We start from the raw sequence: 60,948 nt of genomic DNA, 5'->3' as shown, positions 1-60,948 counted from the left end.
CATGCCAAATCTGAAACTCAAAATCTTCTGAAATCTTTTCTTGCCTTTACTGAGACACAATTCAATCAAAAGGTACAACACATTCGTTCTGATAATGGAAGTGAGTTTTTATCTATGCGTGCATGCATCATTCATCAGCACTCTTACGTTTACACACCCCAACAAAATGGAGTTGTGGAACGAAAACATAGCCATATAATCACGATTTCCAGTGCTTTACTTTTTCAAGCTAATCTTCCATTAGAGTTTTGGGTGGAATGTGTTCTCACAGCAATTTATCTTATCAACCGTCTGCCTACACCACTTTTGTCTGGTAAATCTCCATTTGAAAAAATATTTCAACGTGTTCCTCAATATTCTCATATTCGTGTTTTTGGTTGTCTTGCATATGCCACTAATGTTCACCCCAAACACAAATTTGATCCTCGTGCTCATAAATGCATATTTGTTGGATATCCTTTTGGTCAAAAGACATATAAACTTTATGATCTAACTACCAAAAAGGTTTTCACTAGCAAGGATGTTGTTTTTCATGAGGATATCTTTTCTTATAAGCAAGATTCTCCTAATCTTTCTCTGCAGCCTCATGATGCAGTACTTCCTAATGTGATTCCTGAAAATGATATCCCTCAAGAACCCTTGTCTGCATCTAGGGTTTCTCCCATTGAACACACCCTTCCTCAAGTTGACAATTCTTTATCTCCAGATGTCTTATCTGACCATAAGACTCATCCCAATGATCAGACACCCCCATCACCATCTCCACATCATTCATCCCCTCCACTTGACAACTCTTCACCTTCATCACCATCTTTACCTCCTTCTTCTCTTCTAGTACCTAATGAGGATATTGTCCCTGCACTTCGCCGCTCAGAATGCGTTAGAAAATCAAATGTCAAACTAAAAGATTATGTTTGTTCTTATGTTGTGTTGCCTACCCAGGATGATTCATCATCTTTGTGGCCATTTCCTAATAAAGATACGCGTTATCCACTTTCTAATTACATTTCCTATCACCGTTTTTCTTCATCTCACCGTTCTTTTATTGCCAATATTACTCGAAATGTGGAACCTAATAGTTTTGCAGATGCCATAAAAAATCATCATTGGCAAGAAGCAATGACATATGAAATTCAAGCTTTGGAGGCTAACAACACCTAGAGCCTTACTCCTCTTCCTCCCAGCAAGGAACCCATTGGCTGCAAATGGGTGTACAAGATCAAGTATAACTCAAATGGCACCATTGAACGTTACAAGGCCTGCCTCGTTGCCAAGGGTTACACCCAAGTTGAAGGGGTGGATTATTGTGAGACTTTCTCACCCACTGCCAAGCTCACCACATTTAGGTGTCTCCTCACTATTGCTGCCTCCCGAAATTGGAGTCTTCATCAAATGGACGTACAAAATGCATTCCTTCATGGTGACCTTCATGAAGAGGTTTATATGCTTCCTCCACCTGGATTCAGTCGACATGGGGAGAATCTGGTATGTCGACTAAACAAGTCATTGTATGGTCTCAAACAAGCTTCCCGAAATTAGTTCTCCAAATTTTCCAATGCTATTCAAAAGGCTGGTTACAGGCAATCCAAGGCTGATTATTCATTATTTACACGTGTGGTTGGTAATTCTTTCACTGCTGTGCTCATTTATGTTGACGATATTGTGCTCGCTGGAAATGATTCCAAAGCCATTGAATTATTAAAGGAATTTTGCATAAAGGATCTTGGCAATCTTAAATATTTCTTGGGCATTGAAGTCTCACAGTCCAAGAAAGGAATTTTCGTTTCTCAACAAAAATAGGCATTAGATATTCTACTTGATGCAGGTCTTACAGGAGCACGTCGTCCATGTCATTTTCCTATGGAACAAAATTTAAAGCTTACACCTACAGATGAGGAAATTCTTAAAGATCCCACACGTTATCGGAGATTGATTGGGAAACTCATTTATCTCACTGTGACAAGACCAGATATTGTGTATTCTGTTCGGATTCTTAGCCAATTTTTGAATCAACCAAGGAAACCTCATATGGAAGCTGCCATGAGAGTATTGCATTTTATTAAGGGAAATCCGGGTAGAGGCATTTTCTTTCCACCAAAAAATGATTTGGTTTTAAAAGTTTATTGTGACTCAGATTGGGCAAGTTGTCCAACAACAAGAAAGTCAACAACTGGATATTCTGTTTTCCTTGGTAATTCATTGATTTCTTGGAAATTTAAGAAGCAAAGTAATGTGGCGTGTTCATCAGCAGAAGCCGAGTACCGTGCTATGGCTATGACTTGTCGAGAATTAACTTGGTTGAGGTACAGTTTACAAGATTTTCATATTATTCATGATAAACCTGCTTCTTTGTATTGTGACAACCAAACTACATTACATATTGCCGCCAACCCGGTTTTTCATGAAAGAACAAAACATAATCTCTATGTCATGTGGTTCTAGAGAAGCTACAAGCCGGATTGATTTCCACTAGATATGTTCCTTCTTCTCTACAAATCGCAGACATTTTCACAAAGGCATTGGGAAGAGTTAGTTTTGAATCTTTAATTTCCAACTTGAGGGGGAGTGTTGAGAATCTCTCCAACTTGAGGGGGAGTGTTGAGAATCTCTCATGATGTGGAAAGATTTAGGTGTAAATGCTAATTGTTTCCCTTCACATTTTGTCAATCGTTGTAATTTATTTTTGTGATAATACTTAGGATCTAGACTATTCCATATCATAGAAGGTAGATTGATTTCTTATATATCTTGTAATATTCTGAATTGTAATCATAATCAATATACCAATTATCATTTTCACAATAGACATAAGGGTTTACACTGCATAAGTGAACGGTTTGCATAGGTCGCTAGGGAATGACTGGTGAGACTTTGGCCGGCATCCAATTCAACCCTCAATCCATGCCGACTCATTCAGTACTAGTCATTAGGTTCCAACATTTCATATACAAATGACTACCAATATCATTTATGTTATACAATCATCTTCAGTTTCATGAAAGATACATCAAAGATCAGTTACAACTTGAATAAACATTGAAAATTAAAGGAACTTTGGTATATATACAATGGCAAAGAATGTACCCTTGCAAAATTAGAGCAGAAAATTTTTCCAAGGGGGAAAAAGAAAACTATTATGTGTAGGAACGTGTTTCTATCTGTATATTCTCATGATGAGCAAACCAGAGGCTAAACCCTGACGGCGAATCCATCTCACTCACACGGAGCATTGCAGTCAATTAGTACTGCTTATATACTGTGTTCTATAACACGGTGTTTGGTGATCTTCCGCAACTATCCAAAACAATCTCAAACAAATCATTAGACTCCTCATCAAAATCTAATGCCCGGTTTGCAGTGCCTGGATATTGGCTGCCTCTGGTTGTACTCCGATTAAGCCACTGAGAATCGATCCTTCCCATCGAAAAGAGCTCCTTGCTATCTTCATAAAAGGCATGAGAGGAGGCATTTCCTAGAGGACCAACAAAGCAGGGATTGGGGGTCCTGTGCCCATTTGCTGGTGCATATTTGAACACACTTTGTCCAAAATTGACCAATACCTCAATATCTGTGTTTGCTGCAAGAGTTGGGTACAGAGGAGTCCCAAACTCCTCCGACTTGCAATGCACCACATGAACTAGCTCCGATTCTACAGTGAAGTAGACCTTCTTTTGTCTTGGATCAAACCCACAACCGATTACATGGTCTGTTCTTCCCCACGCGGCTTTCTCCGATTCAAATGCAAGTTTAATCCCTGAAAGAAACTAACCAGAGTTAAAACTTGAAAATTACATAAAGTGAATAGCAGAAATTGCGGATGAAGGAAAGCATATACTGATGCAATAACACATAATAAGTCTACCAAATATTTGTTTTTAAAAAAGTTTCATCAACAACTTCAAACCTACTCCAGGTACAGCCAAGGATGGGCACCATGTAATGTGTATATACAAACATTAATTTTGTTTCACCTTCGTCATGCTAGAGATTCTTTAGGTGGGAGGTTTGATTCACTGGCGGTTCGCTGCTTTTTCCTTTGTCTCTACTGGCCAAAAATTTACCCAAAACTAGAAATTTTTAACCTATTGACTAGTTGAAGTCATACTAGACAATGCACATTGCAAGAACAGAGTGATTATCACCCATTGTCACCGTGTTAAAATTCAATGCGAGAGAGAAAAAGTCACTTACCATCGAGATGGACAGAACCGTTGGATCCGAATCCGATGCTTCCCGGATAGCTTCCCGGAAGTTTCATCGGAAGCAAGCCACCTGTAGTGAGCCCCAATGACAGTAATACGGCTTCTTCTTTTCTCTGATCATGTTCATCTATAACACCAAGCTTCAGTTCCTCAATTTTATTATTTCTCTGCGCACTACTAGTGACATGTACTAAAGATTCTGAACTCGGCATCTCAATGAACTTCTCTTTAATGAGCTTGGTCTTCTCACTTTCACTATTTACTTCATCTCCAAGAGAAAACAAAACCGTGATCTCGAAATAGGCCTCTTGGGGAAATGAGTTGTTCCCTAAAGGAGGCCCCGGCAAAGGAAGAGAGGTCCTAATCACAGAGGCAGCAGCTGCGGTGGTGCTCCCGGAATTCAACACTCTTTTCAGGCCGGAGTTTAATCTGATCTTCTGCATGAAATCCACCGATCCTTGACAAACTTCCCAACTAATCTCCGGCTCCGTCTCTCTCACTCTGTGCTCACCAACGGCGCACAACCCCAACAGCCGCCTCGATCGCGTGGACGGTGACGACGTGTAAGTGGTCGCAAAAGCAAATCGTGACCACCCATTTTCGACGGCGTCGGTGACGGAGGAGGGATGATCAGACCAACTAAAAAGAGGGGATGCTTTTCCCGAAACCCCACGACGATACATGTAGTAGTTATTCCCCGTTTTCTTACTTGAAACATGATCAACCTGCAGACCCTGTTGCTGATTATTATGAAGCTTGGCAATTCCGGCTTCCAAGCTCTGGTCACTTCTAATATTCACCCTCCTCGGCGTCGTCTGGTTACCCGTTTCTTTCCGTTTCTTACAGCAATCCAACCGCCATAGTACCAGAACAACAAAGGCAGCGAGGAGTACTCCAAGACACACTAGCAACGCCGCAACCAATTGTATCTGCCCCATTTATTCTTAATTTGCTTGAATGAGGAATCAATGGTGGAATAGATAAGAGCAGAGATTATAAGGACAGAACCAGAGAGCGGAGGAGGAGGGCAGGCGTGGACCAAGACTGGTTCAAGAAAGGTAGGAAACTGAGGAAACGAAACAGGGCATGGTATGGCATATTGGCATTAGAATAAAGTCATGAGAGATGGCCGAAACGTTTATTCAAAAAGAGACTTTGAATTCTATACTTGGTTAATTGGGGTGAGCCGACAGTCCTTTACATTAAAAATACGCGTTGGTGTTTATTTCATTACGGCTTTTTCCCAAAGAGATGGGGGTGCCTTGGTAGTTAGGATATATAGACATGGTTGTGTTTAGTAGCATGCACTTCTAGAAAGCCAAAAGGTACAGAAATGTTAATGACGGTTTAATATTCTGGTTTTGACTATTTTTCAGGGTCTGGCAATATTAGGATTGTGAGAGGGGACGTTGAGACGGTTAAAATGAAAGTTACAAAAAGGTGAAATTGGTTGTTGTTTGTTTAATTCAAGGATTAAAGATATGTTTCTCTCAAAAAAACAAAAAAAAAGGATTAAAGATATGTCGATACTCAAAACCAGAGATAGGTAATTACTAATTACTAATCAGGGTTAGGAGGGGTGTAATAGGCAGACAGATTCCCTAAGATGGGGGATCATGATAGAGATTGTGGAAATCAAACTTTTGTCGTCTCCTTCAGATATGGGGGATAATCACAAAGATTATGGGAATATATGGAGTTATGGACGATTGGTATTATTAATGATTGAACTGAAAACTAGGGTTATTCTAAAAAGTTTCCTTGATCTCTTTTTCATGGTTAGTTCACGAGTTATGTTACCTTCTTGGATTATGGTTAGCCTTTGGAGAAATTATTCTGTATTTTTTTTTTTTGAAAATGATTTGATGTTATTAGATATCAAAGCCATAAAACCAGACCAGAGTCTAACATGCACTTACATAAGAAGCCAGTAAAGTCTAACATGCCTCATTAAAGTATAAAGGGATGCTCGCTGGATAGCAAGCAAGAACAACCTCGCTATTCTAAGGAAAAATCATTCATCTAGTCTAATTTGCCAGCATGCAATTGTGGTACAAATACAACTAGAGACATCTTAGAAAAAAGCTCATAGAGATTACTCCAACTTTAGAAGGCTTGTAACCAGATGTCTAATAGTAGAGACCTAGAAAAATGCTAGCTCCTTCCCCTTAGGATTGGAGCCAACACCCTCCTCGACCTCTTCGGGAGCCAACAACCTCTGCAACAAGTTGGTCTTGCTCTTCTTAACTGAAGCAATTGCAACAAACTCAACCAGCCCAAGCTTGAGCTTGAATCCAGACTAAAAAAACCAAGCAAAAATCTGAGCAGACGGAGAAGAGCCCATCAGCCCAAGTTTAGGCCCAGGCCCAAAAGCCCAAGTCCGTACCCGAGCAGACACACCAGCAACCTTCACCTCCAATTGCCAGGCTTCCGCTATCGCCATCTATCCTTCCGACAGTCGGCCTTTCCACCACCCCATCAATCCGACAAGAGAGTGACGCATCAACCTTGCTGCTTCCTGGATCACCAGAGGTGCACGCCTTGCATGTTGACTCGAAGGTTCCTCCTCTCTACAGACCAAGCAGCTGCCCCACGAAATAAAAAGCGATGCCGGCGATAATGAGAACACCCGATCCGACCTCCGATTCTCTTGCACAGCGAACCTACAGATGACTCGACCTAGGAAGGGATCGATCTGCCGGGATCCGAAATCAATTCCAAATACGAAAGCTTCTTCCCGCCCAGGAAGACGCGGTCCTCCAAACCAGAAATCCCGACGGGAACGTCACTAGGCACGGCGGAAAACCAACCGAGATGGTGGCGCCGCAGCTAGACTCGAAACCCTAGAGTTTCTGCTTTATTCCATAATATCACTTCTAGTATGGTATGTTGGTAGAACGGATAAATTATTCTGTATGATTGGATGTAACATGTATTTAATTAGTAAATTGTCAAATACATTTTTTGGTAAAAAATTGCCTATGTTGTAGATTTAGAGTTCAATTTTTTTATTATAAATTACATTCTAAATAACAGTATATATCAATCACATGTTAAATAACAATACAATATGTTACGTATTATACAGACTTCTTGATCTACAAAATAATTTGTCAAACATTTTTTTTCGGGTACAATAATTTGTCAAACATTTTGAAGTTGTTTAAGTGGTAAGTAGAGATTTCTCTCAAAAAAAAAAAAAAATGGTAAATAGAGATAATGAAAGAGCAAGAGTTTATCAAATATTGAATAATCAAACCAAATAGTCAAAGATTATGGGATTCAACACAAAATAATGAATTTGTCTCATGTGGTCTACTAATTTTGGCATTTGCAAAAGGAGAGCTAGAACATAGTTGGACGAGGGGAACACCACCCGAAAAATTTGTGCGTACGTCAGACATATCAGACACGTGGTACATCTGACCAATCAGATATCAGAAAATTTTCTCTTTATTCTGAAACTGCCCTTACTTTTTAAAAGTACAATATCCAAAATACCCTCATGCTGGGGCTGCCCCACGCAAGAATCTCTCACACCACCCATAGTGTCGTCTTTCGGTCAAGCATACCTGGCGGGGTGGAAGATTTGTGGTGGATTCAACACGCACTGATGCACACCACTAATTTCGTTTGTTTGTGATTCTACTTAGAAGTTACTCTGACCTCTCCATCTTGTTGTTCTGTAATAGTGGTTAATCAATCTGATACTCTATTCCTAATTAACTCATGGTGATGACCCTTGTTTGAAAACGCACAACTCGTTTACCATGTGCACCAGCAAAAGTATTACATTTCCGACCACCACTCTTATCGAGTAGTTAGTACTCTATAACCGTAGATCAAACGAGCTAATCAGTCAATACATAGAATCAATATACTTTTATTTTAAATTGATTAACTTGATATATCACTACATTCATTGAGAAACCTTTTATTACTTGAAAACTTTAGAAATATCCTTGAATTCATCTGTATGTGTTGACTATTGATACGATTCCATGGGCAGAATTGACCAAAGCTGCAACAAAATAAAGTGGAAGTTTCTTTGGTACATTAAATAAATTAAGGTGGAAGTTAGTACGGCTTAATTGTTAAAGAACGAAGGAGCTTTATCTTTTAGAAACCTAACACAAAAAGAATGGCGTCTTTACTGGTCAAAGTTCATTATTCCAGATATGTTTATACAAATAACAAATCGCGATTGGCAGCTACTCAACAGCTCAACCACAAAAGACCCACTAAATGCCGTTCTACTTAATTCATCAGTATGATCACAATGAAGGACCTTATTAATAATTGACCATCATCCAATGGCCAATCATATCACATGATAAGGACTAAGGAGATAAACTGCCATGACTTAAGGAGGAGATATTAAAGAGTCTACAAATTTCTCAAGTTTGCAACAAAATAACTATCCATACATGACATTATTGTTTATGGCTGACAGGCTGAGAACTAATGAGAGGATAAACGAAATGAATGAGAAAATCGTGATGGAACGATTAGACAATAGACATCAAATTAATCACCATCTAAACTCCGCATTCTATGAGACAATATCATTTTTATCAAAAGATTATTTTGCATACTTTATCAAGTTCGACAAAATATTTGGCATTGATTTATATGAATGGTAAATAAAAGAAAAGTAAAACTGCAAAATAAGAAATATGAAATTTACCACTAAATACATAACTTCTATCCTATTTTACATGTTATGAAAATCATAACATGCAAAATAGGGGAGAAAGAAAAACATTTTGGCAAAGCCTTATAAAGCAGAAGAACGTAAAGCCTGAGTTCGAGTCACATGGGGTAGAGTGAAATCCTTTAATCTTTTTTATAAATAAAAGAAAAGGAAAAAAAAAGAAAAAAAGAACGTAAAGCATTTTGGCAAAGCCTTATAATGCAGAAGTATGTAAGTAGGAGCCCATCCATTTCATTTCTTAGAGACATAATCGTCACTAGCTATGATTGGCTAATGTTTCTTTAGAGGATAATCTAGGACTAGGGAAACAAAACAAATTGATGGCATCTCCATTGGGTATTAAAATATGCAGGTAAAATCATTTTTGGCAACTATTTCTCTAAGAAGTTAATTTATGCACCTTTAATAATAAGGCTAATCCTTTCAACAAAAAAAAAAAACAATAAAGGCTAATTATAGTAAAACCATGACTGAAAATCATTAAAGGGTCAGTAATAGTTATTAGGTCTCATTTCTTGTCCATTTTTGTAAAAATTACATCACACTCCACATGCAATGACGAGTAATGATGTCACTGCTGGTATTTATTATAGCAAATTATTGAATGTTATCGTGTGGCATAAAATTACATAAAAATTTCTGCAACGTAGCGTAAGATCATTATATGTTTTTCTCCCAAAAAAAAGAAAGAAAAAAACACAAGAAGTAAAGTGTGGGTGAAAAGAGACCGAGCCGCTGTGTCTTTGGAAAGGCCTCTTATTAATCACTAGCATAACAAATGGTTATGTTCGAGTCACATGGGGTAGAGTGAAATCCTTTAATCCTTTTTATAAATAAAAGAAAAGGAAAAAAAAGAAAAAAAGAACGTAAAGCATTTTGGCAAAGCCTTATAATGCAGAAGTATGTAAGTAGGAGCCCATCCATTTCATTTCTTAGAGACATAATCGTCACTAGCTATGATTGGCTAATGTTTCTTTAGAGGATAATCTAGGACTAGGGAAACAAAACAAATTGATGGCATCTCCATTGGGTATTAAAATATGCAGGTAAAATCATTTTTGGCAACTATTTCTCTAAGAAGTTAATTTATGCACCTTTAATAATAAGGCTAATCCTTTCAACAAAAAAAAAAAACAATAAAGGCTAATTATAGTAAAACCATGACTGAAAATCATTAAAGGGTCAGTAATAGTTATTAGGTCTCATTTCTTGTCCATTTTTGTAAAAATTACATCACACTCCACATGCAATGACGAGTAATGATGTCACTGCTGGTATTTATTATAGCAAATTATTGAATGTTATCGTGTGGCATAAAATTACATAAAAGTTTCTGCAACGTAGTGTAAGATCATTATATGTTTTTCTCCCAAAAAAAAGAAAGAAAAAAACACAAGAAGTAAAGTGTGGGTGAAAAGAGACCGAGCCGCTGTGTCTTTGGAAAGGCCTCTTATTAATCACTAGCATAACAAATGGTTGGCCCATAAGCATATCATTGTCTTAGCATTGAGTAAAACCCAAGTCAGCCCATTAATAACGAGTCCAGAATTATCTCTTTTAGAAAGCCCATTTTGAAAGGCCCAACCGATTCAGTTCCCACAGGAACCTCAACTGGATAATGGATATACCCAGAAAATTCCTAATCTTCGTCGTCTCCAAAGCAACGAAGCCACACTCACAGTGACCTTCATAAATGAACCATGGTGAACCCCATCATCTGCAACCCAATACACACCACCCTCCCTTATAACAAACCCCTTCCTCTCCTTTTCCTCAATTCCTCCCAATCCCCATTCTTCAATTCCCAAATCAACCTGACCCTCAACCCAAAGCCCTCGTCCTCAATTTCCTTTAACAAACGAAGATGGAGGAGGAGCTATACAGCTGTGACGTCAGCCGCGAACTCCGAAATCGACATGGTGAGAAACAAGCAAGGCATATACACGCCGAAACAGAAGAAAGTGGTGATTTTATGGGACCTGGACAACAAACCCCCGCGCGGGCCGCCGTACCAGGCGGCCATGGCGCTGAAACAGGTGGCCCAGCACTTCGGCGAGGTAGTTGACGTGTCGGCCTACGCCAACCGCCACGCCTTCATCCACTTGCCCAACTGGGTAGTGGAGCAGCGCCGGGAACGGAAGCAATTAGACATTCTGGAGCGCAAGGGGATAGTCACGCCTCCCCAGCCTTACATTTGCGGAGTCTGCGGCCGGAAGTGTAAGTCGAATTTGGATTTGACGAAGCACTTCAAGCAGCTACACGAGCGGGAGCGGCAGAAGAAGCTGAACCGAATGCGGTCTCTGAAAGGGAAGAAACGGCAGCGTTTCAAGGAGAGGTTTATTTCGGGGAATCATAAGTACAATGAGGCTGCGAGTACTTTGATCAAGCCCAAGGTTGGGTATGGACTGGCGGCTGAGCTGAGAAGAGCTGGGGTTTTTGTGAAGACGGTGGAGGATAAGCCGCAGGCGGCGGATTGGGCATTGAAGAGGCAAATGCAGCATTCTATGAGCCGTGGGATTGACTGGTTGTTCTTGGTTTCGGACGATTCGGATTTTTCAGACATGTTGAGGAAGGCTAGAGAGTCCAGTTTGGGGACTGTGGTGGTGGGGGATTGGGATAGAGCTTTGGGGAGGCATGCGGATGTGTGGGTGCCGTGGACTGGGCTCGAAAAGGGGGAGATTTCCGAGAAGGATTTGGTGCCGAAAAGGAGGAGAAGTGAGTTCTCTGATGAGGATGAGGAGGAGGAGGATGGTGATGTTTCCGTGTTTTCGGATTTGGGATTTAGTGGTGGGAGTGAATTGGACAATGTGGTTGATGATCTTGTTGGACTAAGGTCTCAGGGGTCTGGTGGAATGAGGATTTCGGCGTTTTCAGAAGGGGAAGTGGAAGCAGGAGATTGGGAGGAAGACTATGAGGAAAGTGAGGATGGGGACTATTTGTTGGAGGACAGCGAGGATGAGGATTCAGAAGATGAATATGGGTTCTTTTGATATAGTGAGTTTGAATTTGTAGTTGTATCAGGCATGCCATTTGATTCAGCTGTGGCACTGTTTGATTAGCAATGCAGCTACATTGTGATAAATGGCAAAGGATGAAGTTGGTGTTCAAGAATGTAAAGTGTTCGTAGTTCCTGGTTAAGAATACAAAGATATTTGTGACCACATTTTCCTTCTCCATCGTCCACAGTCGAAGGTCCAAACTTATTTCTTTTAGATTCCCGTTAGCTTAATGTGACTACTAACTAACACTTAAAGTTCATCCCTGGCAACTTCGATACAACTGTTTGATCTAGGGTGTAGTCTGTAATCCAATACCTATATTCTGCTCAACTGGCTACTGATGTTCACTATAAGATTGCATTGCATTTCTTGTTTTAGCTTTTGTGATTTCGTCTCAAGTATCATGGGTGAGCTGGTGAGGTATGGACTTTGTTGAACGGGAAAAGATGGTACTACGACTTTAATAATGATCACCTGAACTTAAAGAAAAACATACTGAAATTGCCTTGCGTCTCTTTAGGACATGAGTTAAGCTTGCTTAGCTTGTGCTTCTAAAGATTCGCGGCACTGTAACGTAACTAATTTTGGAGAGGTGAAAATTGGGGCGTTACACATACCACTTAGATACTTCTTTTAAAGGGAGAATTTCACAAATGGTCACTCAACTATGACTCATTTGATACTTTGGTCACTGAAGTTTTAAATATATAACTTTGGTCACTCAAATATTACAAAGTCACCCAAAAAGTATTTATTATAATTTTTTTTAATGAAAAAAATTAACAAAGTGATTGACAGTGTAATAGTTGAGTGAACAAAGTGATATATTTGAAACTTCAGTAACCAAAGTGTCGAATGAGTCATAGTTGAGTGACAATTTGTGAAATTTATCTCCGTTGAAATTAGAGTGTGGACTTTCTGTATCAATGAAGTTTATAAGATACATGGTGTCTCCTTTTACTAATTACCGTCGTAGACTTCAAGTGTTTAAATCGTGTTGTTCACATGTTTGTTTGTTCTGGTTTCACGTGGTGTTCCTTATCCTTATCTTGATCACCTGAAAGTACATCAACAAATGTTGTGATGATAACTGGAGCTCGGGTGATTCGAATTTTGCTGGGGCGAAAAGGATGTGTAGCCTCATTGAGCAATGAGCAGTCAGTTCAGAATCCAAATGATTTAATAGATCACATGTACTTGTAAGTTCAAAACTTATTCTGGATCTCACATGCCATTATATATCCCTCAACATATACATATTGTTGAGATTTTACTTGTATTTGGTCCTTGATATTATAATGGTGTAGTAAAATCATATTCAATATGTTGGGGTGGCAGATGCCTTACCATGAGTCTTCCTTACTTCTGGGTGGCAATTGGCAAAAGTCCTTATCAGTAAGCAGCATGGTAAAGCGTTTTGACCTTAAAAGATTCTGGGTTTGGTTCTGATTCTTGTTCAGCACTCGACCTTGGTAAGCAGCATGATAAGGTTGTCTTCTTTCTAATCACCGGGAATAAAACACCCCGTTCATTTTATGAAAAATGATTTTTATAAATTCTAGTGTTCTGTCGTTAAATTTATTCAATTCCACTATGTTATTTACAGCAGAAATTCTAAATTGTTTCAGAGTATTGAAATTTCATAATCGAGAAACATTAAATTAGTCACTCTTTACGGTATATTCTATAGCTACTGTGAGCTACTCCTAGCTTGAATACACTTATTTACTGTAGGTTGGAACTGGGAAGTATAGAACAGCTAAAGCAGCTTCTTATTTTAATTGAGAAGTACTGTAGCATCTTAGAACCAGTTTCATTGTTGATTTTTTTTTTTTGGTCTGAAGTTTCATTGTTGACTTAAACAGTCGCAGTTTAGATGTGAAATGTAATATCCAAATTTAGTACAGAAATCATTTCTGAAGTTTCATTTTGCAAGACAATATCCGTTTCTCATTTACTATTTCTGTGCCGACTTAGAAAACCTCCAAGTTGCCCAGTTGACAAAAATTAAAGGTTACCGAGCTCATCCACATCGCACAATGTTCCACGTGTCGCTCATCCTCCACGTTTCAAGTGCCAAAATGAAAAAGATTGGATTGTCGACGCCAAACATCCAGCTCCTCGGCTTGGAACTTGTATGACGCAATCGGTGCCATCATTGGATTCATCGAGTACATAACTCAAAATGTATCGAAGGTATGCTCTAGTAATTTACGTAATTACTATGTAAATGTCAAATGATAGTTAATCTGACTATTCTCGATTATAGTTATAAAATTTTAAAATATGTTAAATTTAATACGAATGTCATGTACAAAGAAACTATCTTTGAGAATGTATCTAGTACCATAATAACTTATAAAGTCCTACGTTTAGAGTCACTTACATGATTCAATTGCCACCATAGATTACGACCAAAAAAAAAAAAAATTTGCCACCCCAGATTGCTCACTTACAAGTTACAACTAAGTTAGGTTAAATTATTTAATATATAAATTAAAATTGGTGAGTATTGAATTTGTGACGGTGGTTCTCGGCAGCGTTTGAAGTCATAACATTGAAAATGAGTAATTGACTACCCCCAATAATTTATACAGAAACCAGTGCTCTCTCGACACGTCCCAAAATCATTGTTTGATTTTAGGTGGCCCGAGCAAAGCAAGCAAGTGGCAAGCAAGCTAATCTCCAATAAATTGATACCATTCATGGCTTCAATATTAACAACAAAATTGACAATTGGAATCAGTATAAAAAATAAAGTGCCAAAGCCAAGCTCCTTGAACCGAACTGGGTTAAAAGCTATGGCAGTTTTTTGCCATTTCCATTGCTGTTCCCATCCACCACCGACCTCGGTGGGTCTGTGGTCCTCATCGTTTTTTATAGTTCACAAGTGGCAACAAAAACATCCCTCAAACTTTTCGGTTGACAAATTAAAATAATTTTTGATGTTGTAGGGAAGATCGGTCTATTTCATCTTCTTAAAGAATCGGCTCGTTCACTCATCTTTACGACGGATAACATTTATCTTAAATTGTCAAACCGTTTATATTATATAAAAATTATTTGATGATCTTATTGTATTAAATAAATATAATATTATCTTCATAAGTGTGTTTCACGAGAACTATATACATTTCTTAGATGAGAACATGTAAACTGTCATAATATTGTCTCAATTAATAAACAAAATATTATCTTCATAAGTATAAACCGTTCATTATATAAAAATTGTTTGATGATCTTATTGAATCAAATAAATAAAATATTATCTTTATAAGTGTATTTCATGAGAACTATATATATTTCTTAGATAAGAACATGTAGACTATAACAATAATAATGTCTCAATTAATAAACAGAGTAACTAAGACTAATTAATGAAGTGAATCGTCTACTCATGTTATACAAAATCACTAAACGACCTCTGACTTAATTGAATTTCTTCAAAGATGAACGTTATGTTGCATGGCAGTGATCGAGGCAATCGAGCTTGCATAAGTTCGTGATTTGAAGCATATTTGGCTTGAAGTTGACTCATCTTAATTCTAAGTTTTCTCCGCTCTCCCCAAATGGTACCTTGGCAATTACAGGTGGCATGGAAAAATTGTGTGCATAGCATTTCAATGATGCAATTTCGTTGTTCACATATTTTTCGTGAAGGAAACCAGGTGGCTGATGCATTGGCCAATTTTGGCTCTTCAGGTACGGGCTTTACTTGATTTGATTCAGCTCCAAGCTTTGTTAATCAATTTTGTTTAAGAGATAAGTTGGGTCTCCCTAATTTTCATTTTAGCTGATTTCTTTTGTTTTGGAAGGCAAGATGTTGGCTATCATTCCTTATCAGTAGTATTTTACATCTAGAAGGTGTAGGATATGACAATTCTTAGGTTCACCCCTAGGGTGAACGAGCATATTCACTCCCATTGTCGATTAACATCCTTTACTTAATAAATTTATAATCCAACGGTCCATATCTTAAATTAAGCTTTAAAGATTATCTCTGTAAAAAAAATCAACCAAATCGCAAATCGTTTAGTTATCCAATTGAATCAAACAAGTGGATGGTTCTAACAACACTTGCTACTATTATAATGAACCGTTCATGTATTTCATAGAAATGAATAACTAAAATGTCTTCAATTTGATTGATTTTTTACATACTATTCTTTGTATTATGTTATACAACATGAATGGTTGGATTAGAAAATTATAAAGTTATCATGCGTTAATCGCAATAGAGTGTGAATATGTTCATCCTAAAAATTGTTCTATAGGATATGTCATCTCCTCTTCTTACTTGTACACTTTATTTTTAATAAATCTTTTTAGTCGCAAAAAAAAAAAAAAAAACACGTTACGTTGTAAAACATGAACGGATTTGGTGTATCCTGGAAAAGAGGGCGGACCAATTATCCAAAGCTACTGTGGTTGAGATTGCGTGCAAGAGGAGTAAACATCCATCCACGTCGGCGGTCTCACATGCCCACAAAACCGCTACGTGGGTCCTCTTCCCCTAAGAGATTATATATAAGCGCTCCGAAAGGCCTTTTCAATTTTCATAGCAAACAAACCATAGCAGCAGTGCTGAAAGAGTGAAAGGGAAAGAGAGAAACTAGAGAGAGAGAGAGAGATATGAAATAGAACGAAGAAGAAGAAGCTAGGTAAGGTGGGAGCAGATGATGGAATATGTCGGCCATTTTTGTATTTATCTTCAACATACATCAACGTGGCGGCCGTGCCCATACGACACACTAGCAGCCAAGTACGAAACTAAATCCGATCCCTTCCCCTCTCTCTCCTCCTATATATGAATTTCACCTCATATTACGTATATAATCTTCATTCATTCATTTGAGTTTTGTTTTGTGTTGGTCTCTAAAGCTAGAAGCCACAAGAGAAAAGCTAAGGGAATCAACCCATATTAGCCAAGCCAGCTAGAGTTTTCGTTTTCTTGGGATGGAAGGAGAGTACAGTTGTTCGTCATCGTCTTCTTCCTCGACCACGAGCTTAGAGAAGCGCAAGAAGAGACAACATGAGCACGATGATAACCAGGAAAAGCCCTACAGAGGAATAAGGATGAGAAAGTGGGGCAAGTGGGTGGCCGAGATTAGAGAACCCAACAAGCGGTCCAGGATTTGGCTTGGTTCGTACACAACTCCTGTCGCCGCCGCCAGAGCCTACGACACCGCCGTTTTCTACCTCCGAGGCCCTTCTGCGAGACTCAACTTCCCGGAGTTAGTTTTCCAAGAAGGCCAGCTGCACGACATGTCGTCCGCTTCCATACGCAAGAAGGCCACCGAGGTTGGGGCCAAAGTCGACGCTCTCCAAACTGCTCTCCGGTCGCCGTCGTCGCAGTCGAAAACTGGCTCCCAGATTAAGCCTGATTTGAACGAATACCCGGACCCGGAAAACTCCGATGACAACTGATGAAACAGTTCCTAGGCACGATGATGATGAGACTGATCACCAACTGTCTATAATATTATTCTCTTTTCGTTGTTCTTTTCTTAATTATTGGTTTCTTCTTCTATATATTTCTAGCCATATTTCTATATATCTCAGTTGATGATAAACATATAGCTACCCTACTTGTGCAATAAGTGAGAGATAGATAGATAGATAAACATAGGAGGAGATATTATTGGAGTCTGAAAAAACAGAATCAAAAGAGTTGATTCTGTTTTGATTGGTATAGTATAGTTTTGGTTTTTCATCATGAAACTGTAACAGTTTGAAGAGCTAGCAATAGTTAGTTATTGGGTCATCAATGAATTCATTCCAATCTTTTTAGTTGCTTGTATGGTTTTGGTGGATGGAGGCGGCGGATCATTCTCTGCGGTTGGTATCGATTCTGGACCCGAGTTTGAGCAAAAGAACAAAACGGGAAAGGAACAGCGTTGGCCTACCTCATGGTATTTGGTTACAGACAAGCTATATCATTTCAATTTGATTTTGATAAGGAAGTTGCCAAACAAGAGCGAGTAGATAAGGAGATAAGGGAGGAGGCAGAGGCAGCAAAGAAGCGGTAACAACGATGATGTTCCTGTGGTGAAAGTATGAGGTAGCTAGGAAGAAGATGGTCCTCAATCAGAGAGGTTATGTCGCTCTCACCATTTACATATATAGTTTCATGATAGGACTCATAGTATGGTAGTGAAAGCTTCGTCATGGACGGTGGAGGCTTTTCTGTTTTCCTTTTTCCTTTTTAATAACTGCTTAATTAATATTATAGTTCTTTATTATGTATGAGCATGACTCTGAGGAATGAGAGAGCTAAGGCTTGGCCTGTGATCTGTATGGGGACCAAAACTGAGTTTATTATGTATTAAGGATGGTGATTCCTTTTTCTTTCGTTCTCTTTTCTCTTTGTAAGCCAAAATCTGCGGCTGGCTGGCTGCCCAACTGTCTGTGTTAATCAAATTCTTGACTTTCGTATCTCTTATAATTAACTAATCTACGGTCTTCATGGATCTTGCAGGCCTTATCGTAGTTGTTCTGTTTAATTAATTGCAGCTCTATGAATCTGCTTAGATTTTTTTCCCCCACTAGAGAAAATTTGAGGTTATCATTGAATTTTACATTAGTATTATGATCAATTATATGACTTCCATTTTTTTTTCTTTTTAAAGTTGTGATTGATTCAAAGCACCAAATTTACGAAGCAATTTAACATATGCTTAAATTGATATATCAGTAATTATATATTGAAGGTGGAATTTCTCAGTCGAGAGGTTTGACAGAAATAATACTATCCTAGCTAAGTCATCGCATGATTGAGTGGAGTTTATCTCTATGACACCTAAAGCTATAGAAAATCAGTTCCTGACAAGATGTTAAACTGGAAATGCCATCTTCTGCTGCAAACCAGTAGTCTATTGGCTAATTGGTTATAAAACCTTATCTTTCTTCTTCAACCGAAGAAAAATTCTCACTTCGTGGAAAAGTGGCATTTCGGTGGCGTAAACATGTAACAGATTCTCTTTACAGGTAACACATTCAGCTTTTGATTCAAAAAACCACATTTTCTAAATAAAAAGCTGATCCAGTACCTTTGCTTTACAATCAAAACAATTAGCAGCATTGTATAGAGAGAATCAGAACAGAATCATCCTTCTTTTCTCAACTACCGAGCAGATGATGTTTCATATCTTTGATTCAGAAACATCGGAGGAAATCACTATGGAATTTCTACTTTAACCGACCCATTATCAAACATGACCAATAATTCAATGCGACCCAAGCGCCAGGGTGTTACTAGCTTACTCAGTTACTCTAACCAGGTTGTCACCTTCATAACAATAATGTAAAAGACTACAGGTACCTAAACCTCCCCAATTAATCGAATCCTGAAGATATGAAGATCTTTTGTATAGATAGTACTTCAGCTATGTAGCAAAAGCAGTAGTAGTGCTTCCCCACGAACAAAAGTTAAAAACCTAAGACCTAAACATATAGATAATATGGTCCCAACAGGTTTCTCATTCAAAGTCCATCTTTAAACACTGCTCACAAGAATATCATGAACACTTCAAGTACTTAATCACGCTGATCTATAGATAATTAGCGTGTTTAAGTGTTGCCAATTTTTGGAGTAGTTGGGTACTATCTTCTTTTTCTTGTCTTTTTTTTTTTTAAGATTAAAGTTCATGTCGCCCCTAGCTATGTTTACTTCACGGTCTTTTTTCTTCTTAATATATCAGAGCGCAGTGAAAGTAATCGCACACCTATTCCTCCGATCTATTGAACCAAAAAGAATAAATGCTGCCAGTTTAACCACTGAAAAAATCAAAATAAAACATAGCTAGACAAGAGTAGTCACAAGGAAAATTGAGAAAGACATCTGCAAGTATGCAACTGGCAATCAATAAATTGTGTATAATGGTAATCGAAGATGCGTATACACAGATGTTGAAGTGCCAGTCAGATAGATATAAATAGCCTCTTCGCAAATACAAGGGGGCATCAACTCATTCTTGTATAATAAAATGTCATATATATACATACACACACAAACTGATTTATAACAATAATGGATGCTATTGTGATAGCAACATATATGATAGGAGTTCATTAGCATATGATCATAAAGATCTAAACAACAGAAAATGACTCTAAGATAGTGATAGATACTACATGCCAAAGCATGAATACAAGGCTTGAAGAATCAGCATATCTATTTGTCAATTAATATCAACTTCTTCACATTCAAGGCAATTAATCAAGATACAAACGGACAAATTAAACAAGGACGACACACCATCTTCAATGAGGCCGGTGTTGTGATTTAACAGATTCGACAGTGGTGCTGTGCCCAGTACCATTTTTTTAATTTTTTTTTTACAAAAAAAAAAAAAACGTTATTGTACAAAATAAATTGAAACGCAATATCATATCATGAGTGTTCCTTGAATAAATCGGTTTCCTTTTTCTTTTCGTTTTTTTTTTTTTTGTTCGTCAAAAGTTGGTGAGGGAAAAGAAACTGTGTAAAGCAAAGAAAGGATAAGTACTGATCATGAAGTCAAGGTCAGAAAGGTCTTGGTCTAGGAATCAATAATTGAACAAATTAAGACAGCCCACACGTCAGGGCAAATATGTCAAGGCCTCTCTTAGGACACACTAGCGTTTTTCATACATGCTCTGCATGTGTAATAGATTTTGTTTAAAAAAAAATTAAAAAAATTAATAAAATACATTTATTGCAGAGAGAAAATACTGGGAGAGAAAAGTGGAAATGGGAAAATTTATTTTTTATTTTTTTAATAAAAATCTATTTTGTAATTGTCATATTTACCCTTGTGATTTAATTTATTTTCAAAGTTTTTTAATCTTTCAGGGTTAAATCTGTCAAATTTTTTTATTTTGTCTAACAAAGTATATTCTCTTAATAATAATATAGATAAGTAATTTCTGATATACAGGTAATTATGATGGAAGAATAAAAAATGAAGTAAAGTAAACACAGTTAAAATAACTAGAAAGATGATCATATATATCTGCAGAAGCTTATTACCAGACACATAGCAGAATCAGAATCATTTAATTTCTTCTTTCCAGGATAAAAAAAACAGAAGAGTTGTTTGCCACTAATGTATATGGGTGTGGATAGTGGGAAGTGAATCAAAGAATATTGGGACAAGACAGAGAGCCAAGGTAGAAGTTTTTTCTATCTGTACAAAACAAACAGCACCTTATCATCCTTAGCTGACAAACATTTTGAATTGACAAACAACTGCGTCGGCCTAAATGTTCCTGATCCATTTCTTACTACAGTAAATATATATATATATATATATATATATATATATAATGGCTACCCCAAATCCTAAACCCATAATTAAGGTATTTTCAGAAGGTTTATCATCATGTCGATCATTGTTTCATCCAGTGGCGGAACCAGGATCTAAAAATGGGTTAGGCTAATTTTTAGTACATAAAAATTTTGCGAACTTCTATTTTTTTGAGGTTTGGAACCCAGTAGGCTCATCCTCACGCTTTTATTTTTATCATTCAAAACATACAACCAGGGGGGGGGGCATAAAAATAAAACAGCAAACAAGACAAGCTGCAAGCCCAAACATAAAAATATATACGAAGACTCACTAACTCACAGATGCATAATCAAAACTTGAAGACTCAACAAGACAACATCAACAAGCCACATAATCAAAGTATCAAACAGCAAAGCAATTTCATTCCAATTTCCAAAGGAAGACTCACAGACTGACAGACGCACGCATGCACAGGACCACACCTCCAGGGGCAGGCTCCAAACTGCCTCCAGTCTGAAATCTCAAAGCAGTCACCAAGACACCGACTCACCGGCCACCGCGTCGACCTCCGGAGTCCGGAGTCCGAGTCTCCGATCTGCTTGTCTTCTTTGTGCGGCCGGTTGAGCTCCACAATTTCAAGCAAAAACACATAGGTAAGATACTCAATTTCAAGCAAAACCCATCAATTTTAATATGAAATTCAGAGTGGTTGACTGCTTGTTTGAAGAATTCGTACCTGTAATGAGTTGAACGAAGTGGGTTCGTGAAATTTCAGATTGGTTCATGAAATTTCAGATGAGACTTGACAGAGAGAGAGACTGAGGACTGACCGACTTGAGGAGTGAAGAACGAACTCAACGAAGGCTTGTTGAGGAGTGAAGGACTGAAGGACGAACCGACGAAGTCGAGGGCTTTAATCGGCTTGGCTGAGGAGGACGAAGTCGCACAGCTGTTGTCGAGTATATCTTTTTTTTTTCCTATGGGCTTAGGGTAAGAATAGATATACTTGAGGCATTTTCAGCCCAAATCTCGTTTGGGCTACAGCCCAAGTAGCCTACTACACAGTTCCGCCACTGGTTTCATCTCACTTTTGTATGCACAAACAATGCAGGTTGTATGGTGTCATGTAAAAGTACGAAGACGAAACCGAGGACTTAACTAACGGTGACATTTTCGCCGTCGATTCTGCAAAAACCCGGAGAACTATGCCAGCTTATTGTTTTGAAATGACAAGACAATTGTTGGAGGCGGACGGGAGGATTAACCTCAACCTTTCAATCGGGTTACTTTTAACTTTAAACAGAACCGAGGGATATGCAGGCATCTCGACCCAATAAGAAAAAATGGGCCCAAATCAAGTCCGAGACCCCACATTTTCTGCAGCCAGTGCCCAATTTTACTATTTCTTGACTGTATTCGGCCGAATACTATTTCTTTGTTTGGGCTTCGCGAAATTATTATTATATAACTCCTTAAAAATAATAATGTTTTCACTCAATTGTGATATGAAAGTTTTGTGGTAAATAATGCATCAATATATTAAGGGGTGTTTAAGGATATCTCTATTTGTGTTTGATCCAAACTCTAGGTTACTTGACCTAGTGGTAATAAGGTTCAATTAGAAGAATCTAGAGATTCTCTTTCCTTGTATGATTCTAACTCTATGCATTGTAATCCTCTATATAAAGAGGCCCCTATTATTAATGAGAATACACAGCAAATTTCTCTCAATTTTTGATTCCCTAAAACACGTTATCAGCACGAGTCTCTAGCCCTAGCTTTGAAAAGAAAAAAATACCTCTCTTACCTTAGAATTTTTCTTGTCTGCCACCTTCATTAAAAAAAATAATAATAATAAAATAAAATTTCCGTCCGGCCTTCTCCCTACCTTGCAACAGCCCGGCACATTGCAGCAGCCCGCCTCCACGCATCGTCCTCAACAACCAGCGCGCGGTCCAGCTCCTGCACGAGAGTACAGCAGCACCACCTGCGCTGCCGCATCGGCCTCACCTGCACTTGCCTCGTCGGCACCTTGCTACTACCTCCGCCAGAGCTACCTGCAGATCTGCAGCGCCTAGCCTTGCCCACTCAGCCTACTCACCGGCGCGCCTCCACACCAACACCCATCGCACCGGCCTCACCTGCACTTGCCTCGTCGGCACCTTGCTGCTACCTCCGCCAGAGCTACCTGCAGATCTGCAGCGCCTAGCCGTGCCCACTCAGCCTACTCACCGGCGCGCCTCCACACCAACACCCATCTGCACACCAGAAAAAAAAAGGGAATGAGGCAGCTGCCCTGCCGGAGATCCAGCAGGAAGAAGACGCGAAAAAAAAAAAGGAAGGTGGGTGCTTGACCCACGGTTGCGACCCGGCCCAGACGAAAAAAAAAAAAGGAAAAAAAAAGGGGAAAGGCCCTGAGGAAGAAGGCTGACGCGGCCCACTGACGTCCCTGGCCCACTTCCAGCCAGGCCCAGCTTCACCCCAGGTCAGCCCGCCATGTTTGCAGCCACGTCAGCATGGCTTCTGCCACGTCATCACTGGTCAACAAAAGTCAACGGCTGGTCAACACTTTCCAGCCACTTTCCGACGACTTTTCCTGCCATTTTTCCGGTGACATTTTTCCGGCCAACTTTTCGGTCAAGTTTTCCGGCCATCTTTTTAAGGTAATTTTTTCTAAAAGTTCCCCTTTTTGTAGTTTTTTTTTAATTTCTTCTTCTTTTCCAGGGGACTTCCAACATCCCTTCTTCTATCCCTCTTTCTTCTTTATAGGGGAGACCAAAAACCGAACTGTGGGGGTTCGTGCTCACTCCAAACTTGGAGCTTGTAGAGTCCTCCAAACTTAGAGTTTGTTGAGAAGAAAACGATCGACCACATACATCGTTGTTTCGATCTAATCCAAAACCCTTCTTGGAATCGGATTTTCTTGGAAGCGACTACGCTCAGAAAAATCCCTAATTTTTGGAAGCGAATACGCTCAGAAATTATTCTTGTTTTCGTGGTAGCCTTTTATGCTCCGAAACTAACCCTAATCTTGTGTTGCTTTTCAGGATGAGTTACCTGAACAAGTTGAACTTTGTTCCACTAGAGACAACTGGCGCAGGACACCATAGGTGGGTCCGAGATGTGCGCCAACATCTTAAGGCTGATGGACTTCTGGAAGCCATCCAAGAGCCTAGTCAGAACGTGCTCTCCATTGAGCAAGCTACTGCTTTTGAAGCAAAACAAGCTAAAGCCATAATTCTCATGACAAGGCACATGAATGACGAGCTCTAAAATGAATACCTCAATGAGGAAGACCCAAGAAAGCTATGGGTAGAACTTGAGCAGCGATTTGGCAACGTTCGTGACTCCCTGCTTCCTGATTTAGAAGTGCGATGGCATAGCCTCCGCTTTTGTGATTTCAAGTCTGTGCTTGATTATAACTCGGAAGCCCTTCGTATCAAGTCTCTGATGGAGTTTTGTGGCCAAGCCATAACTGATATGATGTTGATTGAGAAGACTCTCTCTACCTTCCCCGTCTCTGCACTGATGATTTCAAAGAATTATCGGATTGATGTAAATGCAGGACGTATCACAAGGTTTCATGAGCTCATTGGCGCCATGAACGTAGCTGAAAAGCACGACAATATTCTTGTGAAGAACTATAATGCTAGACCCGTGGGAACTAAGCCTATTCCGGAGTCTAACTATAGTCGCGCCTCCAATGGAGGACGCAAGGAGCGAAACCCTAAGAGTAGGGATAATTCTGGACATTCTGGTCCATACGTTTGCCCTAAAGAGGAAGGAAATCGCCGAGAGAGGCGTGCACGGAACCGTGGAGGTCAACGAGTGAAGAGAGAGAGAGGCGGAGCCTCCGACCATGGTGGTAACGCCACCAAGAACATAGGTCGTCCAAATCGCGCCCCAATGGCGCCTCGATCAAGGGAGTCTGACCATAATGATGTTTGTTTTCGATGTGGATCAACTGAACATTGGGCCAAAGCATGTACAGCACCCCAGAATGTTGCAAACGCATACAAGACGTATCGTGAAGCAAGGGAAGCAAATTACATGGAACAAGAAGATCAAGATGGTGATCTCGATCTAAGGGTGGAAGACTACAAGGATCAAGACCCAGAAACTAGCGATTTTGATTAAGTTTTTTTATTTTCGAAGAGATTAGGCGATTGTCATATTACTTTTTATTGGATTAGATTTTCTTTGATCAAATAAACAATGATGTACTCCGTTGGCTTATGAATAAAATTTCGAGTTCTTTTCATTATGACTCAATTGTGATTCTGAGCATATTACTTTGTGACTACGATGGCTGGGCCATCAATATTAATTCAAGGACATGGAATAGCCCAAGTTCCACTTGCCAAATGTCACCTTGATTACAGCTGTCACAGAAACTCTTTACGCTCTTAGGGTAAATCGTACCCTATGAATAGCCAACGCATTCCATGCGAAAATGCATGTAGAGAACGGAAATGAGTTCCTTTGCATTACCTCTAATGATTGCGAACAAAGACGCATCTTAGAGAAGTTTATGTGTCTCTAGTGGATTCTATGTCACTATTCGAGCTATTAATCCAATAAAGTTATGAGAGAAGATCTCTTGGATTTAGACAAGTATTGGCTTTGTCACGACATGATAGATCATCCTGGTCATGATATGATGATCCGTCTACAAAAGAATTCACATGGACATCTTTCTTTCGAGCGAAACGAAGCATGAATCAAAAGCCAGGTGATATTGCAATCACCAACTTGCTTCACATAGCGTTTCAGATGCTTAGGCCTAACCAAAATACTCAATGGTTGCTTCTAAGGCCTCTCGCTCGTTTTACAAAGTCCGTTCCTTAGGGAAATTAGGACTGAGACCGTCTTATGCAAAGGATATGACAATACTCATTATGTTCTTATACAGAATCCGTAGGGATTTTGTGGATTGATTCAACCAGCTTGCGGACGCTTAAATATTTCATGATGTTGGTTGACACGCAAACACGCCGGTCACGTGTTATGTCATTGTCCACCTATAAATGCTGCTTATGCTACACTCCTAACACATATCATATGACAACGGGCTCACTCCCCAAATCATCCTATTCAGTCAATTGGCTTTGACTATGCTAAAGAGTTTACATCGAAAGACTTTCGATGGATATTGCAATGGGCTTGATGTTGGACATCACATTCCCCTGTACACACCCAATTGGTCTCGCGGAAACGACTACGATGGTAGTCCAAACATTGGTAATGCGCACCAATCTTCTTACATCCGCTTGGGGTGATGCCATATCGCATGCAGCTATGCTAATTCGTCTATGACCTATCACCACTCAATGTACCTCTGCGTTACAACTAGTGACTGGGTACACGTATTTTATACTTACGCACATTTGAGTGAGCCATTTATGTGCCCATTGTGCCGCCACAGCGCACTATGATAGGTCCTTATAGCTGAATGGGCCACTCAGTTGGATTTGAGACTCTAACAATCGTCTGCCACCTACTGCCCTTGCAAGGCGATCTCATTACCGCTAGATTTGCGGGTTGTCACTTTGATGAGACAGTCTTCCTGTCGTTAGGGGGAGATAAGAACAAGGATGTTCAGCAGGAATGACAGAAATTGTCGTGGCCTGTCCCCACTATGTCTCATCTCAATCCCTATTAAAGTGACGAGATCACACAAATATGCTGCAAACATGCCTGCAAGAAAGGACGTCCCTACGAGAGGACGTAGCGCCATGGCCCCAGCTATGATGCATGGGAGGCCCGTGGGTTCGAAGGATACATTGGCACAAACCAATCCTTGGATCATCGACACTCAAAATCCGTCTCATGAGTATCTTCCGGGTTATGGTTATCGTTGGGGGACGCCTTAACGTCAGAACCTATTCCTGAGAATATAGAGCTCTATGAAACTTACACTAGTGTACATGAGACGTGGGATAGAAACTCCATCATAATTGTTGATGTAGTTGCGTATGAGTTTGTTGAGTCAGATGATATCGAACCACGCTCCGTTGATGAATGAATGCCAACGTAGAGAGATTTGGCCTAAATGGAAAGATGCGATCCAGGTTAAGATGGATTCTCTAATGAATAGGAAGGTTTTCGAGCTAGAGATGCCAACACCTCCTAACATAAAACCTGTTGACTAATGGGTCTTCGTTAGAAAGCGTAGTGAGAAAAAAAGATGGTAATCTCGCCTTATGGCGCAAGGTTTCTCACAAAACGCCCTGGAATCGACTATGATGAGACATATTCTCTCGTAATGGATGTCATTGCACTCCACTACCTTGTCAGTTTGGTAGTTTCCGAATAACTGAACATGCAGCTTACAAATGTGGTCACTATGTATCTCTATAGGGATCTAGATAACGAATATATATGAAGGTTCATGGTGAACTTCATTTACCCCAGTCAAATGGCTCTAGACCATGGAGCGCGTTTACAAAGAGGTTGAAACGCTCGCTAAAATGACTACTTGATTGGGAGGGGATATGCCCATGCGTTTCCATAACAAGTTTCGGATTCTATCGCGGTTCATGTTGGACATGATCTTCATTAGAAGCCCTTAAAGAGTTAAGGGAAACCGCTGAACACTTGAAATCTGAAGTTTGAGGAGAAGGATTTTGGGAGAACACGATTATGTCTCGGTTTAGAACTTGAGCATCGTGTCAATAGATGCTTAGGCATTTTGACAAGGTCAAGCCTTCAAGCACCCCCATGATCGTCTATAGTCTTGATCCTGAAAAGGATCCTCTTCGTCGAAAGGATGATGACGAGGATGTGCTAGAGGCAGAAGTGCCATACTTAGTACAATAGGCGCATTATTGTACTTATCCCAATGCACAAGACCGGACATCTCATATGTTGTGAACTTGTTAGCTAGATATAGCTCTGCGCCAATGCGACGCCATTGGATTGGTGTAAAAGATATCTTTCGATATTTGAGATGTATGATTGATATGGGCCTGTTTTATCCCTACAAAGAGATGATGGATTCGGACCCATCACACACCAGGTACGCTGCCAACACTGGCCTGCATCCACTATCCCCATCCCAAAACGACATGTGTTTTGGAAGGTTTTGCTGATGTTGGGTATCTCTCTAACCCACACAAGGGTCGCTTCCAAACTGGTTAAGTGTTCACCATGGGAAAAGACCGTGATATCTTGGAGGTCTACAGAATAGACCCTAGTCGCTATATATTCGAACAATGCAAAGATCATTGCTCTTCAAGAAGTGGTTCGTGAATGAATATGGATTGGATTCATAATTACACATGTTCGAACAATTGTGGTTGAAGTCTACCACAGATGAGCCTACGAGCATTTTGGATAATGGTGCGTGTTTTGAACAAATGAGGCAAGGCTACATCAAAAGAGATAACACCAAGCATAATCAGCAACAACAGACTCTCCTCGAGATTAAAGTGAACTAGGTTCGATCTGAGGACAGTGAGGCAGACTTGTTTACTAAGTCATTGCCCAAATCCACGTTCGAGAAACATGTGGCAAGAATTGACTTGCGGAAATTATCTGAATTCCCATGATTGTAGTCATCAGGGGGAGGCGCAGACATCAGGGGGAGATGTCTACATGTTCACCTCGAAACGTGAAGGGTGTGTTGTGCTCTTTTTCCCCTTCGACCGAGGTTATTTTTGTCCCACTGGGTTTTTGTTACTCGGCAAGATTTTTAACGAGGCAACGAGAGAAGCACCGCATTTGGACAACACAAGGGGGAGTGTTTAAGGATATCTCTATTTGTGTTTGATCCAAACTCTAGGTTACTTGACCTAGTGGAAATAGGGTTCAATTAGAAGAATCTAGAGATTCTCTTTCCTTGTATGATTCTAACTCTATGCATTGTAATCCTCTATATAAAGAGGCCCCTATTATCAATGAGAATACACATCAAATTTCTCTCAATTTCTGATTCCCTAAAATAAGGGGTTGAAATTTGCACACTCTATTTTACATTCTACACACCGCTTGTGCTGCTTTTATCAAATCACCCTTATATTTTTCTGTCTCATCCTCTCCCTTCCACAGCCTACAACTAAAACTCTCTTTCCTTCCCTCCCCCTCTCCCTCTGATCCAAATCTCAGAACCCCACAATAATGGCAGCTAGCCCACTCGACTCAACCCTCACTGCCTCAACCATCTCCGATTCCAACCCTCCTCTGATTACTCAAGTGTCATCGACACCGTCGGCCAAGCCTTCTCCAAGTTTAAAGTCGGCGATGCTGTTTGCTCCGTCACTGCCCTCAGGTCTTTTGCTCAGTTCATCATCGTCGATCAGTCCAAGTGCCCGAGGGGTCCCACCAGGCGTACTCCAAAGTTCAGGATATTCTCAACAAGGTCACCGCCCAGGTGGTGAACAGGCCGTGCGTGGCGAGGGCAGGTCTGAATTGTGGGTTCGTTTTCTTGGAGCTTGGAATCGATGTAGTTTATCACACAATCGGAGCAATACACATGGTTGTAATTCTCGATCAGAAGAGACTGGTACCCAAACTTGTCGTCGGCGCAAATATCACAACAAATGGCGGGTAGTCAGTGAGAGAATAGGAGGAGGATTGGCCCGGTTCGGATAAGGACCCGGTTGTAAACGGGTTTGTTCTTCACTTTTTGAAATGGTTTTGGTGGGTTTGAATTTGAGGATCCGAATCTTGTCATGGTTGCCGTCGTCGGGTTCATCGGAGAGGTCGATAAAGGTGGGTATTTTGGTCGGGGAGGGAGACGATCTGGGGGCAGATGGGTATTTGCAGTATTCGTGAAGGGCGATCGAGGCATCTGAGGAGGTGTGGGGAATCGGAGTGTTAATGCTCAAAGTCCGGCGGTAGCCGATCTTTCGTTTAACACGGGTCCGTTGGGCGGACCGTTACTCTGAGGACGTGATGGCCTTCGCTAGCTGCCACACGAGAGACAGGGCGTCAGAGGGAGACCGCGTTGGGCGGTCTTCACTTCTCCGATGCCTAGGTCAGTCAATGTACACAAGCAGCATAACAGTAAAATGAGTAGTAAATGCGTAATTAATGAGGAGAGAGGAGAGAACCTTTTATAGGTGGGGAGAAGGTTGATCTTCTTCTTATTTTCGATGTGGGACTAATGTGCTTCGATTCCCAGCGTCTGGAGCTTTTGACGCTATCTTGGCGCGGCTCGTGGAGGCGCTTCAGCGGTGATCTGGGGGAGATCCGGGGCTCAGGCGGTAGCCCGCCTGGCCGTGCCTTCGCAGGTCACCCCCATTGTGAAAGTCGGTACCTCTGGCGGTACAATGAGCGTGGCTCATTATAGCTAATTATGCTTGTAAACGCATATGTAGGTATAAGTCCCCCAAGTCCCCAGTCAAGGAGGGCAATCTTGGTTGGGGAGTTGATCGGCGGCGTGAAGCGTTACCTCCGCTAGACTTGCAAAAGCATAATTAGCGTCAGTGCGTTGTCAACCATGGATTTACTGAGCGAATGCTTTATACCTTTCGGGTGGGCCCCTGCTAGGCCCGCCAGGGAGTTCCCCACTCCCAAGCCAAGACGGACCTCCGGATGGTCGGCAAATTGTTTGTTGAGGGGGCTGCACGGAGCAGAGGGTGTTGGGTAGCGAGCCCAATCTTTAGTACCCAAATGACGGGGGTCAACGTATCTGATCAGGGCCGTCGTAGACTGTTGACAAGTCCCCGTGTCCCGTAGGGACGATCTGACCTTAACGCCGTGTGGCGGTCGTTGTCAGAGTGAGGCGTAGCCTCTGGATTCGCCGATGGCAGATATCCCCCCGCTGGTTGTAGCAGGAAGCAGCGTCGCGTAGACGTGCCTGGCGGTATTTTATTGAGCTGTGATGCACTCAGTAAAGTACGCAGTTTGCAAGATGGAGCTCGGCCGGCGGTGTTGCATGTAGCCGAGGCCGTCTTTCTTGCCAGTTGACCAGCAGAAGTTCCGCTAGCGGGGTTTCGCTCAGTGCGGACTTCGCCACCTGGAAGGTGAAGTGAGAAGTTCCGCTAGCGGGGTTTTCGCTCAGCGGGGACTTCGCCACTTGGAAGGTGACAAGTGAGAAGTTCCGCTAGTGGGGTTTCCCTCAGCGGGGACTTCTTCACTTGGAAGGTGAGAAGTGAGAAGTTCCGCTAGCGGGGTTTCGCTCAGCGGGGACTTCGTCACTTGGAAGGTGACAAATGAGAAGTTCCGTTAGCAGGGTTTCGCTCAGCGGAGACTTCTTCACTTGGAAGGTGAAGTGAAAAGTTTCGCTAGCTGGGTTTTCGCTCAGCGGGGACTTCGTCACTTGGAAGGTGACAATGAGAAGTTCCGCTAGTGGGGTTTCGCTCAGCGGGGACTTCTTCACTTGGAAGGTGAAGTGAGAAGTTTCGCTAGCGGGGTTTTCGCTCAGCGGGGACTTCGTCACTTGGAATGTGACAAGTGAGAAGTTCCGCTAGCGGGGAATTCTTCACTTGGAAGGTGACAAGTGAGAAGTTCCGCTAGCAGTGTCACGCCCCCAAATCCAAGGCCAATATTGTACTGAAATATGGCTCGTGAATTTGTGACGTGAGTCAAAACAAATACGATTTTCTTCTTAAATAAATCAACAGAAAGTAAAAGAAATTATATACATGTTTGAATAGTACTTTTATTAGAAAACAAATATCGGTAATATATTTACAAAACCAAAGTTAAGCAAAATTCGAATCAGTACAGGTATTCACTAGAAATAGTAGTAGAAAAATATTATTTTATCTAGTAGGTTCATCCCGTTTCCCCAAGCATCTACTCAATACCTGAAAACAAGAAGGTGTAGCATCATGAGCAACACAAGCCCAGTAAGTACACAACTTACATTCTTATATGGGTTTTTTACTTCAACAGTGTCTGAACTCTTCAAGGACTTTTGAAATGATACCTGAACTTTCAAAGTGATCAAAGTGATACCTGGACTCTAATTTTCTTGTCAACGGAATACCTACGTCAGAATTTCGTTACGGCTCCGTAATCCGGAGGCACGTGAGGGGCACGTGATCAAAAAAGTGAGGGCAAAATAGACTTTTTCTCCTGATTCCCCCCCTAAAGTCGATCAAAAACTCAATTCCCTCTAAACTAACCACACTTTGGGAAAATCTCAGACCTAAATCAGTCCCAAACTATTGCTCCCAAAACAAAAAGATCGACAAAAGCGAATCAACCAGATTGGAAAAGGGCTCCATTCAATTTTATTCCCGACAAAAAGTGATCGATGGCGAAGATGTGGAGATTCTTTAGAGAATCTGGACCCAAAAGAGAAGATAGTAAGTGTTCATTCCTCTCTCTTTTGATAAAGTCAGTAATAACATGGAACTGGTCATGGTTTTCAGAGAATCCCGTTTTGTTAGCTCAGATTACCATTTAGGGTTTAGATTAAAATGAAAATATTTTTTAGGGTTTGGGGATTTGGGGCAGAATATTTAAATCTAGATTGGGATGGGTCCTTGTATTGATAAGTAGTATTTTCCTTGTCATTTACTGGTTTTGCATTGGATTCTTCTTGTTTGAATATGCATAAACAGTTTTTATTGTTTAGATTGGGTACCCATTTCGATTTGATGAACTTGGATTATATATGTTTTGTTTTTGTTTTGCTTTTTCTGGAATTTTTGGGAAGCAATTTTGATGAGAGATTGAGCATTAATCTTGTGCTTTTTCAATTTCATTTTAGTTCCAGAGGATTTATACACCATGGAAATACACCATGGTGGTTACTTTGACAAGATGCCTGATGGTACGAAGAAGTACAAAGTGGCTAGGTTCAACAAGGATGGTGGGAAAATTTGGCTAGATGGCCTAGATCCTGATAAGATTGCATGGACAGAGTTTGGAAACATTGCTTGGGATCTTGGGTATAGGGAGAAACCAATTTCATATTACTACAAGATGCCTAGGACTTACTGCAATGAGGGATGGATGCCACTTAGAAACGATGCAGATGCACTTGAGATGGTGAAGCTTATTCCACTGAAGACAAGGCAGATTAGTGTCTTCATTACTGGTGGAGGGAGGAGGAGGAAGAAGGAGGCAGAGGATGATGATTTGAGGCCAGTGGACCCAAATTGGGAGAATCCTTTGAATAGATTAACAGCAGCAGAGAAAAGGAAGGTGGAACTGGAAGCAAACATTGCTGGGAGTAAGCTAAATAGGCTTGGTGTGTCAGGTTGTGGTTCAAGTGGAGTTAATGTGGTTGGTGGTGGAGATGTTAATGTAAGGCAAGAAGGGGTTAGGCAGAAGGTAAGGGCAGATGGGGTCATTAATTTGGACTCAGACTCAGACTTGGAAGCTACTGAGGGTGGAAGGCAGCAAAGTCAAGGCACCTTTACTGGTCTTAGTGACTTGGTGCCTGACTTGTTTGCTTTTGAAAGTGTGGCCCAAGCTGGAAATGACAATATTGGACAGGGGCAAAGGAATAAGGCTGAGGAGCAAGCTGAGGTGGGATACAACAAGCACATTCCAAGACCAAGACCTAGAGTGAAACATACCGTGCAAAAGAGGTGGGAAGGAAGGCGGCTACCTTGTGTGCTTGCTGCAGAACAACAAGAATCCGAACCAACTGAAGTTGAAGCAGTACCAACCCAAACTGAACCAGGCCATCCTAAAGCAGAAGCAAACCAATTTGAAGCACAACTAAGCCAAGTTGAAGGTGAGGCAAGTCAGGTTGAACCAAGCCAACCTGAAGTAAAGGAAGCTAAAGCAGAAGCAAAGGAAGCTGAAGCTGAAGCTGAAGCTGAAGCTGAAGCTGAAGCTGAAGCAAGCCAATTTGAAGCACAACCAAGCCAAGTTGAAGGTGAGGCAAGTAAGGTTGAACTAACTGAAGCTGAAGCAAAGGAAGCTGAAGCTGAGAGATTGAGCCAATTTGAAGCACCACCAAGTCAAGTTGAAGGTGAACCAAGTCGGGTTGAACCAAGCCAAGCTGAAGCAAAGGAAGCTGAATCCGGAGAGAAGAAGGGCAAGAAGCAGAACCAAGGTGAGAAGGGCAAGAAGCAGAACAAAGGAGTAGGGAAGGGGAAGAAGGTTGGTGAATCAGAGAAGGGGAAGAAGGTTGGTGAATCTGAAAGGGGGAAGAAACAAAAGTTGAGTGAAGCTGAGAAAGGCAAGAAGGTTGCTGTTGATTCTGGCAGACCTGCTTCCAAGAAGAAGGGGAGACAAACCAAGGAACCAAGGTACAACACCAGGAAGAGTAGTTCAAAGGTTTATGAGCAAGTTGAAGACACAGATACCAGCTCTGAGGGTTCAGATTTCTACATTGACAGTGATTATGATCCACAAGATTCTGAAGATGATGTGGAGTTTGAAGCCAATGTGTCAAATCCCACAATTGTTGAAGAATATGAAGACATGGGATTTAAAGGACAATGTAGTGATGAAGGTGGAGATACAGAGGAAGATCTGGGCAGTTTGCAAGGTTCTGAAACAGAGGAAGATGAGGAAGGGAATCCACTTCCCATGCCTACTTGGAGAGGTATTAAGCTGAAGAGTTGGAATAGAAGGGTGGATTTGAAGAACCCTAAGTTTGTACTTGGCCATGTGTTTCCAAATAATGAGGTGCTCAAAGAAGCTATAAGGGAGTGTGGTCTAGTGAGTAGAAGAGGGTTGTGGTTTCAGAAGAACAGTAAACAGAAAATTGAGGTTAAGTGTCAACTTGGCTGCCCTTTTTGGTTGTATGCAAGCAACATTGCAGATCTAGGCCCATCCACACTTGTCATCAAGACTCTAAATGATAAGCACAATTGTTCCCACCTTACACATAGTCATCACCTGACATGCAATAGAGTAGCCAAGGAGGTTCAAGCGGACTTGTTGGTGGATGAAGATTGGTCTAGGAAAGGGATTCAAAACCATATCCAGAAGAAGTTCAATTTGGATGTGAGTGTTCAGAAAATTTCGAGGGGGAAAATCAAGGCTAAAAGAATGAATGAGGGACATTATATAGATCAGTATAACAAGTTAGCAAGTTACCAGAAGGAGTTGATGAGAAGCAACCCAATAACATATGAATTAACCCCATAACCCAAACCATGATTCCCTTTTTGCTAGTCATCTTACTTAATCTCACAAGTTCCAACAGTTGGTTGTGTTCAATATGGATATGGTTGTGTTGACTTGTTGGTTGTGTTGAATCTGGCATGGTTGTGTAGGCAGCAAAAGTTCCAGCTTCAAAGGGGAGGCCCTTATTGAATGATAATATCATCAAGTCTAGGAAGGGTTGGAAGAAGATGAAAACCGATGCAGGGCCTTCTAGTTCACAAACTATGCATGATCCTCCAACACAAGGCAGCCAAAATCCTGCAGCAAAAAAGGCAAGGCATCAAGCCCAAACTGATTCTGAATGGGCAGGGTTGTGAAGAAAAAACATTGTTTTTGGTGTTGTTTTTGTTTAGGTTGTATGTAAGCTTATGATGCTATGAACAAACACATGACATTGCTGTTGGTTTGTCAACCATTTTGTGAAACTTTGGGAACTTGCTATGTCCTTTTTGGTTGACCAATTTGTGCAGTTCTAGAGCAATGACTATCTATTATGTTACAAGCTTGTTGTTTTCAATTTTTCTTTTTCATTTCCATTCACTTATAGTACCAGATTTTCCTTGGAGATGGTACTGTTTTATTTGTTGATGCTATTTGGTACCCAGATTATGTGAATTAAGTCATGCCCAACTTGGTCAATGATTTTTGGAGGGAAACGGTTAGAGGGTTCAACTACATCTATTTATGGAGGGAAAAAGTCTTGGTCAGACCAAACAAAACAAATTGAGGGCAAATAAGCCATTTTGCTCTGTTTTAGGGCCACATGTGCGCCTCACGTGATAAAATTAACGGAGCCGTAACGGAATTTTGACGTAGGTATTCCGTTGACAAGAAAATTAGAGTCCAGGTATCACTTTGATCACTTTGAAAGTTCAGGTATCATTTCAAAAGTCCTCGAAGAGTTCAGACACTGTTGAAGTAAAAAACCCTTCTTATATTAATGTGTCTTATAAGAAATCAAAACTGAACAACCAATTAAAATGTACCAAGAACCATTTATATGTTCATATGAATTCTTAAATATGTATATATATACACACAATACACACACACATATATACAAATATATTCATTCGTGTGAATGGTTTGGTAATAAATCACATAGTCACATCTTCTTATCAAACCAACAAATATTGCAGCATTATTAATATGTGAAATAAACTTTAAGCAATACATGCTTGATTCTCTTTTTACTAACACCTTCACATATTCAAAATATATCATAGATAGATATTTGATCAAAATAACATAAGTACACATCTCTTTTTAGTGAATTTTCAGATTAACTGGTAACAAATCACAAATCCACGTGTTAGGGACCGACGTACTATTCCCAAAACACGGGACAACCAGGTTGACTGGTATCAAATCACAAATCCACGTACTAGGGACCGACGTACTATTCCCAAAGTACGGGTAAGCCGCAGCATACCAAAGACACAACTAAGGCATGTATACTCAAAGTAAGCACACTTCCTAAGAGTATAATAGTGCACTATCTGAAGGGACTAGAGCCCACAGCTTAACAACCACGAAGCACAACCACGAAGCATAACCACGAAGCACCACGAAGCACATTTACCAGTAATTCACTTAAGCACGGGGTTGTTGTAATCACCCGGCTTCATAATTATATTTTTCAGACATAATCAAATTCACAACATACAATCTTTATAAATTTTTGATTGAAATATATGTATATGCACACACACATATAGATACATATACTTAGGAATAATCTCATATGAAAACATGTATAACATAATTGTATATCACAAATAAGTAAATTCACTAGCAAACAACATAATTAAAAAGAAGCTTATACGTAATTGAAATCAAGTAAAATAGATAATAATAAAGCACAAACATTAAATAAGTAACTATAAACAATTTAACAAAATTAAATTATAGTTAGTATAAACATTAAAAAGAAGCTTATACATAATTGAAATCAAGTAAAATAGGTAATAATAAAGCATAAGCATTAAATAAGTAACTATAAACAATTTAACAAAATTATATTATAGTTAGTATAAACATTAAAAAGAAGCTTATACATAATTGAAATCAAGTAAAATAGGTAATAATAAAGCACAAGCATTAAATAAGTAACTATAAACAATTTAACAAAATTATATTATAGTTAGTATTTCAGTCCTTATGTCCAAATCCATTGAAGTTCATCAACCATGTTCATGTTTCTCCGATTAGAGTCATCAAACTTCAAAATATGTTATGTTGTCCATCACAAGTCCGATTTAGTCAAATGAGTACACCATTTCAAAGTGTTTTTCACAAGGAATGCAATGGTATAAGTCATGTAATCCAGTTCGAAGTCACATAGTCCAGAAATGGTGAAGAACCATAACAGTGCAGAAACCGATATTTTTGATACTGACCTTTGATGTCTAAGTAATTACGTACTTTTTATTTTACCATTATTTCTCAAACTTTCCAGATCACAAGTAGAGGTCCTAAGCTTCAAATTTATATAAAGTTTGTAGAAAATGGATAAGAAATGAGGGAGATATGAATTTTTGAAGTTGTGATGGCTGCATGAGGTTTCCAGCGAGTTTAAAAGTTGAAAACTTTGATTAGCCATAACTTCTTCATTTCTTAACATTTTTTAGTGATTCAAAAGCCTAAATTGAAGAACTTTTGATGAGGAATTTAATACTGTAATTAGTTTTGACAAAACAGATTTTATTATATACGAAAATACTGGTTTGCAGCAAAGCAGATCCTTTTCCATCTTATCATTGATTATGTAGTTTGATAAATCTTAAAGACAAAAGAACATAAAAATGTATTCATGTACTTACTTAAGGAACTCAGAAGGTCTTGTGATCAAACTCTGGACTTCTTTCACAAAAAGAAAACTTCTTAAGAGAAATAGGATGAAGGATTTGTGTGAAGAACTTCTAGTTGAGTTTTCTCTTCAACTAAGGGAGTTTTAGATCAATTTTGTATTTGATCTTCAAGCTTGTAGGAAGTATGATCAGATCATATGCTTAAATAGGCTAGAATTAAGCATAAAATAAGTAAGTGACTAATTATTATAAGGTGAGTGACTAATTACTATTTAGGTTAAATGATTAAAAGGATAAAATAAAATTAAAAAAAGTAAAAAGAAAGAAAGCATAAATCCACTTGCTAAATATTTATATATATATGCATATATATATATATATATATATGTATGTTCACATACACATCCATATGCACATTTACCCAATTAATAAGTAAAGAACTTTAGTGCTTTCTTAAGGTAAAAAAAAAATTACAATAATTAGTACTAAAATGACATGCATCACAAAAATAACATAGATGAGAGTCTTGAGCTCAATAACAAAGATTTTTCAAATATAGTTAATAATATAGTGTTCTATAGTTGGCATTAATTTTCGGGTTATTACAAGTAGGGTTTCGCTCAGCGGGGACTTCTTCACTTGGAAGGTGACAAGTGAGAAGTTCTGCTAGCGGGGTTTTGCTCAGCGGGGACTTCGTCACTTGGAAGGTGACAAATGAGAAGTTCCGCTAGCGGGGTTTCGCTCAGCGGGGACTTCTTCACTTGGAAGGTGAAGTGAGAAGTTCCGCTAGCGGGGTTTTCGCTCAGCGGGGACTTCTTTACTTGGAGGGTGAAGTGAGAAGTTCCGCTAGCGGGGTTTTCGCTCAGCGGGGACTTCTTTACTTGGAGGGTGAAGTGAGAAGTTCCGCTAGTGGGGTTTTCGCTCAGCGGGGACTTCGTCACATTGAAGGTGACAAGTGGGGAGTTTCGCTAGCGGGGTTTCGCTCAGCGGAACTCCCGACGATTGGCGTTTGCTTTCCAAGTGGTGACTTCCATTAGACGCTTCGTCTGATGGCGGTCGACACGTGGCTAACCCATAGAGGGTTAGCGTGTGGAGGCGTATCTCATCCGCCTAGCCGTCTCCTTGCCATTAATGCTAAGTAATGATGGATTTTGTAACCGAGGTCTGGAGAGTCAGTGGAGTCGTGGGACACGTGTACGGCTGGTATTTGATGTCGTTTTTCAGCGGACGGCCTAGAACTGTTTGACGTTGACATAAAAGGGGGGGAAGTCAGCGAGATTTGACACTTTGCCAAAGCTTCAAACTCCATTCCCCGTCTTCAAGCTCTGTTCGTTTGAGAATCGGGAAGAAAACTGAGGCGATTTCGTGGAGTTATCATACCCGGAAGGACGACGACTTCCTGCCTCGAGGATAAGCGCTCACGATCTCATCAGAGACTCCATCTCTAAGGTTGGTAGCCCGAACCTTATCCCTGTTTCATTGGATTTTTTATATTGCCAGTTTCTGGGTTTTGGGTATTTTTGTGATATCCTCTTCCTTGACGTGTTGTGAGGGTGCAAAGTGAGGGTATTGGGGTTGGGTTATGGTGTTTGACAGAGTTAGGGCTTAGGGATTTGCTAGATGGTCGAATCTAGGTTGAGTGTGTTTGTTCTTGTTTTGGCATTTTCTAGGTGACTGTTCTTGACGTTCTTGGGTATAACTGATAAAAGGGATAAGTTAGATCTTGTGTGAGCTGACTGATTTGGGTTTTAGGGTTTGGGATGGCCGACGTCATAGAGATTTCAAGCATTGAGGATTCCAGGTCCGAAGTGTCGTTCAGCACGGCGGATAGAATTTTTATTGACTCGTTGCGTCCGTCTGCCCGTGCAGGAACCTCACTGCCAGAATCGCTAGAGGTTGAGCCGCTACAAACCATACCTTGGGACGTAGCCATGGGTCGTGCTTCGGGTCCAGAGAGTTCTAGGGCAGGGGAGGCTGCCGTTGCGCAAAATATGCGTGACGAGCGGTTGGCGAGTAATAGTGCTGCCAGTGGTTCCGCTAACGGGGCAGAGGTGGCGGGGGAGGATACTGAGTCAGCGTGGGTCCTCCAGGACTGCACCCCTGTTGATGAGGCGGGAGGTAGGATGACAGTTGTTGCCGTCAACCGGCTGAAGCGGATGTTTCGGTTGCCAGGCGTAGTGAAGCTGCGTCCGCCGACGGTGGAGGAGAAAGCCTCAATTCTTCCAGCGGGGTTTGCCGCCGTGCACGAGGCGATATTCCGCCAGGGAGTGACCTTTCCGCGGGTACCAAACCTCCAAATTTTGGTGTGCGAGTTTGGCGTTGCCTTTGGGCAAATCTGCCCCAACATGTGGAGGTTGATGCTGGCGCTGAACTCGCTATGGCGGTTGTCGGGTTGCGAGAGACCGACTGTGGCGGAGGTGCTACACTTCTACGAACTGGTGTCCGTGAAGCGCCAAGGTTGCAGAGGGCAGGTAAACCTGTAACGTCCCGTACCTCAATTTACCAGTTTACTAGTCATTTGGACGGTAAACGACAATTACTTTCACTTTTTACTTTGTTTCGATACTTTTAGTGGCCATAAAAGTTGACTTTTTGTTCGGGTCAAAATTTGAGAAAATATTCTTCATGAAAGTTGTAGAGGACGTTAAACCGAGCGCGTGCATATGTGGTACGTAAAAATCGGAGTTTGTATGTGAAAGTTATAGCCTAAATACTAAAGTTACCGTTCACAGTAACTTTCTATATACCAGGGTAAGTTTCCATTTCGGGAAACCCACCCCCCGAAATTTCTCTCTGCTTCCCTCTTCCCCCGCGTCGCCCTCCCTTCTTCTTTTTCCGATTTCTTCACCGTCCGACGTCCGATTGACGTGATTCCAGTTGTCCTTGGACCGTCTCTTCCTCCTCTACACGATGGTACCAGTGGGTATCGGCGATTTGGCCGGAAAACCCCGAATTTATGCAAGCATTGTTACTGTAGCAGTGGGCTTCTCCGGCGAAATTCTCCAGTTCCCGGCTATCTTCGGAGGTGAAATTGGCTCTATTAGGAGCGTCTCGAGTCACTGATCATCTTCCCTCAAGACTTCTAGCTGAAATTTCCACGTTTGGAAGGTGAATTTGGAGGATTTCCAAATTGGTGGGTTTGGAGATTTCCGGGTTTGTGTTCATCTGCAAAATTGGAGCACTTCAAGGTATTTTCTCACTTGGTCACAGTTATGAAAAATGCTTAGAATGTTGAGATGATTCTGTGGTTGAAATTTGGTGGCCGGAGGAGGAGTTGGCCGCCGCATGAACAGTGCCGCTCGTGAACAGTGCGGTGCATGAACAGTGGTGGCGTTTAAACAGTAATTTAAATTATATTTTTTTTAGCTAGTTAAATCCTATAATTTTTGTAGAGGTTGAATATGTGAATTTGGTTGGAATTGGAGAAGTTTTTAATCGATTATAAATTTCTAAAGATTTGGATTTCGGTTAATGTTAATCGTGAATCCGATTGTCAGATTTCCTCATAATTGTTATATAGTCTGAAATCGACGAGTGGGTAGTGTTGGTGAAGTTTGGTTGGATGTGGAAGAGAATTGGAGAAGTTGAGGTTTTGGGTTTTGAGACTTAATTATTGATTATCGTAAGATTATTTTCCGTCCGGTAATTATTTATGTACGAATAATTGTGTACAGGACGAGGTACCGAGCTTTTGCTCGATGAAGGAACTCGTACACGTGGTCGCCTATATAGTACTGTGAGTGGACTTTTGTTTTTAAATAAGGATGCATGCATTTATTTCTTAAAATAATGCTCTAGTTATTAATCATATTACATTTTGAGCAAATGAATTGATTTTCGGAATTTGATTTCGGTTTATCTTGTGGATTTACTTTCAATAATGAGTTTCAAAGGTTGGTTTTGATTTATAATATTATTTGATGAATTCCTTATTTCCGAGGTAAATTTCCGGAATTAAGCATATCCCTAATCACCGAGTTAAGCTCCTGGAAGATTTTTAAGATGAGTTTCAATGGAGTTGGATATTCTCAATTGTTTATTGACTTTCGATTTTGGCATCGGGAATGCCTAATTAAGGATTTTGGATGCGGTTGGCTTCTTGGAGATTTTGAGAGATTTTTGGAAATGGGATTTACCTATACTAATTTCCGGTTTTGGTTACGGATTTGAGAATATTTGGGCGTGTGGGACACGCCGTCGATTTATTCCTATTTCTCACTTATCCATTTTGAGATTGAGAGTAATCTTGGCGTGCGGGGTCACGTCGTTGAATACATGGTTTCTATCTTGTGAGAAATGTGGGGAAGCTACATGGATTTACTGGTTTTCGATGATTTTTCCTCACCATACGCGGGTTATGTGATTAGGTCTCCTCCTCACTGACTTTGTGTTGGTGAGTGGCAGTTGAGGTAACTTGTTCTCCTCCTCACCTACTTTGTGTTGGTGAGTGGTAGTAGAGGTGATTTATTCTCCTCCTCACGTGGGTGGCTGATGCGCTTATAGCAAGCGCATAATTTAACCCTGAAAATATCGTTAGTAGTGTAAGCAAATAGGGATCGTTCTATTCCGGGGATTGAGGGTACACCTGTCATTGTCAAACAATTAAACAATTAAAATTAAAACAAAGTATAATATTCACAAATATATTCACAACTATAAACATTATTTACAAAAAAAAAGGGGATTCTGTTTTTGGATTTTCGAAAATAAAACTAAGTTAACAAAATAATTAAAATGCAAAAACATAAAAATAAAGATGGAATGAGAGAACAAAGATCAAAACTGAAACTTATGATTAAAATTGATTCAAACCCTAATATTGTTCATCTAAGTCATGAGAAAGGAGTTGATCATGTGAAACGTTAAAAGCAAACAATTTCCCATATTTTACTTTTCAATGCTAATTAACCTAAGCGAAAGCACCTAGATCAATCTTATCAAACATGCATTCAAGCACTAGAAAGCTAGTTAATCATAACATGTTTAATGCATTACACATAGAGAAAGGCTATCAACTCAAGTGTACAACTTAGTATGGAAAAGTCCACCTAATTGCAATCCTTGTTAATTAAATTCGATCTTTGTACAAAACCTTTACTACTTTGATTCAAGTTTACACAAAACGAAAAGTCGATTTCATGTTCTTAAACCTAGCAACAATTATGCATAAACCCTATAAGTGTCGACCCAAATAAGATTAATACACAAAGGATATCTATAACGCAAATTTAATTAAGCAAACCCACATAAGCAACTCTCGAAGAACAATGATATGAATCTGAAAATATCAATTAATCATAAAAATTCCAGAAATAATACTTTGTTCATACATATATGTCAACTAGAACAAACCAACGAAATCAAAGCAAATGTTACAAAGGAGAATCGGATTACACCGTGAGATGGAGATGAGATGAACGAATTGAGGATGTAGTCTCTTGAATCTCGAAAGCAAGCTTCAAGGATGATGATGGAGGATGATGCTCACGGCAATTCTTCTTCTCCCTTGGCCTTGCTTGAACTCGTGGCTTGCTCTAGAGGGTGGAAAGGAAAATGGAAAGGAAATGGAGAGACAAAGAAGATGGAATACATGAAGGAATGTGTTTAGGAAAATGGAAAGGAAATGGTGAGACAAGGAGATGAAATGGATGAAGGAATGTGTGGGAAAATGGAAAGGAAATGGAGAGACAAAGAAGATGGAATGGATGAAGGAATGTATCTTAGAATGAGAGGAGAAGGTGTTTATATAGGGAAGAAAAAAAAGAGTGAAATGATGAGTGGAAGAAAAATAATGAAAGTGGATCTAAGTTCACTTGTAAAATATGGAAAAGATAGAGAAATGATGAAATGAAAGCAAAGCATGAAGGTGCAGCAACATGGAAGTGATGATGATCTATTAAAGAGATTGTAGAAGAAAAATATATCCAAGGAAAAGAGAAAAGCATCTAGCTTTCTTCATGTGGGTAGGAAACATGAACATGTGAATATTGAGCTGTTTTTAGGTCAGTTTCTGCCCCTTTATTCCTTCAATTATTTCTCCAACAAGACTTCATTATATGCCTTCGACTTCTTCATATGAAATGTTCCACTATGAGTGTAGATCATCCTGACATATTTTCAGATTTTTATTCCATGCGGTTGGGCCGAAAATGCTGCTGGACCTCTTACAGGTCCAGTTTTCCAGTTTTGCTTCTGCAGAAAATTGGACTGATTGTTTGAAGGCCTTCCACTTCTATCTGGATCTTTCACTCTTCATATGAAATGTTCCTTTGGGTTTCTAGAATGGATCTGGAAGGTTTCAGCTCATTTGAAGTTCATTTGATCAGGCGACCGCTCCTTCTTCTTTGCTTGGCTTGGTTTCTCCTCGGAGTAGGAATATGTGTAAAATTGATCTTTTAGTGCATTTCACCTTCATCTACTCCAATGTACCTTCATCTTTGCTCTCCTTGGTGTTCGCAAGCTCCTCTTCCCATTTATGAGTTCATTTCCACTTTTTAGCTCGGAGGTCCTGAAAATAGAAACTAATAAGAAAAATAGAAACTTTCCTAAACTGAAAATGGAAACTTTCTAAAAATGAAAAATAGAAACTACAAAATAGAAACTTTCTACAAATAGGAACTTTCCCAATCGAAGAATGGAAACTTTCCAAAACAGGGATTTTCTAAGGAAATGGCGCAGAAAATGTAGGGAAAAGCAGTTAAAACGTCGCATTAAAATGCTCCTATCAGTGGCAGTCGAGGTTATTTGGTCTCCTCCTCGCACAATTATGTGTGAGTGGAAGTTGAGGTTATTAGTTCTCCTCCTCGCACAATCTATGTGTGAGTGGCAGTTGAGGGTAGGTAGAGCCTGGGAGGCTCCATTTCCCGTATGGTGATATCTCTTCCTCATATCCTATCATTTCTCGACTAGCGGGGCCTAGTCTGATTTCCGTGTAACCAGCGGGGCTGGTCTTATCCTGTTGAGTATCGGAGTTTCGATCTTTCCTCTCAGTTGTTTGTGACTAGCGGGGCTAGTCAGTTTTTCTTGAGCGGAGCTTCTCGTGATTTGTTTTCTAAATCGTTGCATGCATCGAGAGTTTTTTAAGGAAATAAATGTGGGAAAATATAAAATCCATTTGGTTTAAAAATTGTTTATTTTTGTCCACTCACGCTAACGTATTTTATGTACTTTCCCCTGGGCCCTTCTGTTTTAAATGCCCAGTTTGCAGGCGAATTGGTTGAGGTCGGGCGTACACGGAGTTGAGGCATAGTCAACAGCATGGCTTCCGCATCTACCTTTGAATTAGGTTTTCCTCTTATACCTTTCTGTTAGAATTGCTCTGATTACCTATGGGATTTATGCTATTCGAGTTGAGATGTGTGTTTTGTGAATTGGAGACTGATATTGATTTGGGGAGCAGGGTGGCTCCAGGAGCATAAGGATGAATTGATTGAATGTTTTCTACAGGTTTGGGTAGCCCATTTTAGGGGAAGTTCCGCCAAATTTTTGGTAGAATTTCTTCTAAGGTGGGCCCCGCAGGGTCACTTAGGATTTCAGGGTGAAATCCGGGGCGGGTCCTGTCTAAACCTGAGTCGCCGCCAGGGAGCGCCAAAGCTGATTGAGAACCTGAGAGATTCCATGTCCTACTGGCGGGGGACCTTCTGTGTGGCCACGACGGGGTGGGAATACCAGGCGGGGTCCAACGAGGGGGAGCCGACGTTTAGGATTAAGTCGGAGTTTCAGCCTATCCGAGGTTGTTTGTCGGTCTCCGCTAAACATGACTGGCGGGTTTTGTTTTTACACAGCCTTGTACTCTACTGACAATTACCCTTTTTTGTGCAGCGGGGTTGCGGTATAACCTGACTCGCGAAGAAGAGTGCCGCGTGGCACCCATCAAAGGTTGCTGGCGGAATCGCAATTTGCTGGACTTTCGTCTCCTCACTGGCTGGGAGTTGTTGGTCGATCAGCAACTGACTCGTGCTGTTGGTAAGCAATCTCCGCCACTCCGCACCTTTGTTGAGACTTCCCCAGGATGACTGGTTTACTGTTTTTTTGTAGAAACTCCGCCAGGTAACAAAGCGAGCCGTGACACCTTTGCAAAAGCCATGGACCGCGCCGAGATCGACAACTTCCTGGAGACCATGTACGCTTCCGGGCTGGCGGCTCAGCAGACGGTTGTGAACCCGGAAACGCTGGCGCTGAGCCCGTCCGAGGTTCCCGTGGTGCTATCCATGCCGTACCACTCCCATCTTGGTGGTGACGGGCTGCCTGCCGTTCAGGCGGGGAGTGGTGCGGTAAGCGAGGTGGTGCCGCAGAAAGAGAGAGCGCCGGCCACCAAGAGCGGGGTGCACAAGAAAACAGCGCGCCCAGCGGAGGCTGCCACCGTTACGGGGTCGGAGCCGCCGATGAAGGGGTCGAGGGCTGCTCCTGCTGGAAGCATACGGGTGCTTCAGCGAAAACGTCGTCAAAACGACTCTGGCAGGGAAGAGGAGGATGACGTGGAGATTACTGGGGCCCGCCAGCAGAAGAAGGCACGACAGGCCCCGCCCAAGGCTTCTGCGGACGTGGCGAAAGAGGTGCCCGCGAGCGACCTAGACTCTCTCGCCGCGTATGCCGAGTTCCTAAATGATGGTGAGCGGGAGTTTCTTTATCACCTCTGCGAGCGGTTCGGGTTCGGCGGCCTGGAGGGGATTGTGCGATCAACCGCCGTTAACCAATCGCCCTTCAGCATTGCGTTTGGGCATATCTCCGTTGGACTGCACGAGATGTTTGTGGCGGGGTCGAAACAGCCTCCGGTTGAGCGGGAGCTCAGGGAGGAGGTGACCGGTCTTCAGAGGGAGTTGGGGGAGGCCAAGGACAGGTTGGCGGACGTGGAGAGATGCCTGACAAAGGCAGACTGTGATGCAGCGGATGCCCGTGGCAAGTTGGCCGCCGCCATTGAGCGGGACCTGGAGCGGAATAATCAATTCTCCAAGCTGGAGCAAGATATGTCCCTGCTGCAAGATCGGGTTACTGTCAAGGATAAGAAGGTTGAAATCTTTCAGCGGGAGTCTGCAACCAGGCTGGCCGAGGTTAAAAGGCTGGAGGGTGAAGTCGCTCGCCTGGGGGTCGAGGGGAGCCGCGCTGCGGCCGCTGCGGTGGAGTCATTCAAGCAGTCGGCTGAATATAAGAAGGCGTTGACCGAAGCGGCAAAGGCCGGTGCCCTAGCCAATGTGGAGATGCTGCAGCAGAAAGGTGCCATTGACTGGGCGAAGCCGTCCATGCCGTTAGCAAAGGATGCTCTGCCGGCAAAGGGTATTGCCCCCGAGGTTGATGGTGCTCGCTCAGGTAGTGGGGAAAATGGCGCGTGCCCGGCGGATGACTCCCAGCGGACTCCTACCCAGTCGGAGGTGTCCCGTGTTGGATTTTTGGCGGCTGATACCCGGGCGGATGGTACCATCGAGACCCCAAACCCCACTGCCCGCGAATCTGACCAGACAAGCCGCCACCATCCGCCGCCGAATGTCAAAGGTGGAGATGCCGAAGGAAGCCGAGCCAACCCCGCCAACCCTTGAAAGATGGAAGTCACATTATTTTTGTAGCCGCTGAGGCGTAATTATCTGATGTAATGAACTTTTTTGGGTGGGGAGTCCCAGCCCTAAGTATATGAAATTTCAGAATTTAGTTGTTTTTTTTTTTTTTGTACCGCTAGAGTTTTGACAATTTTGCTTTTGCCAACGAATGAAACATTAAAGGAATTAAAATTGATCCAAGTGCACAATGTATCGGATGTGGTCCGCTGACTGGCGTTGCCAGTTGCCCCTAGTGCTAGACTTGGTTACAATGGTTTGAATAATTCCTCGTTTCATTGATAGCTGCCTGAACAGCGTTTACAAAAGCGGGGTCGTACCTGTTTGGTAGCTTCCCTTAGCTAAATATTGAACAAAAATTTAGCTAAGTCAAGATGCTCTTGGGTAGCGGCATGACTATTTGTAGTAATACCGAAGGTGTTCGGTATTCCAAGGGTGGGTCTTTGTGACGCCATCCTTGTCCATTAAGTAGAAGGTGCCTGGGCTAACGACTTCTACAATTTTGTAAGGACCTTCCCAAGTTGGGCGGAGTTTTGTTGGCGGTGGTATGACTTCCTTCATTACCCAGTCCCCCAGTTGGAGGTTGCGGGCTTTAACCCTGGCGTTGTACAAACGCGATACCCGTTGCTTGTTCTGGAGGTTGTGCAGATGGGATTTATGTCGTTTTTCCTCTAGGAGATCCCTGTCAAGGTTGACGCCGTCGCTATTGGTCTCGGGGCAGTAGCCTTCGACCCTAGCGGTTGGTTGAGTTACCTCGATAGGCAGGACGGCCTCCGTTCCGAACATCATACAAAAGGGGGTTTCACCAGTGGCGGAAGTTGGGGTCGTTCTGATGGCCCATAGAACTTCCGGGAGTTTCTCCGCCCACAGACCCTTGGCCTCGTCGAGCTTGTTTCGCAACAACTTCTTGATTATCTTGTTTGCCGCTTCGACCTGGCCGTTGGTTTGGGGGTGAGCGACGGATGCAAAACGCATCTTGGTACCCAGGTTGGTAGTGAAAGAGATGAGTTCCTTGTTATTGAACTGTGTGCCGTTGTCTGTGATGATTGTATGTGGGACACCGTAGCGACAGTAGATGTTCTTCCAGAGGAAGTGAATTACCTTGGCGGTAGTTATTGCAGTCAGGGGCTCCGCCTCTATCCATTTGTTGTTGTAGTCGATAGCAACAATGATGTATTTGAACTGGCCCTTTGCGGTTTGGAATTTTCCCATCAAGTCCAGGCCCCATGTTGAGTCAATCCATGGACCGATGATGACCGACAGTGGTTCCGCCGGGGCATGTGGGAGATCGGCATATTGTTGGCATTTGTGACAAGATCTTGATATCTGCCTGGCGTCCGAGTGGTGGCTAAAAGTAACCTTGTCGCATTGTGCGATTTGCCAAGGATCTGGCGCCCGAGTGGTTTCCACATTCTCCGCCGCGTATCGTTGCCAGCACGACCTTTCCCTCCTCTGGGGTTAGACAGTGGAGGTTGGGGTGGGTGAATCCCTGGCGGTAAAGTTTTCCGTTCTGAATGTTGGAGCAGGTTGCTCTCCGCTGGAGCTATCGCGCCTTGACCTTGTCCTCTGGCAATGTCCCGGTGCGCTTGTACTTAATAATCTCGTCCATCCAGCTAGGATTGACCTCAATGTTGAAGATCTCCGCCAGGGTTTTTGTGATACTTGGCTTGTCGAGACACTCTACCCTTGTGTCCGCTGGACTCTGGTGTGGCTGGGCAGTTGCCAGTCTCGCTAGTGAATCAGCCCTGGCGTTCTTTTCCCTGGGGATCTGTGTGATGGTGTGAAATTTGAATTTTTTAAGCAGTGTCTTGACATACCCTAAGTATGCCGCCAACTGCTGGTCCTTGGCCTGAAAGCTGTCATTGACCTGGTTAACGACTAACTGAGAGTCGCTGAAGATGTTGACACTGTCAGCCCCCGAATCTATGGCCAGGAGTAGGCCGGCAATAAGTGCTTTGTATTTCGCCATATTGTTGGAAGCTTTGAAATTGAATTTCAACGCGTACTCCGCGTTCAGCCCCCCAGGACCTGTTAAGATGATTTCGGCGCCGCTGGCCTTGGCACAGGAGGAGCCGTCCACATGCAGGTTCCAGTCTGATTGCCTGGGAGATTGTTCCTCAAATACCACCATCTCCGTTCCTGGTTGTGCTCTGAGTTTGGATTCGGGCTGACGCTCGGTGAGCTCAGCAATGAAGTCTGCCACCGCCTGGCCCTTCATGGCGGTTCGTGGTTTGTAATCAATGTCAAATTCGCTGAGCTCAATGGCCCACTTGCTGAGGCGCCCCGAATGCTCAGGGTTCTGCATTACTTGTCTCAGTGGTTTATTGGTTAACACATGGATTGTGTGGGCTTGGAAGTACTGGCGGAGGCGTCTGGCGGCAACGATCAGTGTGAGAGCAAGTTGCTCCAAGGGAGGGTACCTCGTTTCTGCTCCGTTCATGCCCCTGCTGGTATAAAACACTAAGAGCTCATCCTGACCTTCCCGCCGGATGATGGCGCAGCTCACCGCTGATTGTGATACCGCTAGGTATATGTACAGCATTTCTCCTTCCACAGGAATGGAAAGGAGTGGGACCGCCGCCAGGTATTCCTTTAAGCCCTGGAACGCCGCCTGGCACTCTGGGTTCCAGTTGATGACTTTCTTGTGAGTCGTTTTAAGGACTTTGAAAAATGGGGCGCACCTATCAGTGAGTCTGGAGATGAATCGAGATAGGGCTGTTAGCTTGCCCTGGAGCACTGGACGTGTACCTTCCACTCAGGGTCCTTCAGGTCGAGGATGGCTTGCACCTTGTCGGGGTTAGCCTCGATGCCTCGTTCACTGACAATATAACCTAGAAATTTGCTGGCGGTGACGCCAAAGAAGCACTTTTCTGGGTTGAGGCGCATACCATAGGCCAAGAGGATTGTTACTATTATTTTGAGGTTTGCCACGTGTCCGCTGGCCTTTACGCTCTTGACCAACATGTCGTCGACGTAGACTTCGATTATCTTGCCCAGGTGTTCGGCGAACATGGCGTTCATCAATCGCTGATAGGTAGCGCCTGCGTTCTTCAGACAGAAAGGCATAACATTGTAGCAATATAAGCCCTTGTCGGTGGTGAAGGTGGTGCACTCCTGGTCGTCGGGATGCATTTTGATCTGATTATAGCAGGAGAAAGCGTCCATCATGCTGAGGAGTTCATGTCCGGCGGTTGCATCAACCAGTTGATCAATGCGGGGTAGCGGGAAACTGTCTTTTGGGCATGCCTTGTTAAGGTTTTTGAAGTCGACACACATCCGCCACTTGCTGGTAGGCTTCTTGACATTAACCAGAGTGGAAATCCACTGGGGATAGATGACCTGGCGGATGAACCCAATGCCCTTGAGTTTGGCCACCTCCTCTCCTATTGTGTGGTACTTCTCTTCGTCGAAGGCTCTCCACTTCTGTTTGATAGGATAGAATGATGGTTTGATGCTCAATTTGTGCGTGATGATTTCAGGGGAGATAACCGGCATGTCTGCGTATGACCAGGCGAATACCGCAGCGTTGTCACGTAAGAACCGAGTGAGTTCCGCCGCCACCTCCGGGTCTAGCTGAGCGCCTATGCGGACTGTCTGTTCAGGGTGCTCGTCAGAAATGCTGACCACCCTTAATGACGTTTCAGGATTGACTGGCTCCTTTTTTACATACTTCTTCTCGTCATCCCTAGGATCCTCAAGGGTATTAGGTGGCGGTGCTTGACCGCCAACCGCTAGGATCTCACGGCTGCGGGTTGACCGTGCTATGGTAGTTGAATAACACTCTCTTGCCAACTGCTGACTTCCCTTGATACAGCCTGTGCCATTGGGTGTGGGGAATTTCATGAGAAGCATGTAACCGGCGATGATGCACTTGAGCTTGTTAAGTGCTGGCCGGCCAATGATGGCGTTATATGAGCTGAAACAATCGACAATTATGAACTCTGTATGTACCTCCGCCATACATGGACTAGCGCCGATAACTAGTCGCATATAGTCAGAGCCCAGCGGCTGCGTGATGTCCCCGGAGAAGCTAAGCAGTGGCTCATGATCTTGGAGTAGTTTTCTGTTCCGCTTAAAGTTGTTATAACAATCGCTGAATATGACATTGACACCGGACCCGCTGTCTACCAGGATTCTTCCCACTGACCATTTGTCGAGAATGGCGTCGATCAAGAATGGGTCGTCATGGGGCAGATGTACTCCGCGTTCCTCCTCCTCTGAGAAGGTAATGGGCTCCCAACCAGATTTTGGGAGTTTGGTGGATCTTTCGTAGCGGATGTTACAGACTTCCTTTGGGTGATTTGCCCGTGCATAACGCTTTCTTGCCCTGTGGGACATGTTGGTGATTGGAGCACCGCCGTCGATAGTGTTGATGCGGCCCAAGGGCTCGATGTTGGCGATCACAGGTGGCGGTTGGTGCACCTTGAATTGTTCCATCTTGCCCTCGCGATACAAGGTTTCAATGGCCGTTTTGAGAGCATTGCAGCTGTTGGTATTGTGACCGCTGTCCTCGTGGTATTTGCACCACCTGCCTGTGTTTCTTGGTTTGCCCGTTTTCGGGTACTTTCCCGGGGGTGGCCTTGGGATCTGATCCTTGCACTGATTGTATATTTCCTCATACGAAGCTGTGAGGACCGTAAATACCGGATACCGCTGAGAGGATTCCGTTGGTTTGTTGTGGTTGTCCCCATGGGATGGGCGGTTTCCCTTGTAATGTTGGTCCTTCTGTCGCTTGTTCTGATGGTGGCCCTGTTGCCACTCCCTCTTCTTGTCAGTTGGCGGTGTGGTGGGAGTTTTATTACCGGTCTCCTGATGGCTGGAGGAAGGTTGTGTCGATTTTGTTGGTGTTGCTGGTGGCGGTGGGGTTTCTCCATATGTGATGAATTCTGCTTGGGCATGAATGACCGCTTCACTCATGAGGTGGTCGTACACCGCATTTAGATGATTGTAGTTGAGGTGATAGAGGAATGGCCCCCTGAGGAGTACCTGCTTGAAAGCCGCCGAAGCCATTGTTTTATCAAGATCACGACATTGAGATGCTGCCGCCCCCCACCTAGTGACGAATGCCTTTAGTGTTTCCTTCGTACCCTGTTTGACGTTGAACAGCTGGCTTGTATTGTGGTGTCCAGCGGACAGTAGGATGAACCGAGAAAGGAAAGCATGCGATAATGCCTGGAATAAGTCAATGGATCCCCACGGGCACTCGAAGAACCAATTCATTGCCTCATTGTCCAGCGTTTCGCTAAACAAGTGGCACAGGGTAGCGTCATCGAATCCTTTGTTGTTGGTGACCTTCTTGAAGGTGTCCATATGGATGAAGGGATCGATCTTACCGCTATAATGTGACATTTTTGGGGTCTTTGCGTAGGCCGGTCTGACAGCCTGCAGGATCGCAGTGGTGAATGGTCCTGGCCTGGATGCGAAAAGTGGATTTGAAATTGGCGCCGAGGCGCCTGATTTCGCCCGGGCTAACCTTTGTTCCAACTGTAGCATCCTCTCCAGTATTTGAGCGGTTGCACCGCCAGCGGGGCCTGGCCGGGCACTCCGCTGAACTGACCCTCGCCTGGGGGCAGGTTGGTTTCCCTCGGTTCTTGCCCTAGCCCTCGAGCGGTGGGTGTGCAGCGATGATTCTGCTTCCTGTTCCAACATTAACTGGGGCACGGGGGTGGCCCCGCTCCCAATAGCTTTGGTGGATCCAGCTGGACCTGCAACTGCATGACTGGTGTCGGTACCAATGCGCCGGTACTAGGCCGGCTGTGCCTGGTGCTCCGTGATTGTTCGCTCCGTGCCGGGTTGGTGGTTGCCTCCAGCGTTCTTTTTAGTTCGTCGAAACGTGACACCAGCGTGGCCACCTGCCTTTGGGCCTCGGCCTTTTCTTTTCGCTCTTGTTCACGTTCTCTGTTTGCCTTATGAAGATCCGCCAGTGCCAGCTCATATAGAGAGAGGTGAGGTCTTGGCCTGGTGGGCGGCTGCTATCTGGGTTTGTCTCAGCGCCGGGGTTTACAGGGGTGCTGAATAGTGCGCGGTTGATGTTTACCGCCGGGTGGGTGGTTTGGGGAATGGCCGACTGGTCTGCTTGCTCTTCAGCGTTTCCCCCACTACCGTTAGTCATGGTGATTGTGGCGGGATGACCTTTTGTTCAAGGGTTCCCACAGACGGCGCCAATGTTAATGCTCAAAGTCCGGCGGTAGCCAATCTTTCATTTAACGCTGGTCCGATGGGCGGACCGTTACTCTGAGGACGTGATGGCCTTCGCTAGCTGCCACACGAGAGACAGGGCGTCAGAGGGAGACCGCGTTGGGCGGTCTTCACTTCTCCGATGCCTAAGTCAGTCAATGTACACATGCAGCATAACAGTAAAATGAGTAGTAAATGCATAATTAATGAGGAGAGAGGAGAGAACCTTTTATAGGTGGGGAGAAGGTTGATCTTCTTCTTATTTTCGATGTGGGACTGATGTGCTTCGATTCCCAGCGTCTGGAGCTTCTGACGCTATCTTGACGCGGTGCGTGAAGGCGCGTCAGCAGTGATCTGGGGGCTATCCGGGGCTCAGGTGATAGCCCGCCTAGCCGTGCCTTCACAAGTCACCCCCATGGTGAGAGTCGGTACCTCTGGCAGTATAATGAGCGTGGCTCATTATAGCTAATTATGCTTGTAAACGCATATGTAGGTACACGGAGGGAAGACAACATTAGCGTCGGTGTCGGTGTCGTTGTCGTCAACGATAATGTTCTTCCTAAGACGTATTGAAGAACACTCAAATTCGGAGTTGGCCGAAATCTTTGACGAGTGGAACAATTTCATTATATACCTTTTGATTAATGATTCCATCACAAAAATCAATTTCATACAAGACATCAGACACGTGATATGTACCTTGCAAGGATCATCATTTTAACCTACAATCATCATCATTCTAGATGTGGATGGAGAGGGGGGGGGGGGGGGGGAGGGTAGTTTTGAAAGAGATTTATCTTGAGTTGATAAGTAATATTAAAAAAGGCAAAGGGTGTGTAGAATGTAAAATATGGTGTGAAAATTTCATCCCTCTATATTAAATGTAGAGTAACTATAGATGTAGAATAGTAGGCAATTGCGCTAAATAATAGAGACTAAATGCATACAACTAATCTATGTACCATAGAGGTAGGCCTCATCATTTAGCCCACGGATCAAGTGGACCGATGGAGGCCCTCAGAGCCAAAAGGGGGAAGGGTAGTTTTGAAAGAGATTTATCTTGAGTTGATAAGTAATATTAAAAAAGGCAAAGGGTGTGTAGAATGTAAAATATGGTGTGAAAATTTCATCCCTCTATATTAAATGTAGAGTAACTATAGATGTAGAATAGTAGGCAATTGCGCTAAATAATAGAGACTAAATGCATACAACTAATCTATGTACCATAGAGGTAGGCCTCATCATTTAGCCCACGGATCAAGTGGACCGATGGAGACCCTCAGAGCCAAAAGCCAAGCCTGGCCCATAAAAAAACCCACTATAGGCTCGGCCAGGTGGGTAGAGGGCCGGACATGGTTTAGGGTTTGAAATCTAACCTGGCCTGGCCTGGCCCGGCCTGTAAACTATTATATTATATTATATATATATATATATATATATATGTGTGTGTGTGTGTGTGTGTGCTTATATATATATATATAATATTTATCCAGAGCAAGGCCTAGCTTTAAAATTAAAGTGCGAGGTTAGAGTTTACGGTCACTTTTCGGTTTCATATCCACATCTTGACCTTTCAGTTTTTAGGTACTAATGTATAAATCGTCTCTGTAAAAATTTCAGCCAAATTAATAATCTTTAAGGTATCTAACTTGCTTAAACCAATGGACGGACGAATTGAATCTGTCCCACCTGAATCATACTACCGTTAAGGTAGTTATCAATACCTTAACGACCATCAATTTGGCTGAAATTTTGCAGAGATGATTTATATATTAGTACCTAAAAACTGAACAGTCGATATGTAGATATGCCACCGAAAAGTGACCATAAAATCTAAAAGTGCGCTTTAATTTCAGAACGAGACCTCGCACTGGATAAGATACACACACACACACACACACATATACATACGTGTGTGTGTGTGTGTGTGTGTTTTAGCTTATGGTGAAACTGGAAGTTCTGATCATTTTATATAGAATATGTTACAAGAGTTCAAGCAAAAGAACTCACAGTAAAGTGACAATAGTTCTCATAATTCTATATAGGATATGTGTGTGTGTGTGTCTGTGTGTGTGTATATTCTACATATCATGACTACAGTTGACTAATTCGATTGGATTCAAAAATATAGTGAAATTGGCTGAATTTTTTACCACACTCATAATTTATTGTAATAATCTCATCCAACGGTCGGTTTTCCTATTTTCTTTGAATTGATAAAGGTTGCCCTTTGGAGTGTATGGTATATAAATATAAGTTTATAAAAGTAACAAAGTTTGACCTAGTTGATTGAATTCAAAACGAGAACCAAATTGGCTTGATTTTTTTCAACCACCATAAAACATTACAATCTGTCCATCAAGCGGTTGGTTTCTCAAAATTCATTTTCCACTTTATGGTTGCTTTAGAATGAATCTCAACAATTTAAATGCAATGTGTAAGTCACACAACTTTATAAGGTAAATTGGTATAGACCAACGTCTTTGTAATTAAAATTGAAATTTTTATCTTATGTCCATGCATATCCATCTACGGAATACTTACAAACGTGATCTGAAACAAATAAGCAAGTTTCGCGATCGTCACGCCATTGGTCAACCAAGAAGACATACAAGTGACGACGCTTGACCAATTCGATCGGATTCGAAAATATGGTGAAATTGGCTAAATTTTTTACCACACTCATAATTTATTGTAATAATCTAATCCAATGGTTGGTTTTCCCATTTTCTTTGAATTAACACTATGCCAAAAACTGCATCACACTACACTTTTTAGACAACGAAAAAAAAATTTCCGTTGTGTGATCACTGAAACTGCTTCACACAACAGGTTTAATGAGATTTGCGTTGTATAAGGAGGTCGTACATCAATTTTTTTGGGTCCAAGATTATTGTACAACAGTTTTAAGGATTTGTCTGTTGTCTGAATGTAAAAAAAATTCCCCCTCACCTTGCTCAAATTTGGGTCGAAATTTTGACTCACCTTGCACAACAGTATTGTTGTATATGTTTTATGACAGTAAGTTTCAAAACAACATACAACACATTTTTTTGTTTCTGTTGTGCAAGTTTGGAAGAAAATCATATGTACCCCAAAATGTGAGTGAGTAGCCCCAAAAAGGCCAATATTTGAGTGAAATGCTGGTACACGATTTAAGCTCCTACAACGGAATGACTTATTTTTGTTGTCTGAATGAGAAATGTATGTCCCTAACGTCAAAACTGCTTCTTTGATTGCACATAGGCGGGAATTTTCCCTCCTTGCTCCCTTAACTCAAATTTAACATGTACATGATCAGACAACTTAATTTCATACTGCGTTGTGTGAAAAAGTTTAAAAAAAAAAAAAAAAAAAAAAAAAGCCCGCCTTTAGTTAGGGCCTTAGTGACTTTGTCTCCCCACTCGGCTTGCACAAAGTAACTCTGCCTTCAGGCCCCTCTTCTTGTTCGTGTCTATCTCTTAGAAGCCAACTATTTCCTCTCTCATCTCTCCTCACCTGCAAACCAAAAAGGAAGAAACCCAAAGTTTTGATTCTAAGCAACATCACCACGAAGGTAACTCCCTCTTCTCCTTCTCTAGATTTGGTCTCTTCGCCCTATTCTACCATGTTTTAATTTCCTGATTAGGCTAAAAAGCCTGAAACTCGATCTGACCTAAAAGTTTTTGACTAAAGCTCGCCTCTCTCTCTCTCTCATGCAGCCCCGCTCTCCTCTCTCTCTCTCTCTGTGTCTGTGTGTGTGTGTGTCTCTCTCCGGAACGGCCGCACAACGCCTTTTCTTTCTTCGACGGTGACGCCGTGATGGACTGACGGTGCGCGGTGAGTCTGGGTTTTTGTTTCTCTTAATTTATGCTTCTGGGTCTTCACTCTTCATTCGATTTATGGCTTCCTCTTAATTTCTTCTTCTGGGTATTCAATTTTCAGTTTTCAAGTCTGGGTTTGGCTCGAACTCTACTAGGTGAAGCAGCTTCGATTTCAGTTTTCGACTCAATTTCGGAAACTTCAAGCTTGGTAAGTTGCTGCCATCTTTCTTGCTTCGATTTCTGGGTTCGAATTGCATCTGTTACTTTTGCTATACGCTATACATATGACTGATATGAGATTAAAATTGGATATGTGATATGTTTTGTCCTTCTGGATTTCTGGGTTCGAATTGCATCTGTCACTTTTTGCCTTTCTGTTTTGACTTTTGACTTGAAAATTTGAAATTTAGTTGCATTTGTTGGTTTCAGCTTTGCTGTTCATATGTTTCTGAACAAAATTAGATTTGTTTAATGGTTTTCGCCTCATAATAATTGGGTCCAAGCTCTGAATTTTTGTTTAATATTGTAAATGCACTACTAGATATTGAGATTTATATAAGTTCTACCTGCAGGTGGTGTGGTTGAAGGTTGAATTATGCAAGCTGCTGGTGGATAAAAGATCTGCTGAACTCAAGTTAATAGTTTCTCTCATGTTATAGTTTTTTAATACATGTTCCTTTTTTGTAGTGGTCCTTATTGGCTTATTCTAAATAGCTTTTCATTTTTCAGTATTCTTTTATTAAATTATTTTTGTTGTGGTGATCTTACTCCAGAAAATAACAATTAACAATTTTGTTACTTGTTACTGTTGCCAGGCCAAATGACTTCCATGATATTCCCAAATACTTTCTTGAGGTAATGCAACGAGGTAGGATATGTAATAAGTTGTTCGTCATGTGCCATGGTTGGCTGGTTTGTATGATTTGCACAGTGTATATGAAATATTGAAATGTCTCATGTTATACAACTTATATTCATCAAAAACTCAAGAAGTATGATACAAGTGAAGTAGAGTCTATATCAGAGAAACAAAGAGCAAGCAGGAACATACCATTTGTACTTGTATATCACCTGTTTGAACAGTTTGCCGTAAAATACTTGGACATTCTTCTGTTATTAGAAATACCATAGCATTTCATTACCCATGCTCAGTTCTCAACTGATATGGACCTAACACAAGTCCACAACCCTAAAAGGCTAAAAATATGGATTAAGTGCGCTGAAGAATCATTTCAAAAATGTGTCTTACTCATCTATCTGACAGTTCAACTTGTGAGATATACATCGCTATCATCATATCTAAGAAATGTTAAATTATGCATGTGAAGCTGTCAAGGACCTTCTAGATATAATAGTTGTTTTTATAACTTGCAGGCAATTCCACATGTTGTAGCTATGGTTAGAGCTGCTGACAAGAAAAGCCCAAGAGAGGCTGTTGAGTTTGTCCTACAACTGTTGAAGGTAATTACGTTTTGGGTAGTTATCATACCTGCATGAGCAGAGATATATATGGTTACCAAAAACAGAACTTTCACTTGGCCTATATGGTCATACAAGCCTATAATTGGTCTCAGAAAAGTTCTTTCCAAACTTAATAAGCAAGTAAAATTTTGTGAACTTATTCCTTGTCTTGCTTCTGTACTATGCACGACCTTTCTTTGACAGTAAAACACTCACTTTTCTATATATTATTTAATTTCCTCCGCCATTAATTTCTAAAGGTTTAGTCTGTTTCTAACTCTGTTTTTTGTTTTGTACGAACATTACAATGACAACAATGGGAACTCTTATTCTGATGTGTTCTGGTTTTCTTCATTAATTCAGTCTGTTGGAGAACTTGAATTTGGGCAACAGGTTTGTTTTATACAAAATATCATTGATTCAATTGTGCCTCCCATACCTTGTCTTGCAGTTCTGTATGAACATTATGTTGCTCTACACAAGCACACACATATGTGCGCGCGCGCGTTTTTCTGTAATTTATATTAAATTCATTTAAATGAACACTGGATGTGCATGTGTGTGTGTGTGTTTCTGTAATTTTTATTAAATTTATTTAAATGAACACTGATTTCACACCCTGGATAACAGTTGATATTACTTTCAATCCAGTGTCTACGTACTTCGTCAACATGAAAACTAAAAGGCCCATTTTGCTTATATGCTATATTTGTTTGACCGCTTACAATGTTCTGGTTGTTTCTTCACTCCATGCAAGGTAAGAGGTGGATCTGATTGTGAGGATGAAGTTCAGAGCCAGATTCTCGTGACCACTAGCAAACGAGTATCGATTAAAAAAAAAAAAGAATAGCAAGTTAGTAACTCAGTAAATAGGTGCTTAATGATTTTTATGCTCGACTGATTCATAGAATTAATGTTTGCTTGCGGTTCTTATTTTCATTATTCCTGGTTGATTTTATAAATGGTAGGAATATATGACGTTGCTTAAAGGAAATTGGGATTATGAAGGATTGACACTGGCTGTCAATACCAATTCGTATTTTCAATCTGTAGTGCTAATCATAATGAATATGATTATAATAGAGTTTTGGGTGAATTGATTGTACTGGATACTTACTTATTTTCTGTACTCTCTACTTGTGTATTTTCAAGTTTGGTAATTGAATGGATAGAGTATTGTTCTACTGCAGTTTCTAGGTATATATTGAGTCATTGATTACCAAATTTTCACCATGGGGGGAGCTCGTTCTAGGAAGAGAAACCATCGAGATGATGAAGATAGTTTTCGTAGAGGGATTTCCAGAAGGATACACTGAATGAGGAGGAAAAAGGGAGGGGGTTTCTCTGGTACATTGATCTATAAATCTGGAAGAAGAAGAGGTGGAGAAGAAGACCCAGCAGCAACAATAACCACAACAACAAGGAGGTTACTAGGAACAGCAGCAGAAGAAGATCATCGTCCAAATCCTCTGCTCGAGTTGGTCTGTTTGTCGAGGTCTCTTCCTTATTCCTATAATTCATCATTAATTTCTTCTACGTCTCTATTTGGTTTCCTAGGATAAATAAACAACTTAAAGAATGTTTATAGAACTGGGTAAACATTGATTTCAATTTGAGGTTTTAGATTGAGATAAAGTTTTGATTTTTTGTTGTTGTTCTGAAGCTGATTTTGGTTTTTGAGTTGCAGGGAGGAATCCAAGTTCTAATAATAACCAATCTTGGTTGAAATCTACAAGGGATTCTAAAAGTGGGTCTTGAAGAAAATCGATGTCAATGCTATAGGATATCGTTACTGTTTTGTTGAACTTCAGGTGTGTTTTGTTGGGTCAAGGATTATTCTTTTATCATGAGCTGAAATTGCAGTTCATTTTCTAATGTATACCTTGTAATGTTTGTATGCATTACATAGATCATCTGTATGCATTAATAAGATTGATTAT

General features: G+C 41.6%; 3 protein-coding genes and 2 long non-coding RNA genes across 8 annotated transcripts in view; 4 read left to right on the top strand and 1 right to left on the bottom strand.

Annotated features, from left to right (window-relative positions):
• Positions 1-2,939: 2,939 nt before the first annotated feature.
• Positions 2,940-5,343, bottom strand: LOC112168764. The gene is made up of 2 exons (XM_024305674.2): positions 4,192-5,343; positions 2,940-3,754 (listed from the first exon to the last, which is right to left on the bottom strand). The coding sequence occupies exons 1-2, from the start codon at positions 5,138-5,140 to the stop codon at positions 3,264-3,266; spliced, it is 1,440 nt and encodes a 479-aa protein (XP_024161442.1). The 5' UTR covers positions 5,141-5,343; the 3' UTR covers positions 2,940-3,263.
• A 5,205-nt stretch (positions 5,344-10,548) lies between these two features.
• Positions 10,549-12,090, top strand: LOC112174367. The gene has a single exon (XM_024312125.2). The coding sequence runs from the start codon at positions 10,617-10,619 to the stop codon at positions 11,904-11,906; it is 1,290 nt and encodes a 429-aa protein (XP_024167893.1). The 5' UTR covers positions 10,549-10,616; the 3' UTR covers positions 11,907-12,090.
• Positions 12,091-12,853: 763 nt separating this feature from the next.
• Positions 12,854-14,105, top strand: LOC121049818. The gene is made up of 3 exons (XR_005801407.1): positions 12,854-13,114; positions 13,254-13,387; positions 13,893-14,105. It is a non-coding gene; the product is annotated as an uncharacterized LOC121049818 (long non-coding RNA).
• Positions 14,106-16,460: 2,355 nt separating this feature from the next.
• On the top strand, positions 16,461-18,352 carry LOC112171867 (ethylene-responsive transcription factor RAP2-1). 2 transcript variants are annotated; one of them, XM_024308992.2, is made up of 2 exons: positions 16,461-16,677; positions 16,797-18,352. In XM_024308992.2, exon 2 carries the CDS (start codon positions 16,872-16,874, stop codon positions 17,340-17,342), a length of 471 nt encoding a protein of 156 aa, XP_024164760.1. In that variant the 5' UTR covers positions 16,461-16,677; positions 16,797-16,871; the 3' UTR covers positions 17,343-18,352. The 2 variants fall into 2 exon arrangements, with proteins under 2 accessions (XP_024164760.1, XP_024164761.1); XM_024308993.2 differs by having other exon boundaries at positions 16,788-18,352.
• Positions 18,353-57,250: 38,898 nt separating this feature from the next.
• LOC121050265 overlaps positions 57,251-60,948 on the top strand; it is a 4,759-nt gene continuing 1,061 nt past the window's right edge. For all 3 annotated transcript variants that reach the window (XR_005802510.1, XR_005802511.1, XR_005802509.1), the window contains exons 1-8: positions 57,251-57,300; positions 57,446-57,563; positions 57,669-57,755; positions 58,120-58,181; positions 58,363-58,415; positions 58,922-59,401; positions 60,199-60,503; positions 60,696-60,819. This is a non-coding gene — a long non-coding RNA (uncharacterized LOC121050265). The remainder of the gene's footprint in view (positions 57,301-57,445; positions 57,564-57,668; positions 57,756-58,119; positions 58,182-58,362; positions 58,416-58,921; positions 59,402-60,198; positions 60,504-60,695; positions 60,820-60,948) is intronic.

The sequence above is a fragment of the Rosa chinensis genome, chromosome 6 (assembly GCF_002994745.2).
Source record: "Rosa chinensis cultivar Old Blush chromosome 6, RchiOBHm-V2, whole genome shotgun sequence".
Taxonomy (NCBI): domain Eukaryota; kingdom Viridiplantae; phylum Streptophyta; class Magnoliopsida; order Rosales; family Rosaceae; genus Rosa; species Rosa chinensis.
The sequence above is the reverse complement of the archived record's forward strand: the minus strand, read 5'-3'. Positions and strand labels throughout refer to the sequence as shown.

Excerpts from the sequence above, each read along its gene's own strand:
- LOC112171867 (XM_024308992.2), top strand. The coding sequence starts at position 16,872 with ATGGAAGGAGAGTACAGTTGTTCGTCATCGTCTTCTTCCTCGACCACG.
- LOC112168764 (XM_024305674.2), bottom strand. The coding sequence starts at position 5,140 with ATGGGGCAGATACAATTGGTTGCGGCGTTGCTAGTGTGTCTTGGAGTA. Across the intron at positions 3,755-4,191 it reads CGGTTCTGTCCATCTCGATG|GGATTAAACTTGCATTTGAA; the intron begins GTAAGTGACTTT and ends AGTTTCTTTCAG.
- LOC112174367 (XM_024312125.2), top strand. The coding sequence starts at position 10,617 with ATGGTGAACCCCATCATCTGCAACCCAATACACACCACCCTCCCTTAT.